We start from the raw sequence: 65,885 nt of genomic DNA, 5'->3' as shown, positions 1-65,885 counted from the left end.
CAACTCAGAGGGAAGATATGGTCTGCTGTCTACAGATTTTCACATTGATGATTTTAAAGTTTAGGCTACAGCTTCTATACCCCCCTCTTGCTTTGCCACTGTGCTTGTGGATAAAGAAAGCATCAGATAACATGAAAAACATTCAAGTGATCACTTTCCTTCTTATTGGTTCATAGTAATAATATTCTTGGATGAATCAAGGTTTTTAATTGTGCCAAGGATAGCCCAGGTCGCTCCTCTTCTCATCCAAGTCAGACAGATTTTTTGTTAATAACCTGGTTCTTATATGATGAATGGATGCTTTCTATTCCCTGGGCTTGCTCATCGGCTCTCAGCTCTGCAGCATCCACTGTGTTTTCACTGAAATGTGTTGAGTGACTGAGAGTGGAGTGGCAAGTTGTAATATTGTCACATCCTGGCGTGGTAGCCACAACACCAGATTTTTCCTTCTCAAGCCAAGAGCCACCATTGAGAATCTGTATATATGAAAAAAAAAAAAAAAAAAAAAAACTTGACTTTGGCTCGCCTGACAATGGTGCCAGTTTCAAATGGCAGCCACCCACCCTGCTGAGCTGGCACCTAACTAAACATAAACACAGCCCGCTGCCTGCGTCATGATGCCGGGTGCACTCAACAGACAATGTGAGAGCCAAGCAAGCCTCCCTATCCCTCCCTCCTCGCTCTCTTTGTATTCATCCAGCACCTTAAATGGTCTGCAGGATGTCACACTGAGTGCTGAGCGTTGAGCAGGGAGCAATATCTGCTGCAGTGCCCACTTTCCCTCAGCCTCAGCCTGCCTCAACCACTTCAGAGTTAGTTGATTCCTACATTTCCCAGATTGCCTTTCGACAACCCGCTGAGAATGGGCATGCAAACTTGTTGCATTTAACATGTCTGTCTGGAGGGAATGCGATAGTGATGGTTTTTCTGAGCAATCATCAAGTGAGATTTGTGCCCTCTATTCAGACACATGTCCTGTAGCTACAGTGCAGTCTGGTCCACTGAGGCTACTGTGAGCACAGAAACAACAACAACAACAACAACAACAACAATAATAACAGAAATATGAAAAAACAACAGTGATCTTAAAAAATAATAAATGTAGCAGATCATAAAATTAGGTTTTCAGCTGTTTCTTGCAGCGGCTTCTTGTCTTATTTGCAATGGGAGCATTTAGACAACCTAAGGAAATGGTTTAGAATATACTCAGATGAAGATGCTGGACCATTTAAGGCCTCATAAACGGGTAAAATATATTTTTTTTCCAGATTCCCTGTGTTACAGGGAGTCTAGAATGTGGCTAGAACTGGTGTAAAATGTTATCCTTTTCTGTGTTTTGTTCAAATTTCAGAGAAAGAATATAAAGGTATGGGTCCATTTTTTGGCATCTTCCACTGAGAGGTAGGTAACTTTTGCAATATTTCTTAAAAGAAAAAAAAATCTTTTTAACACTGTTTATATGTGATTTAAGGTCCAACTCAGAGTTTAGAACAACATTTATCTGTTTTTTTTTTTTTTTTTTTTTTTTTTTTTTTTTTTTTTTATAAATGGCTTATTCTATAGAGCTAAACTTCAAAGTTAACTTAGTACTTTTTCTCTCTGTGCATTTGTACCAACAATAAAAAAAATCTGTTTTATCTTCATTTGGTTTTAACTGTATTGGGTGTTTCAGCCTCTTCTGTGTCGGATTTCTCCCTGCAACATTGCTGAGAGACAGTGAACCTAGACAAAAACCTTGCTCTTGGATTCAGAGGGATAGAAAGCTAAACCTGATGTTTCCTGTTGAAGTTTTGGTTAGCTGAAAACCTTTCTCCTATCAAACTCCATTGTAACTCCACTGCAAATATCTTGATGTGATGTTGTGTTGTCTTTGCTTGGACAGTTATCCACAGGAATAAAATAAACTTTAAAAAAAATGCAACCAGGAATGTCATGTGCACCCCGAACAGCTGTTTTTCCACAGTCTTACAGTGTCTTCAGATGGATTTTTCCTTTAGAGCACAAAGGAATAACAAGCTTTCAAAAAATATTTTATCCATTAGCACAGAACTGATTTGCATTTGTATTTCTGTGAAAGACAAGAAATCCCATATCCTCTGTGAAATCTCTCTCTCTCTCTCTCTCTCTCTCTCTCTCTCACACACACACACACACACACACACACACACACACACACACACACACATAAATTCACACACCACCGGGCACACCTCATTGGCTTGGAGGACCCTGAGGTGGGTAGAATTCCATAAGCAGGTGTGAGTCAGGATGTGGGTGGCTTTCTCTTTTAAACCCCAAGGGACTGCATGGCAGAAGTGATTATCTAACCAGAAAATCTCTACATGTAAAGGATATAGACATGTATTACCCTACTTGCATTAATCTATTGTTGGTGTTTTTTTTTTTTTTTTTTTCCTGAAAACCGGGAAGCAGATAATGTGATGTAACACTTTATTGATGCCTTTAAAGTCCAACTAAGAGTTTAGAACAACACCTATCTGTTTTTTTTTTAATTATAAATGGCTTATTCTATAGAGCCAAACTTCAAAGTTAACTTAGTATTTTTCTCTCCGTGCATTTGTACCAACAATAAAAAATTCTGTTTTATCTTCATTTGGTTTGAACTGTATTGGGTATCTCAGCCTCTTCTGTGTTGGATTTTTCCCTGCAGCATTGCTGAGAGAGAGTGAACCTTCATTGATGCCTTTAAGGCTTTTCCTGCTATAGGGAGGTCAAAGGTCAGGGTCAGCTACAGGCTAGCAAACCTGGGGGTGATAGGGATTCAATTTCTTGCCAAAGGAGTCTTTATGAACAATGAAGAAAAGAAAGAAAGAAAGAAAGAAAGAAAGAAAAAGAAAGAAAGAAAGAAATGTAGGTTGATTCACAAATGTAGATTCAACAATTAACACATGATATTTAACTGTGGAAATGTGTTTAATAATTCTAATGAACATATGCTTGAAAATATTCATGTTTAAAGATTGGTGACTTTTGGGAAAACCTATTTGACACTTTTAAAAAAATGAAATACTTAATACGTATTTGTTTCTGGAAAAAGTATCTGTTTCGTGGTGTTTTTCAGCCTATCTCAGTTCAGTCCATAATGTAATGGGCGTCACAGTGGCTTGAATCTGAGCTCTCCAGCTAAAAAGGACGTGTTCTCCCTCCCAAAGCCACCCTGAGGTGCAACAGGTGTCTGACACTGAAAATGTCACATCTGCCGTTATGCTGTTTGCAAAGTGTGAAGATCGTTTGTGGTCAGAGCTGCCAGTTAGTTCAACCTGAAGAGTCAGTACAGAAGTCAAATACTTTATCTTGACTCATCAGCCTTCTCACAACCTGTCTCTAATGACCCAGCAAGAAGTTCATCGGCTGAATGGTGTGAGCTGGCGCCATCTGCTGGATTCTTCCAACAAGCTGAACACATTTATGGGGTTTTTTCATTTCACTAGTGAGAGGCCCTTATTATGGGCTCCTTATTGACTAATTGGATAGCTGCCGTACTGTTCATGTAGAAACTAATAGAACCTGCTACCAGAATCCTAACAACAGTGCCAGACAGATTTGGCTGCCGCACCAGTCTGCCTCCATCATGACCAAAAATGCACTGAACTCTGCAGTCAGTGACGGGAAAAAAACAGAATTTATCATGACTCATATTTTATCGTCAGTCTTTTGAATAGATGCTGTGGGTGGTTTGAATGAGATTCACTGAGATACCACGGAGGACGGTTTCTGCTTTGGGTCAGACGAGTATCGGTTTAGCTGTGCTTTAGGTGTGATGTAACATTATTTTTAGACAGTAGCTGAAGTTAACAGCATGGCAGGTCAAATGCGTGGAGCTTGAGTATGTAGGCAACTCTGTGAATGACAGCACTATCCACGCATGTAGCCACGGGATGATGAAATCCATATAGGGCTACAGGAAGAGCAATTTCAGCCTCACTTGTGTAGCCAAGCATGCATAATCACGTGTACACAGGTGACACAGGTACATTTGCAGAGGACTGAAATTGCATACATCTCCCCGTTTGTCATCGAGCACCCGTGTGTTTGATGCAGTTGTATTTTATTCATGAATACTGACTTTTCCCTCCTTGATATTACTGTATGAAACCTATTTTATACAGTGCTATCAAAGGGGGAAAGGATGTATGTGGAGGGAGCAGAAGGGAAGGAAGTCTCGTTATCCGGTGATGTCATTGCCAGGTCAGTGATGAAGCACAAAATCAAAGGTCAGGAGAACAATGGTTTCAGAGAGCTTGCACTGAAATGCACTGATGGATGTAAACCATAAGCACAGATGGATGTACTGTGCCTTGCTGATTTTTTTTGAAAAATTCTTAGGCTGTTGTACAGAATACTGCCCAGATTGTAGATTATTATTGCTTTGGTGCATTTTGTTTCGCTCATGTGTAGTGACTTGTTTAACCAATAGTAGCCCAGAGTATCACATATTGTAGGGTAAGGCTGCCTCAAAGCAAGCCCCTCTGTGCCACTGTCACACAGCTTATCTCCTGCTGTGTTGCACTCATATTTGAAAGAGCAATTTTCGACCGTTTTGTTATTGTATTACATAACTGCAGTGAGCAACACACGTACAGGCCATGATTCACCCCCAGCAATTGTTGCAAGTAATAATGGCTCAATCAATGAGGATAACTCAAGGAGGAGACTTTGTTAAAATGCCCTGTGGTGTGGAAGCAAACAAATTTCCAGTCAGTCGCAAAAACCTGAATGAAAGATCAGTCTTCTCCAAACAACAGAGAGCCAACATACACAGGAGTTTCGTTGTGGATGGGCTGGCAGTCGCACAGACCCAATTCATAGCTTAGTAATAGCCTTCAATTCCACCCTGGAAAATGGGGTTATGGTTGGGTGAAACGTTAAAAACACTACCAGGGGCAACACCGTCACCCAAACATGCGTGTGAACACACAGGCTGCAGCTCCCAGGTTTATTACGTTAAGCTGAACACAGCATCGTCGAGGTCCTACAAAGCCTGTTTGCTTATGTTCTGTCTACAAGTAAACTGTAGAGGCAGCAGAACATATGTATGCTTTCTTTTTCAAGATCAAGGAGCTTAGAGGAAAAAATTGTATCAGTGTCTTAAAAAGTACACTTTGGTAGCAGAGCGAAAAAAAGGCACTTATCATTATTATTAATCTCTTCCAAGGTACAAACTGTAAGAAGACAAATAAGTACACTAGTCAGGAGTCCAATGCATGTACCTTAGAGAGTACATTCACAAGCTTCTATAACCTTAAAAGGTATAATTTAGTATAATTTGAGTGTCTAAAAGGGGGGGGGCGCTTGATGACCTGATGTGACATCCCTTTCGTTGGCAGTGAGGCAACACACTTATTCCCACACACTCTCAAGTAAAGTGAAGAGCAGCAGGTCTGGGTTATATTTCTGGTCTGGAATCAATAAGCATACATCAGAGCACTCCAAATGCAGAGACTGAATCTATGGCGCTGCACTGAGTGGGTTATACAGACACACAAACCACAACAAGAACAAGGAGTGGACCACAGGGGGAAAATGCAGCTCAGTGGAAAATAACTTTAATAAACTCCTATGAAAACAAAAAAACAGCAAAACAATAAAAGCCTGTACATTTGACAATATCCAGTGTCTGAGAGACATTTGAAGGCTAGCGGTGCGAAATACAGCAGCATCACACATAAACCCACAGTGACAACCATTATAGGCTTAGGCTTGGGCCCAAGGGTTCATATACTAATATATATGGTTCGTATACTCACTCACGGATATTGCACAAAAATCAAACACAGATGCAGATGCTGCAGGAGCACCTTATGTCGAAACCATGAAGTAGCTTCACATTGCAGTGTAACGCCCCCTATTGATAAATCCCTCCCAAACTCCACCCACACCTGCTCATATAAAAACTAATACACTTAAAAAGGGAGCGGCACATATTCTGCACAGACATTCAATTTGGAACAGCTAATTAAAAATACAGTATAAACAATAAAATAACTCAACATTTTGCTTTTTATTTTGGTCCTAAAAGACATGTTATGCAGTTATTTCTCAGTGAGTTTATCTGTCATGGTTGTTAGCGTGAGTTGGATGATGCTTTAAAAAGTTGACCTCTGTAAGCAAGGCCTACAGAGGTGAACTTGTCAACAAGACGTTCTTGGGGTAGAGAATATAACTCGCGAGAGATACTTGAAATGACTCTTTGTCCAACAGTGCTCTTGATTCGATAATTTTCAAAGAAAACAAATGCACATTGTCATTTCAAAATTAAAAAAATAAAGAAACTAAAAAATACAGTTTTTAGTTCATTAAAAAGATTTTAACACATTAAAAATCTCTCATATATCTCTTTCTCGAAAGTTTCCAGTGTTCAATGGCCAGTTTGGCTTCAAACATTGGACCACGAGGCTCAGGGCGTCGTTTTCTCTACTAAATATTTCTCTTTTGTCACTCTTTCCCTCACACATTTTTTCTTTGTGGAGTAGTAAAGTAGTCTGGCACATAGAAATCTCAGGATAAAATCTTAAGTGGCAAGAAAACGACATACAACAAATAAAATACAATCTTCCCGCAGTATTGAGGCACACTTTCTTGACAAGCAGGAGGCAGTGCGGGAACAAGACTGTTAAGATGCACTTCCTGTGGGCATCGTGCACATTGTGGTGTGACGTTATTTTAAGACATAGGGGTGAGACGCCTTTGTCTTTCGTCTTCTGTATCTCCACACCCAGTTGTTATCAGAGCTGTCCTTAAAAAACAGTTCAGGGGTGGGGCCTCTTGGTGGTGCTGACTGCTCAAACCATGTGCCCCTTCAGAGTCCAGACAAGCCAAATCCAAAGTTCCTCTGACGTAAAGGAAGCACCCCAAAACACCCTTTTCCCTAATCAGTGGGTCTGCACGCTCCAGTGAGGCAGTTCAGCTCTGAAGGTTTGGTGTGGGCAGGGCGGGGGTGGTTGGGGGTTCAATTCCCTTCCTTTGGCTGTGTGCTCCTTCTCCTACTGTGCCTGTGCAAAACTTGCAACCGCTTTACCAACCATGATTCCACAGAATTGTCTTGAGGCCTTGAATTTGGACTTTTTGGATGCACCATGCCAGAGTGATGTAAGGCAAGGAGGGATAAGTATAGGGACAGGGTAACTGAATGCTTAGAGAAGAGTAGATTTACAGTATCTGTACATATGCATGTGAGTTTGTTCATGTTTAGTATAGTCTGCTGGATTCCCTTTTGCTTTTTTTGTCTTTTTTTTAAATACGGGTGGTTGTTTTCCTGTCTCCCTGGCACACTTTGCCCCTCCCCAACTCCTTCGCTGTGTCCTCTTGAACCTTGACCCCTGGCCTCTAGGGGTCAGCGCTGCTCTAGGAGCGGTTGTCTTTGGCCACGTTGTGGGCCATCCAGTTGACTTTGGTGGTCCAGCTCTCTCGGAGGGCCTCATCAAATTTCTGGCGGAACTGTTTCAGCGCTTCATCATCCGTCTTGCCCAACGCGAGAGAATCCTGGGGAAGATTTAAGGAGAAGAGAACGAGGACAGACAAGGGACCAATGAGAACAAGGAACACAGAGGAGGAAGAGGAATTTAATGGAATGAAAAGAGAGAAAGTGGGAGCAGGTGGCTGGTAATCATGCGTCTTTTTGTTACACCCAAACCACATGTTGCTTTATCTCTCTGAGGCAAATGTTAACTATCGCCGTTGAGAAATAGTTAAGGTCCACAAGGTACAGCCCGTACCAATCTACATTAGAAATAAGTCATATTTACAAGAACAACATATCTGAAATCTCCAAAACTGACCCTCTGAGGCAATGAACATCACCTGGTTGCTTTCACAGGATTGACATGTTTATTTTATTATGAAATCAGGGAAAGTGTGTGTTTATTTGTGTGATACCTTCAGGTACTGGATGTCTTTGACAGAGGTGAGTTCAGGCAGTCCAGCAGTAAGCATGAGGGCAAACAGTGTGATGAAGAGGTTCCCGTTCTTCCTCAGGATTAGATAGGCCTCTTCACAGTACTGTCGGAAACTGAACAGACAACACACGCACGTGGAGAAATTATCTTTGCCATTTTAAGTGCATGCAGCTACCTGATTTCATTACATTTTCAATATTGCCATATGAAAGTTACATATTCTATATTGTTACAATAGAATTAGTATCATTATAGAATTATTTGACAGCTTGTTGGCAGCTAAGAGAGTCAGATACATAAAAGTTTACATGGCTGATATCAATGTCAATTTAGCACACATTTGTCAGGATTTTTTTGGGAACTGATAAATAGGCATAAATAGGGAATAAGCATTTAGCCCACTGACCTATTAGCAGTGTAAATGCTCATCCCATTTTCCCCAGGAAAAGGCTCTTGTCAACATTTGGTGCATACAACCATCTACAGCAGCTCTGTTGACTATATTAACTTAGAGAGAAGGGCCAAGGAGGGGGACCAGCTCTCACTTTATTTTTGTCAGTTTATCCATGCTGCTGTTGTGTTGTTGGGTGCTTACTGAGGTCAGGAACTAAGACTTTGTCCACTATCAAAGAATTCACAGACAGCTTTGGACATCTCAGGGATGTGGAACACTTTGATTTAGCCATTTCATTGTTCGACACAGACAATATTTATTTGTAAAATTAATCAAACATATCCTTGCAACAGGACTAACATGAAGTAAGGACAGAGGGTTCAGTAAGCTAAATGCAGGTTCTCTGATTTCACACATGTAGAAAACTGAAATATAGTGGGGCCAGAAACAGGTATATCGACTGCACTGCATCAAGACAAAATACAATGTCATTGCAAACCACAAATTTATATAAAACCCACAATATACTGCCTCCAGAATACTATGAAGGTAATACTCCACCAGTCAATACTGTTAAAGCTGCAGTAGGCAGGCTTTGTAATTTTGCAAACGAAAGGCGAGGTTGTCAACAATCTCATAAAATAATTATGTAAACAGCAGTACTAATAGTGCCACAGGTCTACTATTTGCTTTCAAAGTAAAACATAAACAAATCTTTTTTCTAAGTCAATTTCATGTTATCAGCATCAAACTGACTGAAGCCAATAGAAGTGGGAGGACTGATGAGGTGGTGGTTTTCTTCACACCTAACTACCTATTTACAACAACTTGTACACCTACCATCCAGTGATGCATAGCACCCTGACTTAGTACCATCAAAAAATCTGCCAAGATGGACAACACAGAACTGAGAACTTAAGAATGGAGAAGAAGCCTTCATGGAAACACCCTACCACACACCGTCACATCAACATGCTGTGCAAACCAACCACCAACACACCTTACAAGACGTGCTAATTCACCTAAGATCAATCAAATCATACGTGTCGCTTGTCACATGCACAGGCCGTGATCGATATGATGTTACCACCACAGAGATACTGCTATTCAGCCCCGGCCAACTTCAGGATGTTCGCTGTGAGGAGACGAGTCGGAAAGACTTGGAAGACTGACACAGAAAAAGTGCCTGTGCTGTTTCTGTTTTTTTTTCTTTTTTGTTTAAAAAAAAAAAAAAAAAAAAATAATAATAATAATAATAATAATAATTTTATCACCAATCACATGTTCTGAACTATTTCTAATAATTTGTCAACAATGTTAATGTCTCTTTGTTAAATATTTAATACATTAACAATCTTTTACATCTTTTTTCCAATGTAGAGGAAACTGATGGAGCACTAAACGTAAACAGAAATATTACTTGATATTCAAGTCCAAAACAAACACCTCAGCATTTTCACTTGTGTCGAGCTCTGAATGTAGGCCATGCCAGGAAGTACTATTCCACCAGGGTATTTCCACATTCGCAAAATGATTTGTTTACTTGTTCCACCACTGATCTCTACTTAGTACATAATGTACAACGCCACAGTTGACTGAGCCACCTCCTGATCTCTAGAAACAGCAACTGGTGCACTGACTTGCAGCAATGCATCACATACGTGCTTCTCCTTTTGCAGACACACAATACTGAGACTAGTTTAAGCTTATTTTCTGGCTCAAGTGTGCACCCTTCAGGAAGGACATATTTGATATAAAAACACATCAAGGCTCCTCTGCTTTGTCTCAACGCCCGTTGCTGAAGCTGACTTGCTAGATATGGCAATCTACAGTTGCAGCCTACATAGCATTAAAAATAAGCAGTCAGCGGTTTGTATGGTGCATAAAGCCATTTGTCCTTGTACTTGGGCATAATATGAGTTCTTGCAGTTTTGAAGTCCCTCATATAAATATATAGTAGCACAATTTAAACAAAATTCATTCAAGAATGGCAGGTGTAGCAGCAAGTGTAGCTAACAATTCCATCGTGACCGACTCTCAGAAAGGAGGGACAGAGCTTTTTACATATACCCTAGCTCAACCTCCGTCACTAAGAGTGTCATGTTTGCTCCTATCTGATGCTATAAACACATTCCTTGCAACCTGCTCAAGCTCTACCCCTCATTGCTGTGCTGTGTGTGTGTTTCCTTAGTGTACGTGAAGCACATGACTGGTTTAACAGACCTGGAGTACAACATGACACCTGATCAAACTGACTTGCAGTCAAGCATCCCCTCCTCTGAGCAAAACTTGGTCTTTTTTTTTTTTTTTTGACTTTGAATGTAACACTCGTTCACTCATGTATTCATCACCACCTGCCTTGGATTTTCTCAAGCTAGTGCCTGTTCAGGTCTCGTTTCATACTCTTATCTCACAACTCATTCCTCTTTTGTCTTCCTCCCTTGTTTTACAAAGTCTTTGCATTTAATCCATTGCAAAATAGTCATTAAGTTGGATCTAACCTTAGCGAGGTCACCTGCTTCTTAATGCTCGACCACATGCTTTATTCAGATGTCACTGAGGTTGTGTTCAAGCCCTATTTCACACATTGCTCCAGAGTCACAAGGACTGTCTGCACACTTCACTTAGTCTTAATTGTATTTGTGCATTGTAGTAATATTGTAGTTGTAAAAAAACATATTAACAAACATTCCACAGCCTGGCTGACAACAGGACACAACAGAATACCAAGCCATGAAGGTGCAGTGCCTACTGCAAATGTCTCCTTGTTTTAGCTATAACCCAATCAGAACTGGCCATTTGAAGGTCCTGGCTGGCTACTATCTCTACATAAATCTTGATGTAGATGCATTCTCTTTCTGCAAAGTAAAAATGAAGGTCCATGTACAGTATGACACCTCAGAATGAGCTCTAGGTCTAAGTGTGTCTGCCTAATTTAGCTGCTACTCAATTCTAGTTTAGTCTATTCGAGTTTAATTCCAGGAGGAAATGACACTACTTGCTTGTCATTTTTATTTAACTACTGTAATTGCTTTTGCTAAATTGAATGTTGACAAGTGCCATCAAATTGTGCTGGCTGTGCTTTGTTCACATTTCAAACGAGGTCTACCACCCAATCCAAACAAATCTGACTGTAATATTCAATAAAAGATTGAGTCACAAGCCTATTGATAGCAACACAATCAAGTATGTTGAATACAGCTCCATTTTTAACAGCCCAAACACACTGCATGACAAAAGGGAGCTGTGTCATAAAGCATTACCCTCCCAATACTATCAAAAGAGTAGAGTTTCCAACAGGATACATGGAGAGAGAATGATAAGCACAGGGCAAACAAAGAGGAACAAACCTGCCAAATTTTTCTGTATTTCCTGTCTTGCCCTGTTGGATGACATGGATGAAGTCGTGGGTGAGGATAAAGGGTACGCGCTCCCTCTTGATGCCAAACTTGGACTTGAAGTTGCCCAGGATGTGGCCAAAGTCTATGTGGAAGAGCTGATGGACAGACACAAAGGCCAAACAGTAATCACGGTGGAAACAGGAAACCAAAAGGACAGTGGGGCAGACATACTCCATCCAGTGAGAAAATATTGTAAAAATAACATGGGAACATCTATTAAATATATGACTTGGAGTCTAAAGGACATTTGTGCTGTCTTATGTTCTTCTGCATAATGTATAGACATAAAAATCCTAGCTAACCTGTCCAGTGCTGCGGACCATGATGTTGTCACTGTGGCGGTCTCCTATGCCCAGGACGTAGGTGGCTACACAGTAGCCTGCACATGACAGGGTAAACTCCTCAATAGCCCGCTCCAGGGCATCCCTACAAAAAACACCAGTTCCATCATTTATTACAAATACACAATAATACACTCAGCTTATATTGGTAACATTGACCTGAATAAACCAGTATATTAAACAATAAAATAGACATTAAACATTGTTCACACACATCACAGGACAAGTAAGCTGCATGTAATTCCTCACAAGTCCATCAAAAGGCATCAAGTAGCATCTTACCCGGAGTTTTTCTCTTTGAGCCAATTGAGCAAAGCGTCCTTGTTGAAGGCAGCAGCTGCTGCCACGTTGCTGCTGGTCAGCTGGATGTTGGCAATCGTATCTGCTGATGACACCACCTCGATCAGCCCTGCCCGGTCACCTGTCGCTAGGCAACCATATGGCACGATTCTGCATAATACATACAGAAAGGGGAGTGACGAGCTTGATAAAATAAATTAGCCCTCTGCTTATTTATCCGTCCTGACGTTTTTGATGAACAGGCATAATAGAACACCAAAATTTGGCACACATCAGCCCATACTGATGAATACAATACATATAATCAGTGGGCTTATTCTGCTTTCACATTTGAGGTCATAAATGTTGTCTGTGATCTGCATAATACAGTGAATGTGGGAAAATGGTAAATATGAACACATTCCAATATTTCTCGATGAATATCCGACAGATCTACATAAATCACAGTTAATGTGACAGGAAAATGCCAATCACTTTATCCTAGAGATGTCTCACAGTCTAGTGATCTGCCACTCATGACTGATTAGTGTTCACTGATGCAGCAGAATCTTATTAAGTCAGTGACGGATGCTGTATTCAAGTATTTTCCAGTTTTATGTATTGACATAAACTATTGACATTGGCACTAAAACCCCCATCATCAACAGCAATTTAGCACAATACCGGATGTTTGGCTGAAAAAACGTTCTGCTTAAATCCCCATTCTGAGAATTAAATTTGAAAATACATTGTTTTGTGTATATGCACTGAACTTCGTAATGCAAATAAAGACAAATAAATGTTTGCTTCATCATTACTGCAATTGTATAAGTATAATATGATATAATATGATATTCAGACATATTAATAAGTGATACTGTGAATTCACAGAATTATGGAAATAGCTCATTTTAATTAACTATTATGTATTAATGAGATTAATATATTAGTCCAGACATTATATTTAGAGCAGCAATTCTTTCACAGGCATGTCAAGCAAGGTATAATACACTTTTTGTAGGACAATGGCATTATAATGTGTGCAGTGGAGTGACAGGAAATATGGGAGAGAGAGCAAGGAGAGGACATGCATCAAAGGTCAGGATTACATATTAATATATGATGAAGTGAGTGCATGATGTCATGATATAAATTTAACTGCATTCAGTTTAAGAGTGTCTTCTCACCACCTCCACAAGATGGCAGTGGCTATTCATGTCACAGTGTGCAAACTGACTTCACAGATAAAATCCTCTTTTCAGTTCCTCCTTTACTGAACTAGTCTTGCACAACCGTCCTCAAAATCCCCCCAATTGTACACACCAGGCAGACCCGACCAAACACTCAAAGCAGGCTAACAGATTCCGAGTGCAATCTGATGCAGCTCCGGTGCAAAGAACAGTCTTGACTTGCAATGGAGAGCAAGTGGCTTTAAAATATGACTTACTCTTTTTGACAGGTGCTGAGTTTATGTGAATCAGAAACATACACAGAGACAGCTGGTAACAAGTAATGACACATGTGACACAACACACGCCCAGGAAATCACCCCAAAAAAACTCAACTTACACACCCGCCACATCATAGTGGTTCTGTTACATTGTCACTATCTTCATCCTCACTGTCCTCATCACTGTGTTCAAACCCTGAACCTTTGTCCCTGTAACCTGAAGCACCGTCCTCCAGCTCAACTGTCAAAACAACCCCCTCCACTGCCCAGCTCCAGATGTGTCAGCGCATGACGGAGAGAAAGAGAGAGGGGGTTTCTAAAAGAGCGAAAAGTGTGGATCTGATTAGGATGTAATGCAGATAGTGTGTGTATGCATGAGCGTGTGTGGGGTATGGTTGTCTAGGGTGTTAAAGGGCTGGAGGTTAAACTAGCAGGGGGTGATTTAATGTCTACCCTCCCCTCCTCTTCTGCACCCCACCACAGAACTTCCCCTTCCCTACAGAGAGCAGGAACAAACAAACTCAACAAAGTCTGTCCGTCTGCATGCACACATGCAGGCACAAAACCCCCAAAGTACTCACCTGAGGTCTAGACTTGCCTCTTTCCAAAGCATATCCATCAACCTCAAAATCTGGAGTGTCAACATATCTTGTCTTAGGTCTGGGGGAAAAAGAAGGAAAGAGTGAGAGAGAGTGAGACATAAAAGGAAAAGGGAAAATGAAAGGGGAAAGAAAAACACACCTAACTTCTAGAGGGTAGGTAATGTGCTATTAAAACCAAAATGTCTTAAGACACTGGCTGTCGGTAAAAACTGAGAAACAATAGAAGTGACTGATTTTATTCCCTCATCGTTATGACCTGCCTTCCCTCCCTCCCTCCCTGCCTCCCCTCTCCCTCCTACCATCTCCGTTCTTGAAGATGATGCCCAGGGTGTCTCCCCCCAGCAGCTTGTTGTTGTAAACAATCCACAGAGGTTTCATCTTGGAGTCCATGTATCGACACTTCTCCACACTGACAGAAGAATGAGAGAGGGAGAGAAATGCAAAAATGAGATTTAAACCCTTTCCTGTAGAACACCTTCCCACGAATCTCCTCTCTCCTCTATAATTACATTCATTGAAACTTTCTGCAGAGGGTCCCATGTCAAAGACCCATTTGTAAACAAGCAGTAAGGTCACCGACCACTTTTTTGACAAGACCCAGCTAACAAAATTTTTGGTGTCTGGCATAATTTAGAGACAGAACTGCAAAACTCTCCCCTACTGCAGAATGGGACAAGAGAACCTGAAACAAATGACCAGAAAAGTAATTTTCAAACATTCTCTAACTATACTAAGTAGTCAGTAAATTAGGAGTAAATTCAACTAGTCTTCACATTGGCAGTGACCCCCTTTGTACTCTCTCCTGAAGCCCCATTTGTGAAGTGGTGTCTTACTTGATGCCGGAGAGCAGGACGCTGGGGTTGAGCGGGGAGTGCAGGTCTGACAGAGTCTCTGTGTAGCCGCTCTGTCTCAGACAAGTCATCATGGCCTCCTTGGTCAGCATGGCCTCCTTGGTCTTACTGCGTGCATTCTTGATGGTTCCCAGCTTAATTAGCTCATTGACTGACTTTAGCTTACTCAGGGCTTCCACCTAAAAGAGGGAGGAGAGGATCAACGTTTTCACTTAACAGCAACATGTGTTGGAATAATGATGATAGTTCCTAATCACAAAGGTTTGCTTGCTGAGCAGAAAGAGCATTCATAATCTACTCTCCACAATTTAACTGTCATGATATTATCACAATTTTCATTAGTTAGGAAACATAATAAGAGAATCACAGAGAAATCTATTATTTCATTTGACCTCATTTATTCATAACTCTTCTAATCTAAATTATCCTCCAACAATACTTGAAAGTAGTGGAAGGGATCCCTATGGAGCAGTGGGGTCAGGTAAGTACCATAAACACAATATATTCTCATCTTTGCTACCTGCAGAAATGCTCAGTGAATAATGGTGCCATCTGACTTGTCAAATGTCTGATTTAAGTTTCTCTGACTGACATTTACACCTTAACAAGCCAATGAACGTTAAGAGTGGCTCATTATTGACAGCTAAGCTCATTCTTCTGAAACAAACAGGGCATGCCAGCATTGCCATCCTAAGCCATGTCCCACAGTGTGTGTGCTCTTCAAAACAGGAAGTGGCCAGATAAATGACAGAGCTGAAGAGGAAGTGGGAGGAAGCGTCCAGAGGAGTGACTGTCAGAAGCAACACTGCCGAGGGTAAAGGTGACGGGGTAGAGGTCAGGCTGTTGTCATTGTGTTAAGCCAAAAATACCATCAATCTAGACCTGTCAGGCTTAACAATGGACTAGTGCTATTCTGGTCCCAGAATAAGAGCTAGGAGGGGGACCAGAACAAGAGGGGAAGGTAAGGACGGGTATGGAACTAAGAATGGGATAATGACATGATATAATGTTATCTACTAACATAAACAGTTAACAGACTGAGAAAAGATTTTAACACGGAGCACACTATAAAACAGTGTGTTGGAATGATTGTGTTGGTGGATCAGACAGAAAATAAAGATATGTGTACCTGTTTCTTTAGGACCTCAATATGAGGGATGCTGCCTCGACAGTAGGCTTCCAGGATGAGGGCAAACTGGACGGAGACAGCCGGCATGTGGATCTCTGACCTGCAGGGGGCAGCACAAACACCACACAGTGAGTCCAGAAACCCTACTAGGTTCAACTTGAGCAGCACTCTTTCACAAACACAGTGTCTCTTTCACTTTCTTTCTTCTGTGCAACTGTGTACATGTATGCACAAACACACACACACACACCGGAGGTGCCAGAAGAGGAAGTGTCCTATCTTGCGATTGCTCTGGGCGCGGTCCAGAAGGAAGCGGGTGAGGGCGCAGTCGTAGTAGGGCTCATAACGCAACACCTGCACCAACTGCAGCAAGTACTGTGACAGCTCCTCGTCACTGGTGGGTGGGGGTGGGGGGATTGGCAGGAACAAAGAGAGACATATGATAAGGGGTTTACTAGATGGTAAGATATAGCTGCTATATTTCTATTATTTCTCTATTTCCCCCTGTCATTTTCAGCCCTTTAAATTATCACACATATCAATACAGTTTTCACTTTCTCTACAGTATAGAGAAAAATACAACAAATCAATAATTGAATATGACACAGTAATGCAAGTGCATTCTGAAATGTATTACAAATAAAGAAGCAAAAAAAATGTAAGGAAGCCCCTAGACCCCTTTCACAGATGTTTCATTAATTTGATGGTGTAGGTGTGATGTGTGAATGGCAGCTTGACATGCACAACGTTATGATGCTCATGTGTCGGACTGTGAGCCAATCAAAAGTTTGCAAAGAGGTGACAAAATTATTTTGGTCAGGCTGTCCTTTCTAAAAATGTACAGTAAAAGAATTTAAACAAAGGATTGGCAAAAATGTCAAATTGGTTAGACATGGAAGAAAGCTTATTAGCGACCTGGCAGACAAGGAAATTATTGTAAGATGTTTGAAAACTGCAGTCTCTGTCACAAAGGTTAGACATCATTTCTGTGAATTTCCAGAAAATGACGATAGAGAATAATCAGGTGGTGCATGAATGGTTGCATGAATGGTAGCATTTCAGTAAAATAACAGAGGGGTGTGTCTTCTGTGAATAACAACAGAAACTGCTACCTATACTGGTAAATTAAGAGTGGTAATTTTGCAGTATTCATGTGTGAAAGAGATTATGATGTGGAAGCAGGTGGACCTCTTCAGACAGTGAGGGTCTGAAGAGGTAGTGTGTTTTTGCATGATCGGTGCATGTGTTTACCTCATATCACGAAGACAGCGCACAGCATACTCTCTGACATACTGGTCCGGGTAGTTGAAGTCCAGCAGCTCCAGAGCGTCTCTGGGACTCAACTTGGGCCAGATCTGGAGCAAGGCCTGGAGCTGAGACACACAAAGATTCAAACATACTCAGAGACTGACCTGCAGCAGCAGCTTAACAGATGGATAGCTCAGTAGAGAAAGTACAGCATTAAGACTGTGGTATTTGAAGTCTTGCTACCTTTGGGATCACCCATACTAAAATATATAACAATCTGGTGCTGGGGAGAGCCACATTTATCCCTTTTGTCTGTATCTCCAAATAGGAAGGTGCATCCAAATTTCTGATGTGAAAAACCCATAGTCTGACACGAAGAAGTTGGATTAAGCAAGAATTTGCCCTCTGCCGATTACCTCTTTGCCTAACTGTGATTTTGATCAGCAACATCTAAACATTTGCTAGCCTGTCATGATATAAACTACTTTTTTTCCAAATGTATTTCACATTCATCCGATTCCGCTGTCATCAGATTGTACAATGGAAAGAAATCATTTTGTAATACTTATGGGCATGAACATGTGAGATCAACCCAACAATTCCTAATTGTCTATATGTTTATATATGTCACCGCTGGCTAACCTGGGCCATGTCCTCATGTTTGCTCCATTTGACAGAGAGCAGCAGCTTGGGCAACGACTGGGGGAAGTTCTCGTGGCAGTCGTGTCGTAGTGTCCAGATCAAGTCCTTCTCGTTCTCACACAGCTGAGAGAGCGGGTCGCGTTCCATGATCTCCTTCAGCTCTATGTGAAACTTCTTACCCCCACGACCCTGAGAGACAAGAGGGGAGGAGAAGGAGAGGGGTTCGTTGGTGAGAAGGAGGATGGAGAAGAGAAATGGATAAAGGATTTGAGAAGAAAATAATTTGGGTAAAGAGAGGAGGATGATCAGAAGGTGGTTAAGACGACAAGTAGCAGCGAAAACCACTTTAAACCACAAGATGGCAGCAAAGTGTAAAATGTTATTTCCCAATTTCTCATCCACTCTCACCCACTGATCTATGAACCCAGGATTAGCACTGTATTGTATGAGTTAATATGAAGTGTATGCTTTTTGATTCAAAAGGGACAGGCTACTGTAAATGTGGCCCAGATATGCTGAGAGGAAAACAAACAAACGAACAAACAAAACAAAACGAACAAACAAACAAACAAACTAACTAACAAAAAAAAAAAAAAAAAAAACACAGATGGAAGGTCGACCTTTGACAGAAAAGGAATTGTATTTGAGTTAGTGGAACTGGCATTCAATATCGATTCATAGATCTCTTTATCAATTATCTGATGCATAAGTTGATATGTACAGTAAACACAATGAATGCTACAGATTGCAGTAAATGATAATCCATAGTTTATTTCTCTCTCTTACACACATACACACACACTATACTAAAGAGTCGTGTTCAGGCTTGCCTTCGACATAACATGCAGTTATATAACTGGCTGTAGCCCATCCAAAAGTGGCTTTTGGGGAGAGGGCTGGTGAGACAGGAAAACATTCCAGTAATCTGATCACAGTTTCTGGTTTTGAAGGGGACTGACAAATTTTGCTGCTACACCCTGCCAAAGTGATAACAAAGGGTTTCCTAGGAAACTAGCAAACTCTGTCTGATGCGCTTGGGCTCTGCTGAAGACAAAAAAACCTGTGGGGTGGTGTGTGAATGAGATACAGACAAAAACTAGACTGAGGAATGTGCATATTTGGTAGATAATAGTTGTGTGTGTGAGAGCCTGAGAGAAAAAGGAAATGTATAAGAAAACGGTAAACATGCTGCCCCCATGAAATGATGCAGTCCCCCTCTGGGCAAATCGTTATTTCCAAGCATGTACAAATATACCTTTTCTTGGAAATGAGCATTTTTTTGTATATGTTCTGTATGCACATGAATATTTATGCATGTCCACACACTTATCCTCTATATCAACTCACCACGGGTGCACAGTCACTTGCTTTGACAATCTCCGCAGCTTTTTCCAGTATCTGCAACAAAGTGAATGAGCACTATGTGAGTGAACAGACATACTCATATATCACTGCCAGTTAGAATACATTAAGTAGGCTGAGCACGTCCTGCTCCTCTCACACTGACACCCACCACTTCATCATAATCACAAGTTACCATTATGAGGAGCACTAAGCCATGGTAATGACAGAATCATCTGCAGTCAATCTTTAAAAAAAGGCCCACGGAACTCCAATCTAATCGTCTTGACTTAAACACAGTCCAAGTACGGCAGAATGATGGCATCATTACTAAAAGAGTGTGTCTCAGTGTAGGAGCCTTTTGTGAGCATGTCAGCAGTAACTATGTGTACATGCAGCACATGAAAATGTATTTACTGAGATGCCAAACAGCTGGAATCAAGCTTCATTTCCGTAAGTAAAACAGAACTATAGTACAGTGGCACATGGTATGTGCATGCTTGTGTATATGTGTGTGTGTGTATGTGTGTTTGCGTGTGCGCAGACACTCTGACCTTGTCAAAAAGGGGAAAGACGATGGGGTGTGATGAGTACTCAGGGAAGTGGATGTGCAGGGCTGTAGCGTTCTCAGTATATGGGTTGGTCTGGATGGTCCCTATGGGGTTCAGCATCTCTTCAAGTTCATCTGGACAAGACACACACACACACACACACACACACACACACACACACAGTTGACATTGTAAGATGAAATGATGAAATTCATTTGAATCAGCAACCACTGTTAAAGTCCTCTTTGCTTTTATGCTACATTAATATTGCAGGCAGGAATGAGGGACCATACTCGTGTTTTTGCATGTTTTAGCCCATTTACTACAATCCACATGCAATGACTTTTACTATCCATCCATGTAACATTACTGAATGCATTTGTATATCTTCCTTGAATCGATGTATTTCCTTTAATTTTAATGTAGTAATCCATCAAAGTGAACATCCTGCCCGGATTCATTTTGACAAAGTTACATTATCACTGTGTGGTAATGCAGTTCAATGCTCAGCTCAAACATCTGTTACATCAAAGGTAACAGCCCAATACCACCGTACTCATGCACTGTTTGGTTGAAAAATAAAATCTATGAGACAAATGATAAGTAAACATGGGGATTGTGAAAAGGACAATGCAAACTGAGGCTCTTGTAGAACATTCATTTTTCCAGGTTATTGACAGCATGTGAATGCACCACTCCTCTGTGTTGTGGTTGAAAACCCACACAAAAAATGTACAGTTTCACCAGGAAACATTACTGGAAGAAAAGACTGTTTTACATACCAGAAAAGACTATTACACAAACTAACTTCAAGAAGGTTTATCATCTGAACATAATGATAACAATAACAATAATAATAACAATAACAGTAACAGAAACAATAATACTAATGATTATAACAATAATAATAATAATTTTGGTTTTGTTTGTGTGTGTATACCAGGAAAGGAAGACCAGCTGTGCAGGATGATATCTCCGGTCTTCAGCTGGCCTTTGTAGTCAAATACCATGGTGTTCACCCAGGCAATAGGATAGTGCTGGGACAGAGATAGATGATGGGATAAGGAATGAAAGAGAGACACATGATGAGAAATCAATGAAAGAATAAAGATGCACAATATGCAAGTGACCAACCATCAGGACAGAATGAGGGTGGGGGTCTTTGCATGGGCTCTTTGTGTAATCAAATCAAACTGAAGGCCTTGGTTACAATGTGCCCATCAATGCCTCCACAGTTCTCAACTAGAAAGCTTTTATCACTATTAAGGCATTTATGTTGATCGCTAAAAGCTACAGGCAGTGTGGATAATCAAGGTGTTAAGCCTGTCTCTTACCACTTTTCCAGCCTTGCGGATGGTCTGGTACTTGTTGAGGTGGGTGTTCTTGGTGGACTTCTGCTTCTTGACCTTGTCCATGACGGCGTAGACAGCGAAGCAGAGGCGTGTCATACGTGGCAAGTCGCAGACGCAAATGTCAAACTCCAGTGTGCCGTCGGACCACGTGTGCTCTGAGCGCCCACTGCTCTCGCTGCTCACTGCTGTCTTGCACAGCAGCTCTGTGCCATGGAAGAGGCCTGCCCTCACCTGCACCTGAGGGTGAAGGGACAGCGGAGGTGTGGTGATGATCTGCAAACCGGTCTGCTTCAACCTTTTCAGCCAGCACTTAGAGCCCAAGGTCCAAGGAATTTAGCCGTACTTGCCTTGGGGCTCAGACTAATGAAAACAAACAGGGACTAGACCTGTTCCGTTTAACAATTTGATCCTAAGTATTTCACAGGCAAATCACATTCAAGCCAAGGTTATGATAATAATGACATAAATTATAAGTGCTTTAGAGCTTTTATGATAGTCCTGCTTTAGATCGTCAATTAATTGAGAATTTCAATGAGATTTTGTGCATGCAATGAGCAGGAACATGACAGAATGCACTTTTATGAAGGTGCACAAAGATTATAATGGTTTACCTTAGCAGACTCCTCTGCATTCACCTTGCTGCCTTTCACTAGGACTATCTTAAACTGGCTGGACACGTCCCACACACACGTTTGTACTTGCTGCAGGGGGGAAGCAGAGAAGGAGAGTGAGAAGACAAAGAAAGAGGGAGAGCTGTCGTGACTGAGCAGTAGCATAATTTACCGTAATGACAACATACCCCAACACCCTGCCTTTTCACACCCACTGCGCACACACACACAAACATGTACACAATGTGTGAGGGTCAGCAGGTTATGCTGGTGTCAAGCCAAGTGGATTTGCAAGGGTCAGCAGTCAGCAGGACAAACAGCATCACATGATGCCTAAAGCTTATGAACATGACTAACTAGCACACTTCCTGCTGCTTGCTCGTGCATATGTGCTCATGTGTGTGTGTCTGTGTGCGCTTGGTGTTGTGAATGTCAATGATGACTGCATAGCTAATTTTGATTTTCTTGTGTATGTGTTTGAATGCATGTCTGAGTGTGCAAGTAGCCTCAGGTTGGAGAGATTATGTTGTTGTTGTGTGTGCCTGCCTGTTTTAATGTCATATTCCACATATTGCACCATCACAAGAACATGACCCTCCTGCCCTCCTGCTTGGTTTTGACCAATTACAAGCCAGATTTTCTCCAGCTCAACATGCAATGACAGGAGTTATTATTATTATTTTTTTAAATCTCACTTCCTGTCACAACCAACCAAACCTCTACCATATGCTTCCACTGTCAGACCACAATCTATCTGTTTCTGTCTGTCCCCATCTCACAACTCATTTTTACCCTTTCTTGTCATCTTCGCCTTTCATATCTGGAGTTTATTTATACTATCTACCACTTTATGTATTCATCTAATATATGTGTCACTGACATCTGAGAGAATGTGTCTTCCTCTCCATCTCCTCAAGCCATACAGTTATTGAGTTCCATGATATATAACCATTGTGGGGATTTTTTCCTGATTTATAATAGAAAAATCAAGTAAGTAATTTCCTAGTAATTCCGAGTAATTCAAGTAAGTGAGCTCCTAATTTTAACTCATATTGTAAGTAAATTAAAATGTCACTTGAGTCAGGCAAAATGGCTACAAACACACAAAAAATATTTTTTGATAACAAGCTGAAGACAGCAAAAATTCGACATAACTGTTTCATCACATTTGTGTCTAAGTGTGGTAGCTGTAATATACGTTGATGGCTGACACCTGTATTATTTATAAGCTTTCAAAACCACACATCCCAGTGTGACAACACTCACCATGACACCAAGCAATTCAGAGCTTGGGAGACTTGGTAACAAGGGCCAATTAAATTCTAACTGACCTTTAAAATGTGAACATGCACATCAAAGAGCCACCGTGATGTCACCGTGCACCTGCCAGGAACACTGAGCAATTCACAGCTAGTGATGTGTGTTGATGTCACAGTTTGGTGAGGGCATGGCAGCCCTGTTCAAATGCACTCACTCCCTCAAAAACAGACAGGTGGCAGGGCATTGCAAAGTACATGTTTACTTGGCAAACACACCTGCCTTGCTTGACACAAACGAATCGCTCCATATTTAGCATGTGAGAAAACTCCAATTAAAAGCAAGTGAACACCAAGTGACTGTCTCCTGGTCTCCTTGTGGAGACCTGTTTTCACATGTGCATCAAGGCTTTTGTTTTTAGCTTCTGGTGTGACAATCAAATAGCATTCTAAGGGCAAATAGACCACTGACCAGACTGCACACATTATCAGTTATTCATCATGGGGTGGACAGAGGTAATAATAAGAATTTCAACACAAAGTGGAAATGTTTTTTTCTGTTATTTGACAAATAGACAATGTGAAACTTAAACTAATTAAACTGCAACAGAAATGTAAGTAGCAAATTCACACAGGACTGAAACAAACTAAAGGTGGAGGAAAGCAACCTCAAACACTGTGGGAGGTGGCACCACTACACCCAAATCTACATTTATTCACATGAACACATATTTCAAAACTAACCGTGGGAATCCTTCTCTTGGGAGGTAGGGGTAAGGGTGGGTTGGAGGACCTGCGAGTAACCACAGCTCCAATGGCAGAGATCTCCTTCTCAAACATGGCCTTGACGGTGCTGGTGTGGACCAGGGTGAGGTGGGGTGACTCCTTGGCCTGCGTACACGACCGGATGTACTGCACGCAAAACAGGACAGGAAGGTAGGGTTAGACTTTGTGCACACTGAGGACAATTGAATCAATTTAGAAGTTATTCACCATTTTGTGATAGGCCGTACCCACTGTCATGCCCCCATTTTGGACAATCCATGAAATAAGCTTTTTCTTGCCCCATGAACAAGCTTTCCATGAAATTTTGCCATATTACATGATCCCATTTGTAAGTTATATGCGCTTTTGTGATGGGCGACGCCCACCACCCCCACTTGTGACCAGCAAACATGAAAAATTACTCAGCTCTTTCTTGTCCAATGACTAACCTGGCCAGAAAGTTCTGTGCAAATCCATTAATAAGTTTTTGAGATTTCCTGCTAACAGACAAACAGAGGGCATGGAGTGAAAACATAACCCACGTCCAACTCTTGGCTTGCATTGCAGTGGCCTGTTTTTAATGAATAAAAAACAGGCCACTGCAATGCAAGCCACTAGCATTAACAGCAACAGCATTTATATTAGAAATAGAAACAATGTGCCAACACTTCAAAAGTCTCTCTGAGTTAAAGTAGAGCAGAGAAATGTCAGAAAAAGGGCATAAACCCCACAAGTGCTACATATGCACATTTGCCTGTGCAGCTTACTTCGCCAAAAACAAAGGTAGGCTATGCACTGACAGGAGCCATGATAAGCTCTGTCCATTGTAGAGATGACAAGCAGAGACCGATCGGAACAATACATCTTCACACTTTATGTGCCTCACGTTGCAGTGCCCTATTTAAGTGAATAATAAAAGTCAAAGCCAGCATGCAGAACAAGATTACTGAACAAAGCACCTGTTTGATTTTTTTTTTTTTTTTTACAGTTTTTCTATGACTGGTCTGCACATAACCCAGATGTGTTTTGTCATGTGTTTCCAGAACAGTTGAAAGCAGGGAACATATAAAAATACATAAACACACAAACCCCTATCACTACCTGCCTTGCTGTTGCACTCAGCCGTCAGCTGAGTGCTTCAACCCATTAATTCTAGTTTACATTAAAACTTTCCCCAGTGAGGCCTGACATTGTGTCAAGGACTCTCTGCTCTAAGGAACAAAAGGCAGGCCTGACACTAACAGCCACACTGACAATTTATGACTTTTGAAGACTTCTCAGAAGAGAATTTTTGGTGCAATATTATAATGAGCTGTCCTCTGTATTTCGCTCATGGATGTGAACTTGGCTGTTCATCTCTCCTGTCCAGGAATTGTCCCTGTTAAATAAACAATTTAAATAAAGTGTAGAATAAAGTATCTACCTTATATGCCTTGTCTGCACAGTTTACCAAATAACATACCGGTAACTCAGCTGGAGCAGCGGCAGTGCCCCGGGACAGTATCTTGAGAAAAGTCAACAGATCTGAACTTTGCTAGCACATAAAAACCCAATCATCTGTGTTTTATACCTCCTGTTTCAGGAGGTTTTGCAGGCAGTCAGTAAAGCGCTGTGAGACCTCGTCCATTGTGTTCCCACCAACCTTGTACTGAATGAGGCCGTGGTCTCCACAGAGGAACTCCAGTCGCTGACTGACCCTCAGTACGTACTGACCCCTCCGTGCCTCGTCCTCAGGCCCGTGGGTGGTCAGCCACTTCCGTAGAGCCAGCTCCATCAGCTCAGTGGGGGTGCAGGATGGCGACACCTTCAGACTGGCCGTGTCCTGTAGGAGAGGAAAAGACCAAACGGAGATACAAGGAGACAATAATGCAGGTCTTCAATTGTGGAATGCTCAAATTGTAACTCAGGTGAAACGACAAGTTGCAAAGATATAAACAATCTCTGCCATGGAGGAGATCAATGTTTCTGAAAACTAACTCGAGATGGGTGAATGAAAGACATACAGAGAAACACAAACACAAGAATGAAAAGAGGTATTGTCAATAACATAGCAGGTGGTCTTGCAGCTGAGTTACGTAAGAAAGCCTGCAATGCTGGTATGCTGAACTCCATAAGTCTCTTATTTATATACACCACAAATACAGACAGCTCTTGTTGAGGGCAATGGAGCTAGAGTGAGAGAAAGAGAGTGAGAGATGGATACAGTGAACTGAGAGGCTACAGAGCTAATCCTGCAGTGTTTATCTGTAGCAGGTCTTAAGATACAATCCCATCCAAACAAGCAACTTACGTCTCATTCAGCGAGAGAAACACCAGAGCAATAAAGAGTCTAAAATACCCTATGCCTGTAGAAAAAATGTTCACAAATATTTTGAGCCATAAACTGTTGAATCATCCTTATTTTTTTTAAGATTATCTTTTGGACATTTCTGCGTTATTTGACAGTCACAGTGGGGAGAGCCAGGAAAGGCAGGGGAGAGGGAGGAGATGACATGTAGCAAATGGCCTGGACTCAGATTTGAACCCAGGATGCTGCCATCAGGACTCAGGCTAAACAAGTGATACACACAACACCAGGTGAGCTACTGGGGCATCCCCTTGAATGATCCTTTATGGAAATGTGAAGCAAAATTACATTAATCAATGTCTGAAAGGTATGTAAAAATATGATAAAACCAAATTCAAATGTTTGAGTATGTTAAAATTTTCAAACAACATTAAATTTTTCCATATGCAAGTGTATATTTGTAAGTGCACATGATGTATGTGAAGAAGTGGAAAAAATGATGTGCACAGGTAAGTTCTGAGTGTATAAGAGATTTGGATGCAGAGAGAAAGAATTTGTGAGAGGGCTTTGAGTTTGGCCCTATTTTGACATGACATACGGTTTTCCAGTGGAGATGGAAGGATGAGCATCTTATTTGATTACATACTCAAGGCACAGTTGGCTGATACATAAATAAATTTATCTCTGACCTTCTCTGCTCCACCTTTTCACTTTTTGGGACATTTATCCATTTCAGATTAGCTTTATATTTGATTCAAATGTAGAACTTTTAGTTTGAACTTGATTTGATTACTTCCAGCTTGACCTCTGACGTTACATGGATGGATACATCCAGCTGAAGGGGAGTGGGGAGGACGAGGGTAGCACTAGCTGCAACTATTGGCATACTGAAAGTTGGGACTGTGTAACTCCCAATCACATGGGCTGTTCCAACATCAAGTGGGCTGTAGCCGGCATGTTGAAACGTTTTTTCCCACAATTTTTCTCCCACATGGCTGGTCTTGCAGCCCACTAGCGGGCTGGCCCGTCTGGCATTTGCCAGATTGCCAGTCTGAGCCTGCGTACAGTCACTGAGTTTATATACACAATAAATCACTTCTACATTCATGTGTTCTTTTCTGGCTAAAAGGAGTCTGGGCTCCAGCACACTGTATATTAAAATACCTCAAATGTCAATGAATGTAAAAGCTGAAGTCATCCACACATCACCATAGTGACTGAATCTCATGCCGCTGCACACTGAGGTGCACTTCACTGTCCTATTTATAGCATAATACTGACCTGATACCTGTGATGAAATCATAATTTCCAAAAGCCAGGGGGTAATTCAAAAAGAAAAAAATCCTTCTTCATAAATAATGAACAGTTACAAATGGCCATCTAATGCTGAAACTAGAAAATCTGCACAATTCTCACTTCAGTAAGATTTACCAAGTAAAAAGGTTAAAAAATGTCGAGAGTACTTCACAGCTAGCCGAAACCAATGGAAACATATGTTAAAAGTGACATTAGATGGGTCCCCTTTAGGCACAGTTTTTGCACTAGACTGCTCCCACTGAGACTTGGATGCTAATGTGGGAGCCTTCTCTCTAGGCTGTCTCAAACACTGGTGTATGCCACAGAAAGAAATGAGATGTCAGCCAGGAGGGGTAAGCACCAAACACTGGTCGTGTTCACACTACAACAACAACAACAAAACACACCGCAACACTTCCTGCCCTTAATGTGGCTTATTGTGTCTGACCTCCCAAATAGCACTTCCTGCCTATGTCCACCTGAGCACAGAGGCACAGATGGCCTGGCTGTGTGTGTGTGTGTGTGTGTGTGTGTGTGTGTGATGTTGATCAAAGCTGATATACAGGTCTGTCGGGACATAACCATCTGTTTTAATATTAAATCACATTATTTTTATAACAAGGACAGAGAAAGATATATAGAGAAAGGCACTGACAGACTGATGGTGAGTGAGAGAGAGAGAGAGAGAGAGAGAGAGAGAGAGAGAGAGAGAGAGAGAGAGAGAGAGAGAGAGAGAGAGAGAGAGATTTTCATTTTGGTCCCTTGAGCTGTCATGCTAATATGTGTGTGTCAGGGAGGATGGCATAATTTCACTGATGGTTTTGACCCACTTAGTGTTGTCACACGGCTCACTAGTTGTCAGTCACGTGACCGCCCCCTGTTGGGGAGCTGCCAACTGTGGGCAGAAAAGAGGCTAAGCTACATGTGTCCATGCTGGTATAAACACATGGATCACTGACTACTCAAACATGGTAGCAGACCAAAGTTCTGTGTGCATGTTGTTGAAAGTACACCAAGTACTCCATGCTTGATGAGGTGTATGAGACACAAATGTTAAATGCTATGATGGACCTAGATTAAAAATCCTCAGTTCGACTGGAAAAGCACTGCAGCGGTGACAAGACGCAGTAAAGTGCACAACTTATCCATCAACTCCTTGCAATTAAGCTCCATCTTCAAAGTACGCAAGTCCCTTCCAGCACAAGGCAAACTGTCCCAGTAATTCAGCATTTTGATGATTTATACAGACATACCATTAAAGCCATTTAATGAAAGCACTTAAAAGAATTGACTGATATGTTTACAAAAAAAAATCTATCTTTTTTTTATTATTGTTTTTTATTATTATTTTTTACAGGGAGCTTCAGAATAACTCCAGTCAACACATCACACCTGGACTTTGTCTTGACTGGCTCCCTTCACAAATCTATCTAAACAACTGCAGCACAGAACAACAGACACAACCACACACAGTTCCTCTTAACAGCAGAGCTGCCTCATATGTACAGTCTACAATTAGGTGTCACTGACTCTCACCTGAGACTGGTCGAAATGAATGATAACCTTGAGGTCGGCGGGCCGGTCGTTGAGCCCGTCGGTGATGGCCCCGCCCCCGTTCTCCAGCTGCGGGGAGAAGCAGGCCTGCAGCCACTCGGTCCAGGTCATCTTCTGGACTCGCTGCATCTTCTCCTCACTGATACGGAACATCTTACTGCGGAAGTCCTTTACCTCCTGGTCCTGCAGAGCATCCAGTTCATGGAGACCTGGTGGGAGTTTGGGAAAGGCCTTTTGATAAAGGATTACAAGGGCGTAGGATATATCACGTTCTCACTGAGGTTGGTCAGGATATATTAGGGCAACTCCTTCTAACAGTCAGCCACCTATGGTGTCTTGAGGAGTATTATAAAAACATGAAAACTCCTACAACACAGTGACATGTAAAGTTATTTAGCAGTTGCTCTTACTCTCTGGCTTCCTCATTGATAATCTGCCCTAATCTATGAAGAATGCAGTAATGTATCTTTTAACATATTACAATATATACAGTACATAGCAATCTTGCACCTACAACAATGTGCATGATAAATGAATGTGCAATGTCTTAAAGGAAGACAAACTTTCAGCAAGCTGTATTGTCATAGATCACTCAGTGTTGTCTAATTAACACAGACATTTTGTGGGATACATAGGGAAAAAAAAAAAAACAAAAAAACTTGACACTATGATAGTATTCTCTCCCACACACAGACCAGATAGAATCAGGTTTGGTGAACAAGTTGTATACAAGCGCGTCCTGACATGTATAATACAACTCAGGCAGTATTTCCTCTAGACTTGATAACTTGATTATAAGTTTAGTTTCTGATGAAAAGTGAGTTTTTTGCACATTGCATCAACCTGATGACATCAATCATCACCATGATTTCCAGCAGGAGCAAGCCTTTTTTACTGTCCTGGTGTTTTGCTGAGTGTGGAAGTATGAAAGGCTGCAGGAGCCATGGTTTTATTTAATCTTGGTCTTGTCTTATTTTATGAATTAACCGCAGCTGGGTTAGATGAAATTACAGAGGTGAAGTGACAGTAGTGATAAAATTGCTGGCAGCAGTGTTATAAATGGGTAAATGGGTCATATGTTCACTGGAGCCAGCTACTTATTATTCATGAATGCTTTAAGCCAATGCGTGCAGATTAGCAATCATACTACTGAGGACAGGTATTGATTCTCATGAAGAAAATAAGCATGAAGAAGAAATCATGCCACCATTTGTATTTCATATACACTGGCACTGAAATTGTGTGGGTAATTTGGAAGATTTCAAGCCTCACAACAGTAGCCTCACTGACTTCCATGTGATGCTGGTCTCTTTGCCCATTGGCGGATGCTCCAAGCACTCGACTGCAAATGAACTATTGGTGTTGTCTCACCAAGTTACAAGTTACAAGGCCGTTCAGGCACTACTGCCTGTGTAGGTACATACATAGCCATTATACAAGGAGTGCAAGAGATATGTGAACATTTACAGCAAGACAGGAGCACTCAAAGGTAATTTTTCATAATACATCTTTGTTTGTTTTATATTTATATATTTATATAAGGAAACTGTGCTATCGGAGATATATATATATATATATATATATATATATATATATATATATATATATATCCTTCTCAATTTATGTGTCAAAATTACTGTGGTTTTAAACATTAAAGAGGCTTGAAAAGCTCTCAAATCAATTTAGCAGGAGGACAGGTTGCAAGACCCTGCATAAACACATTTAAAAGTCCATATTATTGACTTCAAATTCAGTATGTGCTGTTGGCAAAAAAAACAAAATAAATAGACAGACAAACAAACAATTAAATAATCACTAAAAGGTATCTTTTCACTCTATTTCTTAAAAAAATGTCTTCATGCAGCCACATTTTCACTATATCTAGCTTGTCTTGATAACTATGGGTGTATTTGTTCTCTTAATAACGGAGCTAGACTGAGAAGTTGCTGTCTACAGACACATTGGGAGAGATCAAACATGTAAACTATAAAAAGTATTGGAGATGTGGGAAAGACACTGGCAAATGAAATGCCAGAATAGCAAAGCTAACACTACCAGGGAACATGAAGCAGTGGCATCTCACAGTTACATATTTTACATATTTTTCCATACAGTTAGTTATAGCCACATCTTACTTTTTTTTTTTTTTTTTTTTTTTTTTAACACATATTTTACCTAATTTGAAGGAATGACATCACATGCCATCCTAACAAACATGACAAACATACAGTGTTGGGTCAGTCCAGTGCGCAGGATGCTAAACTGGAGCAGTCTGATACTTGCCAGTGGAATAACTTAGTTCACCACAAATTTTCCTCCTGGGCTTTTTGCAGGTTGACACCCTGCTATTACAAAACTTTCTGCCATGTCCCAGTAGAAACTGTGGCAGCAAGCCAAATAATTTGTTTTTTTAAAAGTGACTATCTAGCCTACAGTCACCACAAACAGCTACACTACCACCAGGGATATCAGCAATGTGTTTGCTCAAAAAGGAAATGTTTGACAAAATATGCATCCAACGATTATTTATCCTAATTCTTGACATTGAATATGTCAAGACTGCCATGTAATTCGAAGATAATTTTGAGACTAGGAGGAGCAGGCTGAGGTCTTAGTCATATACTGTTTATATAAAGTATCACAAAACCTGTTTTTTTTATATTTATTGATGCCAATTTACAGCTCAAATTGCCTCAGGACTATGCAGAGAGCTTGAAAACTGCATTTTTCAGAAGAATTGCTTTGCAGCATAGGTCATAACCTTTATGTAAAATGCAGAAACAGCTGTGGGACACCTGATGCCAGGCAGTAGCACCTAGTGGTAATGAATGTTTATAAAGGATTACAAATGGCAATCTCTTATGGGATAAACTAGAGCCTCTAATATTCGCACTAATACCAAATGCCAGGGCTAAAAAATGCTGTTAGGCTGATCATATCTCTCTGTGCCCTGTTGAGTTTTGTTTCCTTTATTTCTTCTGGGAGGGTTGCTGCACAATACTCTTGGTAATGAAAACAACATGTTGACATTTAAAACTATTTAACATTCATATGACCCTCAGTGGTAAAAGGAGTGCTCTGGACTACATTAGTTGGATTGTGCATGTGTGCAAAACTGCCTGTGGAGGGAAAAAAAAAACAAACATTGCTGGCAGTGTGTCATTATATGATTGTCTATTACTGTGTATGGTAATAGACAGAGTTGCTTATAGAGGTGTGTGGCTAGCTGGTGCCTGTGGGTTCCTTTTCAAACACCGTTTTTCCCCAACAAAAGCCTTTAAAAGATCACGTCAGACAAAAGTGGAGCCAGGAGAGTGAATATCAATATCGTCTGGGTCTCCTTCGATTAGTGTCAGAGCCCCTTCCCACTCTTTTCTTCCTTTATCCTCTGAAGAGGTCTGCTGTCTCTGGTAGCCTGGAGAACTTCCACAGACCCTGGCTATCGCTTGGGTGTGTGTGTGTGTGTGTGTGTGTGTGTGTGTGTGTGTGTGTTTTTAGAAGAGGAAATGGGTGGTTCTTCGTAAAAGAGAACGTCTGTAATTGTGTATTTCTAACCACATATGGCCACATATGTGTGTGTGTGTGTGTGTGTGTGTGTGTGTGTGTGAGCCATGTGTGTATGACTCTTCATTTAACTACATCTAAGACAAGGATCACACTTATGCATTAAATGTGTAATATTTCGAATGACGTCCATTCATTTCAAATAAAAATTATGTGTTACTCTTTCATCATTCCATTACAAATGTACTGCGTTGCACGGGTTATTCTGTTTAAGCATTAAACACCCAAGTGTAAACAAAAATAAATGTTGTTTTGCCTCGTTTTTTGGTGTCTCTTTGTGATGCTTTTGTGATGACAAGATTTTGTCAGTGGATCATAACCACATTTAATCAGTTTCATCTCAATACACTCAGCACACACATTTCAGCTTCAAGAGTGTCTTAGTTTATTATCTCAAAAGACTGGGCCTTTCTTCCAGGGGGGTCTTTCTTATAACCGTCCTGGTTTGTCTCCTCTGCCCCCCCACGGCCTTATCTTCAACAGAGATAATACTAAGTGACAGGTGATGGAGCAGACATCAGGAGCCTGTCCAGTTGATCCTCATGCTTCACTATCAGCTAGCGGAGCCGATGATAGGAGCCAGCTGCAGATGGGTCTTAGATCTGACAGCAAGGGTGAACAGGCGGAATCAGAGCTCTGTGTTAGTGTGTGGGACGTGGTGCTAAGTGCTGTGTGTGTGTGTGCAAGATGATTTACTGTCCCACTTACCAACTCTAAGTGCTTTTGCTTATCACAAAGGTCAAATGGGGATATCGAATGAATCAGTCAGAGAAGAAGCACTGTGTGTGAGGGCTTGCATGGCTGCCACTTGAAGCTGAAGCATGTACACTGCCATGACGGTATTTATACCAAGTGTGAATGGACATTTTTAAGAGGAGTGCTGCCTCACCTTTGCCGATGAGCACACCGATCTTGGAGTCCAGCAGGCGCTCTGCTCGTCCGCAGTTGCGTGTGACGAGCTTTAGAACGGGCAGGAAGGGGCGAATGTCGCAGAGACGCCGAGTCTCGTCCTCTAGCTCTTCATGCACAGCCGCCTGGTTGACACATTCAAACATGTGTCCCTCCATCTCGCCCAGGGCGGGGAAGAGCGGGTACGTCTGAGCCTGCTTCCATAGGAGCTGGAAAAGAGGGGACAGATTTAGCTGCTGCTTTACGCTTTGTTGGGATTTCACTGAAGAGCACACTGCACAGTAAAACAAGAAGGAGAACTGTAGAACAAGGTGATGCAAGCGTTAGCCATTGAATTTACTTTTGAATGAACTAGGATTGATTGCTTACCCTCTCCATCAGCTGAAACTGCATAATGCAAAACTTTATAATAACATAATAACTGCAAAACTTTTTAGCTGAAAAAAAAAAAAAAAAAAAAGCCAGTTTTGGCTTAATTAGAATCAGAATCAGAATTTTTTTATTTATTGAGTACAACAAAATTAAAAAATGGACATGTATCTTTTGTTTCTTGTTTTTTAAAGACCATCATAAAAATATCAATATCAAAGTTACAAGATTTTAAAGTTACAGGAGGAAGAACACAAATTTTCTCATAAACATGAAGCTTTTTTTTTTTATATATTTTTAAATCATGCATCAAGAGCACCAACATCACGTTGGACAGCCGGGAACAAACACAATGACGCAGCTTCTGAATGAGCCAATAAGGACATGAATCATGTTCCCGCTAGCCAATCCCAACATGATTCATGTGCCTATATTCACATAGTGGAGTCACAGGGTTGGGTGTCAAAGGGTGTACATGTGTATGTGTGTGCATGTGTTCATCTTGAGGTTATAGAGCTAGGTCATTACATGCTGGAACAGGACACATTTGCCCTCCAAACAAATATTTTCCTCTTTAGAAACACTCATGATTTTATGTTAAGCTGATCACATCTCCCCCACATGCTTACAGGCTGAAATAAACGATCATACACCCCTCCTGAATTTATGGGGACCCGATTGTGACATTGAGGATTTCATTAACTGATATTACAATGTCTATCTAACATCTGAACGACCCGACAAACCTCAACAAGGAAAGTATTGCAACAGTAGATGTTATAAACATTTGCTGCCTAGTTACTATCATTTCCTAAAAATCAGAGATTACTATCTCATCATAACAAGTCACAAGTGCAACTGCAGACTCAGGTTCTGATCTGTAACAGCCTGCCACGCTATTCATTTATTTACTGTTAGCATGAATGAACCACAATCGAGATTTCGAGATTTTATTGAGATATCAGTCACATATGGGTTAACGTGAACACCTTTCTTGGCCTGCTGCCAAAGTCCTCTCTCTCTCAGGAGTGATGGCTGAAGAGAATCACTCACACTACTTTATTTCTGTCATGTCCTGCTTGGGTGGTTCAACGCTTTCACAAGCTTTCCACTGCTTTTCTATCAAGGGAATAGGCTAAATTTAAAGGAATCTTGTATGTGCAATCCTACACATTTATAGACACATGCAAGCAGAAACACTCGGGACTAGCAGAAAAAAACTAATTTATCATAGACTATCATGAAAAACTGAAACAGACACATTGTTTATTGTTACAAGCAAATATCTGTGAAAGCCAGACAGAGTGAGTTCTATAAATTGGTCTCTATATTCTAGTTATGTTAAAGGGCTGCTAAAGCCAGCGGTGACTGAGAGAAAACAGCAATCCTACACTGCATGCACACACACACACACACAGACACACACACACACACAGACTTATTGTTTGCTGTTAAGAACAACTGCTTCAGGCACTATTCAATAGTGCCTGTCTGGGGAAAACATGTTTTATGTGTGTGTGTGTGTGTGTGTGTGTAAAACCCCATTTGTGGCACATGTTTTCCAAGTCTGTCAGAAAACATGAAAAATCTAAAGATCAGCTGAGAGGCAGTCATAGCTCCTGAAATAGATGGATACTTAAATCCCACCAATGAAAGCTCATTTACCAAAGGAACTAACAGTAAAACCACTGGATCTTCTGCATACCAGCATGCATTCCAAAAAGCTTGGTGTTTTGCAAGAAGTTAATTCCTGATTAACTTCAAACGGACACATCAAGTCTGTGACCTTTGACCTCTATTTCACCAGATTAGCTGCAGTGGCGCATGATGTCATCAGCTATTTGCATGCTGAGTGCGCCAGCCACTCACAAACAAAAACACCCAGCTAGCAGCAGCAGCAGCCACCTTTGTCAAAACAACCATTAGACAGTGTATAACTGACTAGCTGTGTGTGTGTATGTGTGCACTTAACCACCTAACCAAGGACACACATGACCTCCAGTAGCTTTACATGTAAAAAATAAATACATGAATCAATCAATCAGTCAAACAATAAATCAATAAATAAAAGCTAATTCCCACATAACATTTGGAAAATACAGTGCAAGAGAGTTTTTTTTCCAACTGTCTGAACATTCAATTCTAGCTCAGATCAGAAAATCACACCGTCTGCCACCCGGCACCCTCATGCTCCCCAGACTCACCAGTTTGATGTGTTGGATGGTGGCCTCGCGTGGGACATCCATCTGGATGTAGATACCGGTGGGTAACAGGAAGTCCATAGTGATCACGTCCGTGGCGTGGCCGGCCAGGGGCGAGTGGGCCGCCCACATGTCCAGGAGGTCCGTCATGGCGGGAGGCATGGCAAGGGGCGATATACACCACCTCAACCATAAGGACCTGGAGGGACAGAGGCACACAAAAGACAGAGGGAGATTAGACACAGGACACGCAGGTATTGTGAAACAGATCCATGGTTTTAGCAAGTGCTGTGGAACCTTAAAGACAGAGAAAATTATTACTAAGATATTGTAATTATATTTATTCAGGTGTGTGTTTGCTTCTCATCAAGCCTTACTGCTGCTTGAGGGCAGTTGTTACTGCTTGAAAGCATCACTGGACTGCAGAGTGCAGAAAGTAGGCTGCCTGCTATTCAGCCACAGCAAACTTGATGACAGAAGAGAAAATGATAGTTGAGGTTAGAGAGTGCTGACAAAATAACAACTTAAGAACTAACAGTAAATGGACAAAGCCATGACTCATCCATCTTCTACAGAAAACAAACTTAACTTGCTTCATGGTAAAAATTCCTCAAGCGCTTCATGTTATGTTTGATGCTCTTACAACTAATAGCACTTGGATAAATACAGCTCTGCTGGTGCCTGAAAACCTCAGGTTTCATTGTGTTATTACATTTTGAAAAAGTATGCATTTGACAGCACAAGAAAAGAGTAGGCTATATATACACACTTCCAGAGGTACTGTATACCTGATCAAAACACTGCTGTATTAAACATTAAGATCAACAAAACGCAAGAGACTTGATTTTATTCTAAGTGACATTTCAGCTGTTCAGGCTGTTCAGTCCAGCTATAGAAATGGAGCACACCTTTAATTATTTAAATATTTTAAGCCATATTAGTTTCTACATTTTACAAATGGGCCCACTGTATGGTATTTGAGTGTGTGGGCTCCTTTTGTTAACATCAAGTTGAGAGAGAAGATCTTGCAATACCACTGAGCACCTGCAGGGGCAGCGCTGTGCTGCATCCAGAGGGAGGCCGGTGCTGTGGCTTTAACTTGGGTGAGGGCCAGTGCTCAGAGGAATGCCCACTAAGCAAACAGCAGAACAAAAGGTCAGCCTGCCCTCCCTCATCTAACAACCTGGTCCCTCTGACAGAGCACACACTCACACACACTCACTCACACACATACACACACACACACTCACAGAAAAAACTCACACTCAAGTATATACAAATATACATAAAATAAGTGATGCAGTTATGCTATATGCCGTATACAGGAACAGAGGGTAACAAATACACCCACAACACAGAGCTATACACACAAATAAACAAGCACACATACACATACACATACAGACGTGCATGTGTGCACACACCCACACAGTGGCCGTTGCCAAGGTAATTATCAAATAAGGCAGGGCTGGGGTTTCGACTGTATGTGTCTAAAGGCTTTGACTGGATCTGGCAGCTTCTGATGACCACTGAGAAATGTGGAGAGATGATGACCGTGTGACTGCCAGGAGCTGGATGACATATCCAAATGCAGGCTGTGTGACAATGCAAACATACATACAGTATACAAAACACACACACACACACACACACACACACACACACACACACAAACACACTTGTGTTAGAGTCCATACAGATTCGAAAGAAAAGCACAAACACACAAACACACACATGCACACTGCTGGTTAACACAGCAGTGTGCATGTGTGTGTTTGTGTCAGGGAACTTGACGGAGCTCCAGTAGCGTGGGAGACCTCGGTTAAAACAGCCCACAGCTTGGTTTCCATTTGGGCTCAGGCCTCAACCATAGCTGCATCATCCCACCACTTCCACCTGCCTTTTCTCATTAGCTAGTCCTCAAGTGGCCCGTACATTAACTCTTCCGCTAGGCCACAGGTCCATCTCCATTTTGGCTCGATCTGCCCATTAAAAATGACATCCCCGATTGCCTCTAATGGTCTTTCCCCCTCTATGTTAAGTGCTTGAGCCAGCCGCAGATGGGCCAGTGTTATGCCATGTGCCTGGAGCTGGTGCAGTATCTGTGGCCCATTTGGAGCCACTACATCACGGCCACTTAACATTATCGGTTATGCAAATGGAAATGGTCTTTTGAGTACCGTTCAAACTGTGGATGGCTGACTGTCTTTTAAAGGGACTGTGCTGTTTCTGTACGCCAGGCAAAGCTGATGCAGACAAAACGAGTTAACGCAAAAACACGACCACAAAGACAAATGCTACATGGGACTGATTACAGATGCTGAAGCTCATACAAAAACAGGACAGTGTTATGCTCTCTTCCACAAACACACACCTCCAGGAATTAGGATTGTTTTAATAGTTTTAAAAATGATGATGTAAGTGCAAATACCAGTAAATAAATTATAGCAGCAAGTACCTAAGTAGACGAATAAATATACAACATATTATCAGATAAATAGCACAATAACGTGACTCAAAAAGTCAATTCATTGCAATTTAAGTCACTGGAATGTGGATTAAGTCATAATCTCCATTCCAGTTTATTAAAACTAAATTAGCACAATCCTATGTGGAAAAAATTTAATGTCTGAACACAAGACTTTTTAATTCTAAACCCCAAACCCTGTCAGGCTTCTCCTAATCACATCTGTTCAGGCGCAGATAATTTAGCTAGTCCATCCAGTTTGTTAGGGCTGGCTTCTGTGATAAATGACATAAATAAACTTGAACATGCAGGTAGGCAGTGGGCTGGTGAGCTGGGCAGAAATCGTTAATGAGCTAAAGAAGAAAATTAGACATGGGGGGAACTGATGCACAAGCAGGAAGTGTCAGGTAGCCTGCCTGAGTTTTTATTCTCTAAAAAGCTTTTCAGACTCCTGCAGCTGTGTTTGCATTTGGTCCATCAGCTCCCATGCTTCAGCTGCAGAATCACACAGGATATTTTTCTGTGGGAAAACTGACAGGTCAGACTGTTGCCAGGATTAAAGCATGGGGTGTCAGGCTGGAGCAGTTTGGGCTCTGGTCGGGTAGGGCTTTGGTAGTTGGGCATGTTAAAACTCTACTGAACAGCTCAATATACCACGAAACAGCTGTGAAATGATCCTGCTATAATTCCAAATTCCTGATATAAGGTAGGTAGGAGTTTTACATCCTACGTCATTAATTCAGAAAAAAAAAAAAATTAGAAAGACTTCTGCACACCTGTGTTTCCTCATTCAAGCCTCCCCCAGGAGCCTCCTGTGTCCTCGCACGTTTAGGGAATTAAGACATCACTGATGAAGGAGACAGATCGCTTTCCAGGTCACAAGCTCGAGGAGTGAGGAGAAGAGGAGGAGGGATAAAAAAAGCGAAAGTGGTGCACACACAAAAGAAGCAGCAGCCTCACTTCCCACCCCGGTGTTCTCCTTTGCCTGTCCTCCAAAACATTTTCATTTAGCTGTAAATCATTCCCGTTTTTTGGTGTCATACAGCATTTTTGTATTTGCATGTGTTTTCTGAAGTTTCCGTAATGCAGTGTGTGCACTGTGAAGTCGGTGCCTGAGTCTTAGATTTCCTTGCATTTCATCAATTTGCGGTGCGATGGCCTGTCGGCGGCTGAAAACTAGGCATGCACCACAGAATACACAAAACGAGCAGAAAGCAATTCAAATGCACAGTCAGTGGACAGGGCAGACAACACTCAGTCTCTAATGTCAGTCAAGTCCACATGAAAAGAAACATGACACCCAGTATGTCTGTCTGACGCACCGACAACACAGGGCGATCAAGGATGGATGAGTAAGATGTGGACAAGTGCACATGCATGCACAGTTTGCGCACACACACACACACTCACACACTCACACATCCTTGCATTATTAATTATGGGACTGAAGAATGACATGTTGGCATCAGACTACTGGAACAGTGTCTTGTCCTGCTGAGACACCAACACACTCACTCACTCCCACACATACACACGCACACACACACACACACACACACACACACACACAGGTGAGCAGGGTTATGGAGGACGTGGTGGCAGGCAGCCAGAGGTCTGCTGCTAGGTCAGGTTTCATGGGGAACAGAGGTGAATGAGGGGGATGGGAAGATCAGGGAGAGAGAAAGAGAGGGTGAGCAGAAAAATATATGAAGACAGGGAGAAAGATCAAGGAAGAGAAAGAGAGTTTGAGTTTGGTGTGACAAAAGAAGACCATGCATAAAAGGGAGCCAGTCCAACAACATCAATCGAAATAAACATGTATCACTGCTCTCAAGATGCACACTGGTGAGATACATAAATTTAAACCTCTGGAGGAGATAGAGTGTCTTTCCCGGGCACACAAATATAAGCATGAATTCAGATTTTACGCTTAAAATTGACTCACTGATTTGTCATAATGAAAAAAGGACTCTTGTTTACCTCCTCTGCCCTGAATGTCCCCTCACAAGCTCCCTTTCGCAGCCTTAAAAAAAACTGCTCAGATAAAAAGAACTGTCATTTGCTTTTGAATCTTGAAATGTCGTCTGATCAAATATGTGCAGATGAACTGGGGGGAGATGCGTGGGTAAACAGTGGAGGACTGGGAGATGAGATAGGAAATGTGACAGACATGTTGGTGTGATTTTATGATGAAATACCTCCAAGTGTCAAGTGTAGCGGGGAACAGGGAATAATGTGATCACTTAAGTCCACCACCACCAACAGCACCACAATAAATCCACTCAGAGACCTCAAATAACCTTGTCGGAGAAACACACACACACACACACACACACACACACACACACACACACACACACAGTCCTCAAATGTTGATGCAAGAATACTGTTACGGTCCGTGAAATTAAGAAAAAAAGATGGAGGGAGGGAGGGAGTGTTTGCTTGCCATGGAAATAGTGCCTTTGAGCTGACAACAGTGGCATGTTGGAAAGGCTTTCATGCCCAGATGCATTATGGTCACTTAAACACTGGTGTTACTCAGCACTCTCTTTCTAAAGCTCTGTCTATGTGACAGTGAGAGTCCTGTGAGGGTCTCCACAAGGGAGTGTGTGTCCACGTGCATGTGTGCGTGTGTGTGACTGATTCAGAGGGGCTAATAAAGGCTGTGTGTGCGCACGCGTGTGTGTGTGTGTGTGTGTGGGGGGGGGGGGGGGGGTATGAGGTCATGCATACTGACTAACAGGCCTGTGACACGACTTCTTCCATTGCACACTAAGAATAAAATCGCCGGTTCACAAAGAGGATCTGAGACCTTCTCACCTCTCTTGATGTCCCGCTAGAACTACTGTACTAGTGTAAATATGTGGATAAACACACACACACACACACACACACACTCACACGCACACACAGGCAACACTACAGCAGCCTGAGTCAGCATTTCCGCCTCTCAGTAAGCAGGCAGAGTGGTGTGTGTGTGTGTGTGCGTGTGTGTATGGTGGCTGAGAAAGAAAAGGCTCTTCAAGGCCACATCCAGCTCATCTTTCTATATAAACACAAAGCCTTGCTGTTTAGTTGACACTTTGATCCACACAGTGCCTCACACACATGGAGTGCCTACATGAATACAGGCACTTCCAAAAGGAGTTGTTCCCTGTCCCGCTTTACTCCGTTACCCACCGCGCTACAGTAGATGAAGACGATAACGATGATGACGATGGTGCCGTAATTAGCGCTGAAACGGTGAGTCAATAAATCAATCAGCTTGTCAGCATAAAATGTATCAATTATAATTTCAGTAAGTGGTTCATAGTTTTAGTAATTTATTTCTTTAAGCAAAGATGACACTCTTGAGGATTAGAATCACCAAGATGCTGAGATTTTCTAACTTTTCTAAAAAAATAAAAAAATAAAAAAATAAAAAACAAACCCTGGAATAAGTGTGTTATCTAATGGTTGAGTCTGCATGGTTCTCATCATCAGACTCACTGACAACATTTTGCGTTTGCATCACATTACTGTAAGTTCAGTATTTTGATATTATGGGAGGTTTTTAGCTGCTTTTCAGACTAGGGAAAAAAAAAAGAAAAAAAAAAAAAAAAAACTTTAGGCTGTTTTAATTTCCCATAAGCATTTGTCTTCATTTTTTTACTTCTTTATAGACCAAATCCTATATCACCTACATTATCCCATAGCCAACCCTATAGCCTTAACACAGCAAAAACTACCAACAAAAACATTCTGCGTAAACCTAATAAAATCAAGAAACATGACTGAGCTCAAACACTGACATACATTCCAGCGCTCAGTTGGGGGGGATACAAGGCCCTCTGGTTTCTCTATCAAAGTCAATGATCACAGCCTAAAAAGCACAGAAAATACTGCAGGCAAAATCCATGTAGAGTAAAACTGAGAGAGATGAATGAACAGTGGCTAAGTTTAGACCTCTGGCTACTTCTACTCATGATGTTTGAAGCTTTGTGCACAATATGCACATTGTGTCAAGCGCTGGCAGAATATTGGTGTGTTTGGCCTGGCTGTTAAGCTCAACACTGTGTGTTTGTCTGAGTGGTGTGTGGACGTGTGTAGAAGCAGTCAGCTGGTGTGTGTCTGTGTGTGTGTGTGTGTGTGTGTGTGTGTGTGTGTGTGTGTGTGTGTGTGTGTGTGTGTGTGTGTGTGTGTGTGTGTGTGTTGAGGGGAGCAGGCAGTTGGTTTAGAGATGGATGGGGGTGGTGGTAAGAGAAAGTAAACACACCTTTAGCACTGTGTAAGTCAGTCTGGCTCGATGTGGTGCCAGGAAACACAGACATAGTGTGTTGTGTGTAAACTGACGATAATAATGATGATGATGTTGCCGTGGTTAGTGCTGAAACAACAAGTCGATAAATCAGTCAATCAATCGGCATAAAATTAATCAATTACAATTTCAATAACTGGGTAATAGTTTTAGTAATTAAATTCTGTACAAAAAAATGGCAGTCTTTTGATGATAGTAATCACCAATCACTAAGATTTGTTTACTTTTTCCTTTGCATGAAAATATGAAAAGATTTTTTTCTCTTTATGTAAATGAATTTTATGCGAGTGAAAAGGAAAGGGAGGGGGTGATTAGGGAAAGAGCTCTGAATGGATAATCAAAATAAGCTACCTCACATCAAAAAATATTGTACCGTTTTCTACAATGAAAACACAAACAAAACAGACCAAAACAAAATCAGATACATACACTGATATTCTGTGTTTGGTATATTCTCATATTGTACTTTTTTCATATTCTCGCAATGTTGTAATGATTTGTTATACTGCTATACAATCTATATAATTTAAAGAAGAAAACAAAGGAAATCAATATATTTGGCATGGAAATATCGAAATGCTTGAGATTTGATGACAGAGATTTGTGTGTATGTGTGTGTGTGTGTGTGTGTGTACAAACTGTGTGTGGGTGAGTCAACCACTTCCCGAGAGCCATGCCATCGTACCAACAATCCCCGGTGACACAGTGACACACACCCACCCTTCAGACAGGAAGCGATGACACCAGAGAGGAAGTGAGTGACAAATATCAACCAGAGCAAAAGTCCCCGCCACAGTCATTCATAAAAAGCTGCTTAACACTGAATCAGACTGATATTTTTATTCCTGAACAGTCATTTTTGATAATGTTTACTGTTTAACTGATCGATCTATTCAAATCAAACATTTGAAATCACAATGAAACTGCGTTATATGTCAAGAGTGTGAAAAATAGGCTATATATAAGATAGGCTATATATTCAATGCAAATAGTTCACGCACTATAACACACACAATGCCAACGCGCCTCGCGGCATGACGAGAAGCTCCTCTCCCTCTAATTTTATACATGTCGATGGAAGAAGAGTAGGGGTGAGCGGTACAAATATGATGTGGTGGTGTGGGTGGCGGCTGGCAGGCATTAAAGCTGTAAACTCTCTCTCCATCTCCCATCTCTATGTTCTCATCCGTCCTGCTACTTCCTATCAGCCCCTCTCCTACATTTTCCAACTGCTTTTCATTTTTCTCTCTCTCTCTCCCCAGATTGGGCTACAGCCATCATTCCTTTCCAAGCAGAAGGATGAGTGAATTAGAGCCAGCCATCTCAATCCTGCTAATGTCATTCAGGAGATGGGAGAGGGGGGAGGTGTTCAGCATCACTGTGACATCACAATCATGAATTTTAACTTCCTAAGGCCATGGACTGTGACATCGCACAGTTTTCGCTGGAGGACTTTGTGCTGAGACAATATCTAAACTCCCTGCTGCATTATGATGATGGCAGTGAGGTGCTATTTGTGGCATCACCAATAATCCACTGTGACACAAATCCAATCCAAACTATACATGGATTGTTACATCATAGAAAACACATATCACATATCATAAAAGCTACATCATGGTATTTTGACAGCCATAGATTGAAAATCTTTTGTGACATCGATCTACTCACACGACAAAGAACCTCTTGCTGTGACATCGTAATGAATCACTGCACCAAATACACCGTGACAGCGAGAGTCGGCTTTGTGACTCCATCAAGTTTGAATGACATCGGAGAATCTAATTTGCACTCCGTACCACCTAATGCCCCACTCCTTGCCAGCAAGGCCAGGTCACTGGGTTAATGGCTGTGGGTGAAGGGACAGAGCAACAGGAATGTCAGCAGATCCTCTCATACACGCCATAGCTTGCTTTTAGTCCACCGCATAACCTCTCCAGTGATACCGGCAAATGGCAACAAAGACACACTGTTTCTGCTTCTGTGTGTGTGTGTATGCAGCTGCTTTGAAATTTGATTTGACAGGTACAGACGGGCCAACTGTCTGTGTGCAAGTTGTGTCTGTGTATGCAATTTGTGTGAATTAATTGTAACAGAGGAGTACAAGCCTTGCATGTGTGACTGTGTGTGTACAGAGATAGGCGATGTTGTCATTAAGTGATTTACAGCGGGCCTCTGTTGGCATCTGCAGCTGACATGAGAAGAATGTTATGGCCTAGACTCATTTCAGCTCATACTTGAAATAAATAATATTGGAGAGAGGCACTTAACATTTGAAAGAGTAAATCTGATTGGATAACTACCTACCATCACTATGCAAACACAAAGGCACTTAACATTCCTGCTAAGAACACATCCTCCACACTGAACTGTGTATGCACGTGGGTGCAATAACAGTAGAGTCATGTCACAGATCAATAGTCACTAGTAAGGCACACACAAAAAGGAAGAGAGAGAGAGAGAGAGAGAGAGACGAGAGAGAATCATGTGCTCTTTGGCATCCATTTCTCGATGCATAGCGGGGCTGCACTTGACTTGAACCTGGGTCCTTTGGGAGAACAGATGGGTGTAGAGTGAGAGAAAGAAAGCGATAGAGTACTGCCAAAACAATACTGAGACTAAAGGACAAAAAGTTGAGTTAGGGATGGAAAACAATGGGAGGTGAAGACAGCGGATTGGACACAAAGCCTGAGGAGGGAGTGGGTGTGAGATAAGCTGAGAGGGGAGTTTCAATGTTTTCGAAAGGGCTACAGTAAAATAAAAACAACACAGCTGTTTATTTGATCTGCTGTGAATACCGCTATTGAGGAATGACCAACAGCTCAATTCAAAATGCCCACATAATCAAGCAAAATGTAATAATAATAATAATAATAATAATAATAATAATAATAATAGTTGTACAGTTGAAAAATTTCAATTCACATTTCACATTTTGCGTCATTTTCGCTGTAGAAAACTGCATCATTAACATCACCCGGTGCGAATATGCGTCTATTCGCGTCTTTGCGTAGACTTGTATGTAATTACTCTACATGAAAAACTTGCTTCGCATTTGGTCTGAACACAGAGTTACAGTCACATTTGTGACAACACTGAAATCCATTTGAACAGGCTTAATTTATACAGAAGATCAATTAAGATTACAAACTAGATCGAGAGAAGATCTGATTGTATTAAGTGGAACTACAATGACCAGCATTAAAAAAAAAAAAAAAAAAAAAAAAAGCATAATCACATGATTGACTTTCCAAGAAAAATCTGATAAGATTGTGGATGAGTTGTTATGCCAGTCAAGTCTCCATAATGAAGACAGGCTGTTGAATTCATCTATTTTGCTTCCACAACTGTCGGTCTGCGTTGGGGGGAGGGGGGGAGGGGGGGGTAAAGTCAGATGTGCAAGTGTGATGTTCCACAGAGTCTGATTCACTTCACAGTCACAAGAGAAGAGAAGAGCATGGGCACACATACACATACTGTCATATAAATAAAGAGTGCCAGTGAGGACCGCTCCATGACTGAGGCTGTGAGACTTTTTACACCTACCTCAAAAAAGGGACAGAAAGTCAGAAAGTCAGCAGGGGAGGAGGAGAAGGAGGAGAGATGATCACAGATGTGAGTGAGTAAACAGGATGGGAGGAAAGATGGAGACAAGAGGACAAAGAAGGGAGCAAGGAGGGAGGAAATGACGATGATGATGCCTTATCATACAAGTGGGGTTGTATGAATTAGAAAATGTAAATGCTGGAGACTGAAGGGAAACAAGTGTGGAAGCTGAAAGTGATAATGTAGAGAGAGAGAGAGATGGGAGGCAATGTGTGATACAATGTATGACTGTAGTGGGTGGGCTGAACTGGGCTTGGTGTCCACAATGAGCCTCTGTTTTTGGCAAGTGCTTCTGTATGTGTGTGTATATGTGTTTCTGTGTGCGTGTGTGTGTGTGTGTGTGTGTGTGTGTGTGTGTGCCAGTAAGGACAGTCCCGTGCCCTGCACAAACACTGCCCTTGTGTTGCCCTTGCCCCCCTTCACCCTTTATTGTCCCCCTTACCTCATCTCCGTCTCTCTCCCTCTCTCCCCCCTCTCCCTCTCCCTAACACACACACACACACACACACACACACACACACACACACACACAAAGCCCTTCCAGCTCGGCCATGCACAAAGACCAATGCACCAATTGAGGACCAGTAAAAACACTGAGGCTTTGGGGGCCGACGGGGTCACACGGCACTGGTCCCACGCAGAGCCCCCCCACCCCACCCCACATTTGATGCAATAAACAAATACTCACATGATATTTTGCATGCATACTTTAGTGTGTGATTTATAGCTGCAGGCAGCCCATTCACACCTTAAACAGCCTATACACCCACACATGACCACGGGGGTCAAAGCTCTCCAACACCCAGCACATATAAACAAGCTGCTTGTTGAGTCTAGCTGCTGTGGATGAAAGCCAACAAGAATGCTGGTGAAAACACTGGCTTTCCTGACAGACACACACAGGAAGACGAGTACTCTGAACATTTATAACAAATTACATGTGCCAGCATCGTCATGACCTGCCACAGCTGATGTTTATGGTGCCCTGAATGAATACTGGCTATGTAAACTCTCTTTTATCACAGCCACGTATCATTATTCAAAGTTAGCTCTTACAAAAAGAGACAGCACACAAGGAAGCCCTGTAGAGAAAAACATACCTATGCAAACATGGCTTGGCCCAGCAGACAAATAAAAGGAAATAAAGAAATCAAATGTCTGGGCATATCAGCACACTGTTGTTAAACTGCTGTGTCTGACAAAGAGCAAAAAAAACACGGCAAGAGAAACCTATCTGTCCTTCTCAGATTCTTTCCTGGATGCATTTGGAAAAACAAACAAGAAAAAAATTAGGGGTGGTAGATGGAAGCTGGATAAAGCCTTGAGGATTTCCACAGAGATAAATCCTCTCCGATGAATAGGTGTGCTAAATTTCATCAAAGCAGGAGCTAAATGCCCCTGTTGACTATTACATATAACAGGTTTCTTTCTCACTTCTGCTTTCTGAACTGAATATCTGAGCAATTGGAGCTGTAGACGTCGAAGAGCCACCATCCATCACCTCTGTCGCCAGTTATCACAAAGAATATGAACACTGACTGGAAGTGGTCAGTGTGGTTCTTCCTGTTTTGATGCTGAGTATAGTTGTGTCTTGACAGCAGATCTGTGAGTTAGACAGGGGGATTAACTTCTGATCTCTCTCTGACACAAGTTCTTTTTTTTTTTTTTTCACCTAGATTGAGGAAGCTTCTTTTGGAAACTGTGACCAACCAAAAGCAAATAATGAACGGCAACAACCAGTGAATGAGCATGTGGACATCTTGGTTTTCTCGAGGTCAATGTTTTTTTTTTCATTGAAGGCAATCTTTACATAATCTTTCACTCTCTCCTCTCGTTGTCTACCTCTGTGTCTACCTGTGCTCCGTTATATGGGGTGTGAAGTATTCTTCTGAATCTGCCTCAGCTTGTCAGATAAGAGGAAAACATTACGCAACGAAAGGTTACAAGGCTACGGAGACTTCATATATGATAAAGTGGGTAATTTCAACGACACTTACCAGAGATGTATCTGTCATTTAGGAAAAAGAAAAATACTAGCGGTGGGCCGAGTATTGTATTGATGTGTCATGATTATAAAGACTGTGTATTCTGTAGAGCTTTCTCTGTCATTGTACCGCAGAGTATTGCCACCAGAGTTTACTACAACCATGACAGAGGAGTGTGATGCAGCCAAGGGAAAAATAAGCACAGTAAAAGAACAAGGAGAAACGTCTCCTCTCAGGCTGATTAAGAGACTCTTTGAGGTCACTGTCAAAAGCACATCTCACAGCAACTGCAATGTTCAAAAGTGGGAAGTTCGAAAATAGATGTAAAGAAAATTCCAGCTTGTCACACAGCCTCCGCAACCACTGATTATGCCGTGAAATGGTGGAGAACTGAGAGCGACTGGAAGAAATGGACAAAAATAACACCGAGCTGTCTTGAATATAGTGGGGATGGCTCCCACGCACACACACACACACACACACACACACATATACACACACAGTTGATTTTTCAAAATCGGGCTCTCTGTACCTTGCCAAATCACTCTTCATACAGAAACAAAGGAACATACACTGGCACTAACACACACACACACACACACACAAGCTGGGATAAAGGGGAGATGTCTTAGCCCCTGTTGTTGTCTCACCACAGAGGTGACTCTACGAAATGATAAGCTGATGTCCGCCTCTCCTTCTGTTTACACATCTGTCAAACCGTCTGTGCTGCTCAACTGCACACACACTCCCCTGCCAAAGCAATCCTTTTCTATTTATATGACTGGGCTATATTTACTGCGACACACACTTGTCTGCATTAAGGAATCAATATTGGTAAATCAAATATAATGTGTTATGTTTGTTAATCACACCAATACATCTGACAGCACTGTTACTGAATAGCTGGGAAATGAGTCTGTAGCATGCATGAACTGGCTTTCTCACTGTGTCTATATTTAGTTAACAGCAGAAGCACATGTCCTATTGTCCAGTTTAAATACCGGCTAGCCTTATAATACACAGACTGTGCAATAACTTGGGTAGCAGGGGCATTGGAGTAGCGATAATGCCACCTAAACACGCTATTAAGAATAGGACCAGGGGCAGGGCTTCCTAGGATTGTGTGAGTCAAAGGGTTGCAACACACAGCTTCATGTCAGCCAAAGTATCACAGAAAACAACAAAAAAAAAAAAAAACAAGATTACAAGAAATTTCTGGGAATGAACAGTCAGTGCAGACGTTACTCATTTGGCTTCATCTAAAGAAAAGCTATCTGACGTACTCGGAGTGCCATAAAAACTCCATCTGCTCCGTGGTGATGATGGTGGCATCAGTGGGAAGAGCGGCCGGATCACAGGAGACAGAATGTAGTGTGGATAATTGGATCAAGCTATTTTTCCACATTTGAGTAGGAGGGAAGGAACAGAGAGAGAGAGGGAGAGACAGAGGGAGAGAGAGAGCAGGTGGGAGGCATCTGTGCTGATTATTGGTGATTATTGGCCACTGGCACTGATTGACAGCAGGAAAAATGGTTATAATGTTGACAAATGTGAAAGCTGCACCTGTGCTACTGACTTGAGCCAAGGCATTGGATCTGCGAGGGAGCAGAAGCAGACATTTTCTATTCTGCATTTATTTCCAGGCTCAGCAAATGGCTTTACAAGCATGGCAGGGGGAAATAAATGCAGATCAGAATCCAATCTCCAATCTCTGTTCTGGCCACCGAAAAAGTATTGCGTCGGCACTGGAAAAGTTGCAAGACGCAGATATAGCTTTACGCTGCAGATATTTTCCTGTGTAATCATCTCCTCATTTTTTTCCAAGTCAGTCAAAGCTCAAGGTCAAGGCGGGACATCAAAGTTTGCCATATGATAGCACAAGGGGATATATATATATATATATAAAAGTCTGAATATATGGAATGAAACTTGAATATTTTGAATGAAAGTCTGAATATATGGAATGAAACTTGAATATTTTGAATGAAAGTCTGAATATATGGAATGAAACTCGAATATTTTGAATGAAAGTCTGAATATATGGAATGAAAGTCTGAATATATGGAATGAAACTCGAATATTTTGAATGAAAGTCTGAATATATGGAATGAAAGTCTGAATATATGGAATGAAACTTGAATATATGGAATGAAAGTCTGAATATATGGAATGAAACTTGAATATTTTGAATGAAAGTCTGAATATATGGAATGAAACTCGAATATTTTGAATGAAAGTCTGAATATATGGAATGAAAGTCTGAATATATGGAATGAAACTTGAATATTTTGAATGAAAGTCTGAATATATGGAATGAAACTTGAATATTTGGAATGAAAGTCTGAATATATGGAATGAAACTTGAATATTTTGAATGAAAGTCTGAATTTATGGAATGAAACTTGAATGAAAGTCTACATGGAATGAAAGTCTGAATATGCTGGTGGGCCAAATGCAAACTGGAGTGCAGGTCGGCTATAAAGCAGCTGGTTAATGAATAAAAACACAAACTGTCTACCTGGAGGGTGGGAACGACAGGGGAGGCAGGAGGAGCTCATCTTCCCTTAGCCTAATAACACATGAACTCCGCTAAAAACATGATGCAATAAATTTTGGGAGGTCTCTAAAATATGTATTAACAGTATGCAGGATTTCTTCTTCCATATACAATTCGGAGGCGCCAGCTTTTCTTACATTTTGTGCCCCGGCGCGATTAAACGCATTCTTTCTATTCACTATAGACGCGATACAGTTATTATAGAAATATCATAGGCCACTACGTGAATGTTCGCGCTGCAGTTATAACAGGAACACCACAGAAATTTTACTGGTTGATTTATCCACCAAAACGGAGCTCGACCCTCTCGGACCCGCTGGAAAAATTAAATAATCTGTGCCTGAACGTGATCAGGTCAAGTATATAAAAGATGTGAGATACGTCTTCAGTGACTGACAGCTGCATTAAAATGAGGCTTGAATGTCCCCTTTGGTTAAATGTCATCTGCCTGTTAAATGGCTTTTTAGTTTTAGTTTTTGCGTGGAAGGAGGACTAGGCTAGCCAAGCCAGGTTCGAACCCAGGATATCGCAGTTCCGCTCTACTTTGTTGTACATGCGCTTATCCAGTCGGCCACCGGTGCGCCGTGGAAAAAAAATGTGGAAAGTCTGGAGTACTTTGAATGAAAGTCTGAATATATGGAATGAAACTTGAATATTTTGAATGAAAGTCTGAATTTATGGAATGAAACATGAATATATGGAATGAATCATTCCATAGATTCAAATTTTCATTCCATATATTCAGACTTTCATTCCATATATTCAGACTTTCATTCCATATATTCAAGTTTCATTCAAAATATTCAGACTTTCATTCAAAATATTCAAGTTTATATACATAGTCTGTAGTCTGTAGCATGCTTGAACTGACTCATATATCTATATTTATATATCTATATCTATAGATATAGATATATAGATAGATAGATATAGATAGATATACCAAAATAGGATGTGGCATGGGTGTAGCATCTCTCTAGTTGCACTTGCACACACTCACACTCCTTTTGATGACACCTAGGGATGGGCACTAGCAGTCAGTGTTTTCTGACACAGATCAAATCTTGTCAGGCTTCAAATATCCTATGTCAAAGTTAGTTTCACTAATGGTTAATGTGACACTATCTTTAACCCAATCACCACACAAGATCCAAAAATGTGACTGTGGCTGGCTCACTAGGTAAATACTCGCCAAAAGCAGAAAAAAAAAAAAAACTAACTTCATCATTCTGTTTGCACACAGTGTACATAATGTCAAACAAAACAGTCCTTGGTCTAGCTACATTTTCTACAATTGTTGCCTGCAGCCTGGTGTTCAACATTTGTGACAAGAAAATAACATCCAACAACATCTCAAAAATAATGAACCTCTTAATAGTGCACAATGTTATTTTGAGGAGAGTAATAGGCAAGGGAAAAAAAAAAAAAACAATGCCAACAAAAGCACTTTTATAAACCACAAAACTGTGGTACATAAATACACAAAAAATGTGATAGCATTTAATATTTTTGTCATAGTCCAAGTTTTTTTTTAAAAGTGTTAAATAGGCAACAGTTGCAGTAGGTTCTTAAATTTGCTACTTTGGACAAAGCCAAAGTTAAGATTTAGACATCAGCTTTTCTTTTTTTTTTTTAAAAGATAAAGAAATTCTTTTACCGTATAAAATTTTGAACAAATGCAAATGTTCATGTGGATTTGATTGGTGAAGACAAATACATACATAAAAAAAAAAACATAGTTAAGAATTCAAGTGTCATTTCTTTAAGTTGGGAAATGAATGTCAAAATTGCTTGGAGATTAAAAAAAAAAGAAAAAAATAAACATCACATTCAAGGTCCTAGATCAGTACAGTTGTTTTTTAGCATACAATACCCAGCCCTGGTCACAAATGAAGACCAAACAGGGCCAGTTTACTGTAGTGTCCAACCCAAAGCAACACAGCCAGTAATATGGCTTTAGCTACATCCAGCTTTTTTTGTGTTCTTATCAATCTGTGGTGAGAAATGCAGTGAAAGTGTGCTGAGGCTGTGTAATGTTTGTCTCTGACATAAAGGTAAAGTATGTCGGCTCACTTCCAAACATTCCCCGCCTGTCAGGGCTAGCCTACTCTCCCAGATTCCAGCTAAGTCAGCGTTCTGCATGCCTACTCTCCCATTCTCATAAACACACACACACACACACACACAAACTCTGCCAAATCAAATGGTAAATGCATAGGCCAAGATAATTACCAGATACACATACAAAAACATGCACAGATCCACAGGTCTTACCTGCTGTCTCCTGGGGTCTTTTATTTCTTGTGCCTCTGCTCCTTGCTGGTGGTGTCTGGAGAGCTGCTGGGACGCTGCATCTGATGGAGGAGGAGACCAAAAAAACTGTTTTGTAAGAAGTGCTGTTGGTAGTGTGTGAAGCAAAGGGAGACAGAGAGAGAGAGAGAGAGAGAGAGAGAGAGAGAGAGAGAGAGAGAGAGAGACTTTTGCTCTGGACTCTGTGTTTCTGTCTGTCTGTATCACCTGGAGTACGCTTTCTCTCACACTCAAAAGGGGCCCCAGTTGCCCCACCATTCGAGATAAGACAAAAGAAAGTACACAGCACTCCAAACAAAGTGCTCCTCCTCTCCTCTCCCTCCACTCATGTCTCTCTCTTGCCCCTGCTCACCTTTACACTTCTCTTGCTCACAATTTTCATCTATTCTCACTTTATTTTTCCACTGCCGCCTTCTTCTCTGACATTCAATCATTCTCCTTTCAGTCAAGGTTGTGGTGGAGATAATTTTAGCCACTGCTGAGAAAGCAGAGTTCCCACATGAGGATGTTTGGTTGTCAGGCATTTCTGAGCTGCACACAGACTGAAAAATAAAATGATCATATATATCTGTGGCTGGGTGGTACGGGCAAAATCCAATATTGTGATATCTTTGACCAGATACCTCAAAATCAATATTCTGACGATACTGCAAGAATGACTCTCGGTGCTTTTATAAGATACTCACACACGAGAGCTTTTTGATAAACAGCCATTAGTAATGTGGATAAGATGTCCAACTAGGTGGAGGTAAATCATGCAACAGCTAGAGCCCTCTAACAGCTTTTCAACAGCCTTTCAAACCTGGAAAAGACAACACTGATGTCAGATCACAATATTACAGTCTTTCAGCAGCCATAATATCAGATGATATTAAGACTCATATCATGGGAGTGGTATAATCACAATAACTCAATCTGTAACAGGCCAAAACAAAGTAGTAGAACAAAACATTTTGAGTATTGTGTGAATAATTCATAAGTAGCCTAGTGTTTGAGTTCCCCTTTCCATTTCTAATATTAAAGAAAACTCCTATAAGTAAACATTGAGGCTTTCATGTCACAAGTGCAAACACCATTTGTTGTCGGGACACTGAATTTGGAGCTCATCGAGCTTCCTCACATGTCTCAACTCACTCAAATAAAGCTTGGGCTGTTTTTTCCACATTCTTATCTAGTAAACATTAACCTTTGATCAAAAATCTTTGATCAAAAACTCAGTGTGTCAGCTCAAAAGTTCAAGATGCATCAGGGAGCAGGGTGAGGGGTGGGACATGACCTCTGTACGTGCCGGCATACAGCTCATTCCAACTCATTCCATAGGCCTCTCCATCAATCCTATTTCCAGGTTCAAAGAGCTGCCCTGCAACCACGGACACTGAGATATAAACTGAGCACTATGGTAAATAAACATACTGTAAGCAAAGACACACAGTCAGGCCATACACACCAACGACATGCAACACACACACTCTGAGCGAGAGGGCCAGTAAACTTCCTGTGCATTCCCCACTGGTAAAAGATGCTCTATCTTGTTTACCAGGGTGTGACCCAGGCTGGCTCAGAAAAACAATTTTGGTGTGTGTTTCAAAGAAAATTGTCCATGTACTGACAGAGAGGCAGAAAAGTACACTCTTACTGTGGGGTGGAGGATAGATTCGTAGAAAGAGGTGAACGGGAAACCTGGAGTGAAAAGGAAGTGTATGAAAATATGAAAATAATGTGTGGTCACTGCACACACACACACACGCACACACACACACTCACACACAGTAGAGGGGGTGCGCTGTTCCAGGAAGTGTGTGGCTGTTTTAACACAATGATAAAATCTCAGGACTGAGACAGTCAATGTTTAACTCGCTGACTGGGTTCAGCTCACACGATCACATGACCCACAGCATCTCTGTAGGGGGTGGTGGTGGGGGGGTGTTAGAGTAATTAATAATTTATGTCATTGGGGTTTTAGGCAGTGTCTGTTGGCTTTTTAGTGATTTTAGAAGCAAATGAGAGAGAGAGAGAGAGAGAGAGAGAGAGAGAGAGAGAGAGAGAGAGAGAGAGAGACCACTATAGGGTTAGCTCAACACAAGGGTGCTCAACCTTTTTTTCAGGAGTTTACCAGTGTTGGGGTCATTACTCAAAAAAAGTAATGTATTACACATTGCTGGTTACTTTCACAAAAAAGTAATGCATTACTTTACTAAGTTACACCCTATGGAAAGTAATCTTCACATCATTTTACTGTTAGTTCACAATACTTATGTGTTGCTCCTCAACATCATCTCAGATGCATTGTCACATAATTGTCAGTTAACAATATTACGTTACGTATGTAATGTAACGTTAAACCTTACATATGCCCACGTATCAGCACAAATCCCCACCCTAATATGAAGGACATACACAAGACATTTATTTTAGGCTCTTTAATAAAGTAACACCACAAAGCCGACAGCAAAGCCGCTGAAAAGCAGCCCATTTGATGTTGTGTTCACAGCAGTGGGCACTTGTTTGACCGTCACACTCTTTTCCTTTCACGCAACAAATTCAAAGAAATATGCATATCCCCACCCCTCAAGCATGCATGAAGACACTAATACTAATAACTGTGCCCCTGACATTAAGCATTACAGTTGTGTTTTTGAGCTATATGACAACAATAGTTTGAGCTTTACAGAAAATAACTGCCTAACAAACACCACTGGACTAGACATTTTGTGAGAGCACCACTAATCATCTCTACAATATTGTCATAATATTGATATCAAGGTATTGTGTCAAAAATATTGTGATATTTGATTTTGTCCATATTGCCCAGCCCTACATGCAGATGCTCCTCACTAGTGACGTCTGGCCGTTGGTGTTACCACCTCAGCATCTCTGTGTTGTGGAGCTTAAACGCAGCATATAATCTGCTCTACAAAGGAACTAAGAGCATCTTCATGCTACAAGTTCTCTGAATCCCAACACAATATCCAACACAATAAGCAGCACAACCACAGCTATTGATTGATCATTCAATGCCTGAAAAACAAAGTGCCGGCACGTGCACACACAATCGCACTTACACGCTTGGATTTACTGGAAGTGGACTGACGTATAAAGCAGCCAGGGAGCACCACTGCACTGCTCCGTCTATGAAAACTGAACCATTCGCTAAATTGAAACAATGGTTTTTGAAGGACCAAACCCACTAGCAAAACAATGAGCGGCTCACTGCACAAAACATTGGCCGGTGACGCAGGCTATGGGTGATACATGAAGCTAGCATGGTCACTTGTGTGGAGGAAATCAACGCACATACTAGTTGAGATTTATGTGAGCAACCATGTATGAGCAGCGGAGTAAACTCCACCCTGTCTGGGGGAGGACTGACACACACACACATCCACACACACACTTACTTATGAAATGCTGCTCTCAGCTGTTAAACTCTGCACCTTCAGTTACCACATCTGACGCACAGATTTGCATAAAACACACAAACACTACCAAAGAATTTCTCATCTTTAGAGCCTAACCCCTAAATTGTTCTTGCTCTTATCATTGTACAAACACCACAGTGAGAGTCTGGCTTTGACTCGACTTTCCCTCTCTCCCCCTGCTACACACACACACACACACACACACACACACACACACACACACCCACACACATACATACACACACACACCCTTCCTCTCCTCCACCCATTCCTTTGGAAAAGAATGTGAGGAATGCAGGATCCTAAAATGACTGGGAGCTTCATCAGCATGCCAACCAATCTATTCAAGCCTCTCTTGCTCTCTCTACCTTAGCTCACTTGGGCTCATCTAAACACACACATACACACACACAAACAGCAGCACTGGCAGCCGTATGCCTCCACAAACTTTTTTTTTTTTTTTTTTAAAGTGGTTTAGTTTTCTCATCTGATCTGAGCCAGACACTTAGTGTAATAATTTGTGAAATATGCAGCTGATGACATTGTATTTTCATTATGATATCAGAGTTGCTGTCCCAGCATTATTTATTGTCTCTAATGTGTGTGGTGTGTGTGACAGTAGCCTGAACAGTCATTCTTGTGCATATTATGAGACTTCATCCTGCCAGCAGGGTTAGGGTTCAGGTTAAACACACCAGATTTGCTGATATTCCCTTTATTTGCCACTGAATGATGGGTGAGCCTTATCAGCCTGTATTCATGCCCTTACCACACTCCTAATCCTCCAGTGACCTTCAGGTCACCAGGACCATTAAGTCGTCACATTATAAACAGACTGTCTTTAGGGCCCTGAGGGATTACATAATCATTAGCATCCCCTGAAGGGCAGGCAGTCTCCCTGTCCTAACATTGCACTATTGTCCTCTCACCTGGTAATGACATTGCCCTGTGGGCCTAAAAACAAGAATTGAGAGTTTAAGATATTACATCTGTGGCTGTAAGATTAGGAACTGCTCTCCACAGAGCTAAATGCAGAGATGCCAACCACTGAACCTGTTCAGCTGTACAGCGTCACACACACAGTGCAGTCTTCACTGTTAATACCAGGTTTGTGTGTTCTCCAAGTGCCTCAAGTGGGAGGTTACTCAAGGTAATACACTGGGTGATCTCAGTGATCCTTAATTGAGTGTTTACGAGCGCGACTCACAAATAACAAAGACACACTCACATGTGGAGGAATGCACAAGAGCACACAATTCATGCATTCCCCAAACCCAGATTGGACTGGAGGGGGCCATTACATTAGACCATGCGTCATCCCTGCCTCACCGTAAACAAAAGAGCACTGTCTGTCCATCCCAAAAACAATACACACCCGCACACTGGGACATTTAGAACCCTCCATATACAGAGACACACACTGACACACAGAGGCGTGCACACACACCATTTTACTGTTATCAAAGTAAGATTAGCCACAAATAAACTTTTCCTTTCTACAAACTGTTTATGTATGTGTCCTCCAATTCCTCCATCCATCCCAGAGTGTGTCATACTATCCATGGCCTTTACTCACATCTCTTTATTTACCTGCTTCTGTCTCTATTTATAGCAACTTTTGTGAAGCTGGTATATGTGTGTGTGTGTGTGTGTGTGTGTGTGTGTGTTCTCAAAACTGCCCTAGGATGCTGTAAATCAGTTACCTTCTGCCTGCCTGGCTGAACAAAGGTCTGTCTCAGCCTTTGGCATGAAACCAGTGAGCCCTGACACACACACACACACACACACACACACACACACACACACACACACACACACACACACACACACACACACACACACACACACATATACACACATACACATATAGCATGCACGCCTGAGACAGAACTGTCACTAGTCATGGTCAAAAGAAAAATAATGCATAATTATTTACAACAGAGACAGATGCACACGATGATGCAGTTGGCTGAGATCAGCCATCAGTCACAGCATGGGTAAAGTGTCTCAGGAGGAAGGGGAAACAGAAGTGAACGAGTGTGAGAAAAAGACAGAGAAATATAATCTGACACTGCCTACAGGCTCATGAACAGCAGGGTATGCCATGGAGCCATGAGTACAGTAGGTCAGAGAGCTCAACAGCAACCCGCTGTGAGTTAACACAGTTCAAGACAAATGAGACTGTCTCTTTGGGAAAACATGGATCTGGACCAAAAGTGTCAAGTCCCAGCAAGCCAGAGGACTAAACAGGGGAGAACATCACCATCAGCGCACTGCATGCTGTCCAGCTTCTTGTGAAGACACCCAATCCTCTCCTCAGTTTCCAGCTGTGTCAAAGGTTTCCACAATCTGTGTTTTCGAACAAATTTCACAAGGGCTAACAATGAGAATAATGTTCTATTTCACGAAATTATTCCAAACATTTCCAATTAACATATAGCAGTAACATTTTATGCAAATGAACTTTTATGTGATTTGGAGTGGAGTTCATATCGTCTGCTAAAGCAAATGAACACGTCCTGTGTCTTATTGACATTAATCTGTTTGTATAGGTGTGCGGTAAGTTAATAACATGCATTTAATCATATGACTGAGATGAAATATCACAGGGTAGGCACAACTGTGTGTGCCTGCTGCAAAGTGTGAATATGTGTGTGTGTGTGTGTGTGTGTGTATGTTTCACTGTTATTAGCAGTTGCAGACAGGGGTCTGAACAGTGATTGTTGCTATGGAGATGTCAAGTGGAGGTGTTGCCCTCTCTGGTAACACAGTGGAGGCTTGAGCCCCCCAGGCTGGCAGCATATCTCAGCCATCTCTTCGCATCTGTCCATCCATCCTGTCTCTCACCTGTCTACTATCCCACAATATTTTTCATCCCTTTGTCCTTTCCCCCTCTTCCCCTGTCTTTTCTCTTTCATCAGTTACAGTAATTAGACAGTCTGCGTTCGCTGCCGCAACCCTTCAGACATTCAGGCTTACTTCACACCTGACACTGACATGCGCCTCACGTTTGAAGCTGAATCTAGATATGATTTAACTGGATTACATGTGCAGAATTAAAATTAAATGTATCCCCACTACACAAAAAGAAATCAGATCATGCTTGCAGAGCACATCACTTCCTCTTATAAAATGTACATCCTAACACTGACACAAAACACTTTGCTTTGTTTCCCATCCAGACAGGCTGTTTTTGGCAACAATGCTGCTATTCAGGCTGCCTGCCACCTGCTTGATTTTGCACTTTCTAGTTGGATCTGTGTGCTATGATTTATTTCCATTTATGTTGTTGCTATGTGTGTAAGAGATGCTTTGTATTTCCACTTTGCTGGTATCTGACCAAATGTGTTTCTGACCACCTCTGATCGTGATTTGGATGATCAGATGTTCAATGCATCTTGAGTGCATTCACACCTGAATTTTACACGGGTTTGCCCTGTTTGAATATGATTTGATTATCCAGGATGGATGTTAGTGGCAGGTGTAAAGCAGCCATTATTCTCTCCTCACGACTCCTTCACCCACACTCGGCACATCTCATTTCTCTTACCTATTTTACACAGTTCTCTGCCACCTTGCCTCTGTTCCTCATCTCTCTGTTTCGCTGTTCATTACGTCTCCTCCCTCTGTTCCTCCCCTGCTGTCTTCCCTGCATTCCTTGGCAGGTCCTAGCCTGCTGTGCAGGAAAGTGGAGAATTCCTCCAGGGCGCTCTCCTCTCTCTCTGAGTCACACTTTTTGCTCCAGAAATCTCCATTCCCATGTATAGTTTCATAATACACTCTAATGTACAGCAAATCCGCCCACGCAGCGTAGCAGAGATATACTGTACATTCTTTTTCATTGGCTCGCACGCGGAATAGGATGAGCTGATGGGACATAAGACAAATGTAAGTATGCAGGCTGGCATACCAATCATGAACACACGGACAAGGACAAGCGCACACAAACACAAACACACACACACACACACACACACACACACACACACACACAGAGGGTTCCTTTCAGACTAGTCTTTGAGAGGATGTTACACAAGTAGTGAGGGGTGATTACTTTAGAAGCATAACAGCAGGAAGTGTGCATGAGAGAGAGATAGAGAGAGAGGGAGGGAGAGAGAGAGAGAGAGAGAGAGAGAGCAGAAAGGGAGGGATTGAAGATAAGGGAGGTGGTTGACAACAGTTGCAATGCATGCAGGTGTTTCACTTCAAGCGCACAGTGACAATGGCACACACATTTCAAGGTGATTGTGTCAACCAGCAGGTGGCCAGTATTTACATGCAAAAGTGGGTTTCTGCCAAACCAAAATGCAGGCACTTCATGTGTGATTCTAACCCATGAACTTAGTGACTCGGTTTCTTCTCCAGGGCTACTGTACATCTCAGTCTCTACACAGTTACACACTGTGATGAATCAGGGCTGCAGTAAGGTGAAACAACATTCACAGGGACTCAGCAGCGGAGGACAAACACGTCAGTCCAAACCTCGCTGGCCAAGCAGGCCAGCAGTGCTAAAACAGAGTGACTGACACAGTGTTATATATTTACACATACTCTACTCATTCACTATTCTTCAAATGAAGTCTTCAAAATCCACCTTTTTTAAACCACTTTCCCCTAAATTTATGCCTAAGACATTCTGGCCTGCATAGTTCTACATTTTGTTGATGTTACTTTTATTATTCCTTGATTATATGTTTACTTTTGCTATATTATACTATTTCCTGTTGTTTTAATACACTTTACTGTCAGATATGAAGTATACAGAAAAGTGCTACATCAAATAACTATATTGCTGTTTTAATTGATGATACTGCAGACACAGCTTGTATGAGTAAGCCTGACTGTATGCATTACGTGCATGCCTCATTACTGTAAGTACTGGTTCATTTTGGCTCACCGGGCCAGATATGTCCATTTTCCCCAGCTGTGATCCACCTCTCTCTTTACCTCTGCAGCCTCAACCTCAAACATCCTGCACCGTTCAAGCGGCTCCTCTCTGCATCACAAATGAATTACCAATAGACAAAATGACCTCACTTGACTGTTCAACCTTGCCAGGGCAGTGGAGACACAGAACGTGAATGTCACTTGTTAGCTACAGTTTCACAACTTTCTTTAAGTAGAACACTTAGAATTCTCCATTCATTCCTGCCTGGCTCATTGGTAGAGGCCTGCTTTGGGAGTAAATCTGGCTTGGAGTAAATAGCTGCATTGTTGGCTGGTGTGTGTGGAATGACGTCAGCTAGCCTTATCAGTGTTCTCAAACTTCACCTCAGAGGGGGCCTGAGAGTGGAACCCGCCCGACATGGGGCAGCAAGGCCCGGTGCCTGATCAAAATTATACCAACTTTAATTGTGTAGACTGGGAAGCCATACTTTCAAAAGCAACTGTACCATACCACCACAAAACTGCATTATCAGCAGGTACATGATATTTATTTTCGTCCCAAATTATTAGCTGAGAACTAGTGTGTGTCTTAAATTGTGACCATGTTTTCTAACATCAGATTACCAATCACGCCAATCATGTTTATGTTTATTACGTTTACAAATTGTTGTGCAAGGTCAACGAGGATCCATTTCTACTATATATATGTAAACATACTGCAATATGTGTGTATGTGTGTGTGTGTGTGTGTGTGTGTGCATTTCAGCTTTATATACAAACAAATTTATTGGCCACACAGACTTCTCACATGACTGAGAGAATTGCTCCATTCATAGCTGCAGCCACAACAACTGCCCCTTTGCCTTCCCACAACCCATGTGTTAGCACCCCAGGTTAGGTGCTGAACACCCACCCACACACACACACACACACACACACACACACACAGTGCTAAGAGCAAAGCTACTGTGCGTGTCCTCTCACCTGTGACATCATTGCCACTCTAAGCCCACTGGCCAGTTCCTCTGACTGTTTGTCACATGGCGCTTTAGCCCCTGCCAAAGTCTGATTCACAAAAACAGCATCACACCCCCAGACACACACGCAAACACTCATACTCACCAACATACTGAAAGTCCGGTGACAAGCAAAGCATTTTAACACCAGCATTTCATTTGTGTGTGCGCATATTGTCCCGTGCGCTGAAACAAGAGAGATCTGAGCTGTGACAAGAGCCATTTCCATCAGATTATCATGAATGAGGAGCACTTCAGGAGAACTCACGAGGTTGTGTGAGGACCACAGCTTGCCAAACACATACACACACACAAAATCTGAGTCACAGTCACACACACACTCACTGTCACACACTGCTTCCACATAAACAAGGATAGTCTACTGCATCGTGTGGTACTGTAGGCCTTGATTATATATGTTTACTGACAGAGATGAAAAAAGAGTTATTATGCCAAACCCAGACAGGCTAAAACCTGCATCCAAAGTGAAACCTGTTCTAAAATAATAACTGTATAACTTTTTTTTTTTTTTTTTTTTTTTTTTTTTTTTTACAAGATGCTGCAGGACAGTTTTGTAATCTCTCACTCTAAAATGTGCAATTCTGCCCTTTTCAAACTCATGTTCCAGTGCTTATTACAAGTTAGGTCTCTGAATGAAAGGTTAGGGCTACATGTCACACTAAGTAAAATCTGCCTACAACTGTTGATTCATGGGGCATGTTTTTATGAGTAAACTAAAACCGCACTATTTCAGGATCTCATAACCTCAACGCTGTTAAATTCCAGTACGGACAGGCCTTGTCTCATGGCTGTTTCCTATTAAAACATGTGATGACTAATACAGTTATGACAGTATAACTGATATGACCAATTATTCCTCAAAAGTCTGGGATGATTTCTTCATTTGGCTCTGTGGTCTGTTTCACGAGCACAGTTCCAGTTTTCATCAGTGACACGGCCCAGAGTAAGCAGTGTGTCTGACCCAAACAGTGTTCATTGACACTACTTACTCCTGCACCACTGGTTGTCAAAGGGGGGGCCCGGGGGCCCTCTGAGATCCTTGGGGGAATTTCAGGAGGTCCTCAGCAAAATGAGGTGTTTAGAAGCTTGTTACTTGAAACTTGATAGCACTGTAGTTCTGCAAAATCATCCTAAATATGTATAACTTTAGCTATTGTGATCATAGATTGCACTTATCTTCCTCCACAGGTGTAGGCTACTGTTCATCGCAACAGCAAAATAATCCCAGGAAGGCATTTTAGGGACAAAATCATGGCAAACAAGAGACTGTGTGGCCCGGTGTGTGCATCTGCTGTCTGTGTCACGAAAACTTTTGGACAGTCCTGTCATAAAAAACTGAATGAATGTGTAACTTATCAGACACAAAAGCGAAGTCCAGGTTCAGAGGCCAGGCGCCCGGGGCGGAACTGTGCTAATTAAATTTTAAAGGCGCTGATGTCTGTCATTGTCATCAAAAGAGGAAATGGATAACAGATAAATGTTTGAAATACTAGCCTGACTTCACCTCGTCAAACCCCAATAACCTAACAGCAGCCAGTGCAAATATCCAGCTCCACAGTCTCTCCCACTGGATTCACCTCACCCAGAAAGGACAGGATACGACCCGGACTCTTTGGAGAGAACCAAGCCTTGTAGTTTGACATTCTCGCACTTATCGGCAAAGACAAATAGGACACTTGTGACAAAATGTAATACCTTTTACGAATCTTTAGGATCTCCTGGTAATTTCGGCACCGAGGATATATAATAAGAAGCACTTTCTATTTTCAAAAATCTCAATTTAAGAGGGCTACTGGCTGACACTGCTCATTATGCCCACCACGGTGTATTTAGGAGGAGGAATATCATGGGAATTATGGGCGAACCAAGTCCAAAAAGTTGGACTTTAAATCATCACTGCTTGGTAAACTGGGTCTACGCCGACCTGACAGTCTACGCTGTTTGTCAAAGTCTTTACTGAGATGTGTTTTAGACGAGGTAGGCTATGTACGCAGATAGGAAAGGCAAAAATAAACGGGCAGACTGTTGAAAGGCGTTTGACGTGAAGTGACAAAATCTGCGCTAAAAAGAAAAAAATCAATCAGGAGGGGAAAAAGCATCAAATGACTGGCGGAGGAGACTTACCTTGACTCACTGTCCGGCTTCAATGTGTTAATCACAGTGGCCGACCGATAGGAAAGTTGACAGGATCACGTCTGTGTCTTCGAGTGTGAGCAGCTGTCGCGTTAAAAAATATATAAATTTAAAAACAAAAAAATGCGCGACCGAAAGCCCCTCGGCCGGCTGCCTTTCCACACGGGACAGCGGAGCAGTCGCAGGTGAACAGGAGCAGGAGGGCTGTCTTGCTTCCTGTTTGTTTCAGAAGGTGAGCCGCCTCTGCCTCTTTTTTTCCTCCTCCAGCTCTCCCCTGCCTCAATCCCTCCGTCAGCACCGTCAAGTCCGCTGCAACAACAGTGGAACGGCACTTCCGCTCCTCAATTTCACGACAAAGTGACTTTTTGATGAACACTTTCCGCCCTGTGTTGTACTTTCAAATTGATTAAATTTAAGGAACGCCGTGAAAATAATGTCTAGTATAATTTACAGGATCCGGGACAAATTAGGCTATAAGCGCAGGATATAAGGAGAAAAGTGTCCGTCAATTTTAAGTATAATATAATATAGTATAAATTTCTTTTTCTCTCGGCTCTATGAGTTTGTGGATCAGATTCAGCCAGCGTGTGGCCTCTCAGAGCACATGGGACTTGCAAGCGCTTTGCTTAACGATATTTCGGCAGATGTGGCCCGAAGAGGTCACATCCCAACTAGTTTGCCCATGATGCAGCCCACATATCGGCATTTAATGTAGCCTACAGTTGACCTGTGCTTCCTTCTTTCTTCTTGTGACAATGTGAAATTGAAAACGCATTAATATCTTCCCTCAGTGACAAACCCACGATCTCTCCATTAGGCCAAGGCAATTATACACTATTAGGCTATAGACATACAGTACAATAGACTTACAATCATTT

The 65,885-nt window shown here is 41.7% G+C and overlaps 1 protein-coding gene across 2 annotated transcripts; it reads right to left on the bottom strand.

The window, feature by feature from the left end:
• Window positions 1-7,191: 7,191 nt before the first annotated feature.
• pik3cb (phosphatidylinositol-4,5-bisphosphate 3-kinase, catalytic subunit beta) lies at window positions 7,192-65,297 on the bottom strand. Of its 2 annotated transcripts, XM_030067071.1 has the most exons (24): window positions 64,999-65,297; window positions 53,496-53,575; window positions 36,313-36,508; window positions 33,720-33,948; window positions 29,249-29,475; window positions 25,772-25,951; window positions 24,109-24,276; window positions 22,109-22,198; window positions 21,480-21,734; window positions 21,086-21,182; window positions 20,149-20,279; window positions 19,601-19,651; window positions 18,254-18,442; window positions 17,615-17,736; window positions 16,614-16,757; window positions 16,364-16,463; window positions 15,217-15,413; window positions 14,683-14,792; window positions 14,363-14,441; window positions 12,335-12,502; window positions 12,014-12,137; window positions 11,661-11,806; window positions 7,897-8,029; window positions 7,366-7,503 (listed from the first exon to the last, which is right to left on the bottom strand). In XM_030067071.1, exons 3-24 carry the CDS (start codon window positions 36,469-36,471, stop codon window positions 7,366-7,368), a joined length of 3,237 nt encoding a protein of 1,078 aa, XP_029922931.1. In that variant the 5' UTR covers window positions 36,472-36,508; window positions 53,496-53,575; window positions 64,999-65,297. The 2 variants fall into 2 exon arrangements, with proteins under 2 accessions (XP_029922932.1, XP_029922931.1); XM_030067072.1 differs by lacking the exons at window positions 53,496-53,575; window positions 64,999-65,297 and having other exon boundaries at window positions 7,192-7,503; window positions 36,313-36,471.
• Window positions 65,298-65,885: the final 588 nt, after the last annotated feature.

Source organism: Myripristis murdjan, chromosome 13, assembly GCF_902150065.1.
Source record: "Myripristis murdjan chromosome 13, fMyrMur1.1, whole genome shotgun sequence".
Classification (NCBI taxonomy): domain Eukaryota; kingdom Metazoa; phylum Chordata; class Actinopteri; order Holocentriformes; family Holocentridae; genus Myripristis; species Myripristis murdjan.
The sequence above is the reverse complement of the archived record's forward strand: the minus strand, read 5'-3'. Positions and strand labels throughout refer to the sequence as shown.

Bases quoted from the DNA above. Each gene is read 5' to 3' on its own strand.
- pik3cb (XM_030067071.1), bottom strand. From the start codon at position 36,471: ATGCCTCCCGCCATGACGGACCTCCTGGACATGTGGGCGGCCCACTCG. The intron at 25,952-29,248 runs GTGAGAGTCAGT...CCTCTCCTACAG, and splicing joins TTCATTTCGACCAGTCTCAG to GACACGGCCAGTCTGAAGGT. The intron at 21,735-22,108 runs GTAAACCATTAT...CTTCACCCTCAG, and splicing joins ATGCAGAGGAGTCTGCTAAG to GTGCAGGTGAGGGCAGGCCT.